This window comes from Amblyomma maculatum, unplaced genomic scaffold (assembly GCF_055883805.1).
Source record: "Amblyomma maculatum isolate TAMU_Amacu unplaced genomic scaffold, ASM5588380v1 scaffold_13, whole genome shotgun sequence".
NCBI lineage: Eukaryota > Metazoa > Arthropoda > Arachnida > Ixodida > Ixodidae > Amblyomma > Amblyomma maculatum.
In genome coordinates, this window is record NW_028146738.1 from 23,560,248 (window position 1) to 23,632,336 (window position 72,089).

The 72,089-nt window shown below is 46.1% G+C and overlaps 1 protein-coding gene across 1 annotated transcript; it reads right to left on the reverse strand.

Moving 5' to 3' along the window:
• Positions 1 to 16,371: 16,371 nt before the first annotated feature.
• LOC146172365 (uncharacterized) lies at positions 16,372 to 27,857 on the reverse strand. The gene is made up of 4 exons (XM_084585762.1): positions 27,420 to 27,857; positions 27,137 to 27,332; positions 25,715 to 27,014; positions 16,372 to 16,399 (listed from the first exon to the last, which is right to left on the reverse strand). The coding sequence occupies exons 1-4, from the start codon at positions 27,855 to 27,857 to the stop codon at positions 16,372 to 16,374; spliced, it is 1,962 nt and encodes a 653-aa protein (XP_084441888.1).
• Positions 27,858 to 72,089: the final 44,232 nt, after the last annotated feature.

Here is a 72,089-nt window from a genome sequence, read left to right on the forward strand (position 1 = left end):
AGAGCGATGGGCAGCAGCGTTGAGCGCGACAAGTAGACCCTTCGGCGACGGATTGCCTTCGCAGCTAACGTTCATTACACAATTCTGCACTGAAACTTCATCAGTTCGTTTGCAACTCTTAATTGTCGTGACTACTTTTCGGCCGCACGATGAATAGCGCAATAGCAAATGCATATGACTGCAGCTCGTGCACGTTTTGTTCTAATATATCAATTTAAGACGCCACCCGCCCTGTGAGTTCCATTCACTTGTGCCCATGCATATATTCGTACAGAAAAGGACACAAAAGTTGCTGCGAAAGTAACTGCTGTTAGTTTGACCGCGGTCACTCCAGCGCGATATTGCTGAAACAGACCTGAACTTGTGAGGCAGCTTTTCTCTGATATATCATTTTCGCGAGTTTCAACGAGTGCCTGATCATCACCGGCCCTATGGAAAGCAAGTAAACATTGTTAGGATCCGGGCAAAGTCACGCAGCGTCATTTCTCAAAACTTTCTTAAGGTCATTAAGATTTTGACGAACGAATTAAATATCCTAGTACAACGTAGCTCTGATCAAGCAGGATATATTTAAGTATGGAATATATGGTACATGCAATTTAATGTCCCAAAGAGTAATCGGCAATGAGGGGTGCAAAATAAGCAGATGACGCCCTTTTGAATAAACAGTTTCAGAGTATATTAAAAAAATCTTAATAGATCGTACAAAGTTCGCTGCAAGCGATCGTGGAGAACGTTGCATTTCCGTTCGTGCACCTCTCCTAGAGACCCCCCCCCCCCCCCCCCCAAAGAAAAAAAAACATTCTTATGGGCCTTCATGTATCTATTAACCTTTGAATGACCTTGGCTACGTCTGTACGATGAAACAGACGTCAAACGTCTTTCTATCGAGCAGGATAAAACATTGGCAGTGCGCACTATATAGGCGAATACGTTACAAAGAACTAAAAGATTGAGTTCTTATTCAGTGAAATTCTGACTTAAGTTGCCGGTACACTGAGCAAGAAATACGATTTCTAGTTCACTATAGTTGTCGGTAATATATTGCTTTTAGAGCGAAGGTGCTTGGAGCATCAGAAAGCCAATTAAGAGTTGTCATGAAAAACACACTTCCAGCCATTCATTCGTCGTCCTTGCATGCGCTAGCAGTAGGCACGGGAGTTGAACAATGTTGGCTGTTAGTTTTTCACATACATTGCGCTTTCTAGTTTTCATTTAACTCAGTCACTATCAGTCGCCCACCGTAGCCGCGCGCTGCTGAAACCACGGAGAAGAAAGCCAATTCAGCGCTCTTCGCCAGGTAATTCCGGAAGTAATCGGCTGATAAAGTGCTGAACTACTCTCCAGGCATAAACAAAACTATTTTTACGCACAAACGAAGCTTACGCTTCAGAATATTCGCACGCACGAACTGGTTTCGAAGGCAGCGTCGCTTGGCGCTTTGTAGGCACGCTGTTTTTTGCATACACCCCATGTCGCTGCCGATCGCAGCGCCACCTTTGTTGTGCGCGGTGCATTGTGGGTAACTGAGGCGCAGTCAGCCATTTTTGTGTCCACCGAACGAACATGGCGAACGTACGTATCAAGTACTGCCGTGCGGTTCCACGAGTGGTGGCATCCGCAGCTATGGTTTATTGAGCTATCGTAAACAGTAGTAGCCGTGCACAGTGCAAACAATTCGGAAGCTGAAGAGCTGCGCGAACGACCTCGGCATTTTAAGGTTCCGAAAGTACAGATGAACGTCTCCGCCCGAACGAAAGAACTCACCGAGATGCGACGTCACGTATGGCTGGCCACGGCCGGTCTCGTGGGAGAGCGCGCGCTCTTTCTTACGGCCTTCTCAATCGCCGCGGGAACCATGGGAATGTTTCTCCTTGAGTTGCGCTCTCCGCCACCGCAAGGGGCGCGACCTGCTCACTGTTCGCTCCGCGTCTGCTTCAGCGGCGGCGGGTGGCTTTTGCCTGGTTTCGCGCTGTCGCTCGCGAGTTTCGTGGTTAGTGCAGCCCCGAAATTAAAGAACACAGAACGTAGATGATGCAGCGGCATGTCGTCAACGTACTACACACGTGAACGGATATAAAAAACACTGTCGTTCAGCAAACGTTCGACAAGCATGGCATACATTTCGGCATGGTAGCTACTTTTGTCCATTTTAGTCCGAATTTTTCCCAAGCCTGTGCAAGAATAGGAAAAAAAAAACTGAATGAGAAGTGATCACATCGAAGCTTCTTCAAGGCTAACATGGCAGCAACTCGTCTGCTACAGCAAAACCGTCTTTAGCGCTAGATGCGAAACCATTCATGTAACACCGAAGATGAAAATAATTTCATAAAAATGTAATGTAAATTGCAAAATGCTTGCATGATATAAAAGATTAGTATAACAGTCAAAGTAAGCGTTGTAGGGTTGAGTTTTAAATGTTATTTAATATTCATATATTAGCGAATGTGTGGTATTATACACATTATTTTAATTTTGTAAATACACATTGTTTTAATGAAATTTTTACATGATATTAAGCTTGTTATGAAAGCACTAAAAATGGTTTGATATTCATGACACCACTTGTGCTCGAAGTGGTAAAAAGAGGCCAATAAATGATGAAGGTGATATTCGATGCAATGACTTACAAATGAGTTCACCTGCTATATCGAAAGCATGAAAGAAACTTTAAAGCGTTAAAGAAGGACACTCTCACTGAAGACTCATTTCAAGCCCTATATAGCGACCCATTGAGGCTCTCTTCGGGAAAGTAAGGTTAATGTGCGGAAGGGAATGACATATGCTAGATGCGAGGGCCGTAACAGCTAGCGGCACATGACTACATTGTCAAGACAGGCGTTTCATCTGAGAGCAAAATCAAGGCACTGAAGGAAGTGATGGCATCTCCTACCATTCCATTTCCCACTGTCACATATTCCGGTTTACCTTACGCCGCTGGATATATCGTTTAGTTAATCAATTTCGGGTGTGACGCTTGCTCTATTCTCCTTGAAACTAGCGAAAGAAGCAGCCTCATGTAGTACGCTCTTCTACGAGGACAATATTCTAGTGGACTGCATTATCCGAAACCAGAGCTTGTTGCGCTATTAGACAAGATTTTTCTTTTTTAGAAAAAGCTGCCGTGCACCTACTATACACACAAATGTTCTCGAAGTACTTAAGATCCTGATTCAGTCAGCACTTCAGAATTCAACACTGAGTTACCCGAAAGGAATTGACAGCAGCTATGTTATTAGGTCCGCTTCTTTGATATTTGAAACATTTCTCAGAATTCTTCTTCTCAATTAATTATTCCAGGAAAGTGACAGAGAAGACCGAGAGGCCAACTCCTTATGTGCACAAGCCGTGCAGAAAGATTTTGAGACTGAATTTTCTAGACGCAGGTCGCGTTTTGATGAATTGATGAACATATAGTGCAATGTGTAACTTTGAAGGACAATTTTTTTATTGTTTGCCGCTCTTTTCGATTCTGCTTAACTTTTTATGCCGATTCCCTTGATGAAAAGTAGTCGCGAGACTACATATACATCTTCGGTCTTTCAACTGACTAATATGTTTTGAACGAAGCTAGAACAGCCCACTCCACTAGACAAGTGAAATTTTTACTATATGAGTAAATTTTTGTTCTTTACTCTAAATCTGAGACGCGCCATGAATTTTCGCCCGTGCCTCTTCTGATCTAAACGAAAACGGTAGCGGTTGACAGAATCTCCACCCAACAGTTCACCATGCACTCACGTCAGGTCGCGCTACACCTGCTTAAAACATTCAAAGGCACATTGCATAGCCTGGTAAATTTAGTTTTGTACAAAACTTAGAGTAAAAAATGTTGAAGTGTTCCCGAAGCTTCATTCGACCGTGCAAGGCCGCACTGACGAAGGAGCGCGCGCGTGAGCGGATTGTGGACTGTATTTTATTCCTCGTACACGATAAATATTCGATGTTGATTACGGATTTTGTATAAACCATAAGGGGCGAAATGTCAGGACCTGCCGGTTGCAACTGACGCGGGCAAAGCTAAAAGCGAGCGCGCGTTTCCCTTGCGCGTGAACGGCTGTAGCGGAGGAGCAGCAGTGGGGCGGTGGCGACCCCACCGAGGCGCGGAGGGCGATAGAAACAGACCCCATTGGAGAGGCCGTAAGAGAAGAGAAGCGCTCTCTCCCTCGAGACCGGCCGTGGGCTGGCACGGCTCAACCGTGCAAGTAGTATCGCGAAAAATGCGAAATAAATGTTGAAAATCGGCTGGGCTGGAACCTTTCGGATGTTCCCTGGCAGCGAGCTGTTGCAACGATCCGGGAATGGCTGCTCTTCCCGCACTCGCAAGCCATATTCCAAGTAAAAGAGCACCCCACCAACATGACAACATGCATCACCGTGTCCAGCCAGGCGCATGTAGTGCGCCGCCAACACCTCCTCTTCGTGTTTTGCGACAATGCAAGCATTCATAGGGCTCGACAAACTCTGGTTTGGTGTACCCGACTCATTTGAGACATGAGACGAGCCAAATGAACACTGAGGAAAATATTCCATCGTTTGTAGTAGTCTCACAGGTTGCAAGCATATCTCTAGAATTGAGTTATATCGGACGGTCACATATCGTCTGTGTCGTCTGCGAAGCAATATTCGCTGAAGGAACCTAGGCCACTTAAGCGGGCAGAGTTGTTTTGCGGAAGGTTTAAAGAGCTTTATAAAATTATTTAAAAATAATAACAAGCAAAACTTAGTTTGCAAAAAAAACAGCACGGTATTTGAAGAGTTTTGCTGCAAACAATCATTTCGAGTCTGCAACGCAACGAGCTCGGTGGCGCCTCCGAGGCCATCGTTGAGGCAGCGGTTTCATTTGCTTCGTTACCGCCACAGACGATGCAAACATCCGACTTCTTCTGATCGAATGAGACAAGTACACCAAACAAGTTCCGTACAAAAAATACTGACAACAAAATGCTATTTCGGTGCAAAATTTGAGCTAGAAGAACTCAGCGGTTTAGCTGGGATAAGCATTGTAGGGCAGCGCGAGTTCGTCTGCTTAAACCGCGGCTCTTTAAAGGGCAACTCCGGGGTTTTTTTGACATTCGAATATTCTAATAAAAATTTTACTGTAGATTCTCCTCTCCGTCCTGGCGCATTCTACAAAATTTGGGCGCCGTACGATAATCCGTTCGCACGCAACACGACTTTAAAATATGCTGTTTTCATGGCTTAAGTTGAGACTATTTCTGCCGGCAACACTGAGTTTCTGACGTCACAAACAGTATACCGGCGTTACTGTCCACTTCCTGCATGATTATGAAGTTGTGAGGCTTATATTGAACTACCTCAGACATTTTATGCAATGCTTCATGATTTCCATACTTTATTTTCACCATCCAACGCACGTACGAGTGTTTCTCTAATACTGAGTGTGACGTCACCATTTCGTCACCCGGGACGTCGTTTCTGGCCGTGAAAGCAGTTTCGGTTTCGATTTGCTGTTTTTTCTTTTTAAAAATACTTCTAATTGGAATTTCGAAAAACGGTTTTTTGTGTTCTAGTCAGGACGTGCCGAGGAATGTAATTCAACCAAAAACACAGAATGATGGAAAAACCACCGGAGTTGACCTTTAACCAGCCGCTTGTAACGTAGTTGTGTTCTTCGAGTGGTGTGTAGCTTTTCAGTTGGTTTCTTGTGACGAAGCTTGTCCGTATAGTGCAAGGAACTCATTCATGAATGTCAAACATATTTATGCGCGGCCGCCGGTCGACGCTTACCGTGGAGTTGCGCACATCGACTGCAAACGGGTCAATGCCGATTTTTTTTTGTACAGGTTTCTGTCCGCATCGCGCAGACTACTGATAATTCGAACTGTCACTCATGATGCCGAGTGAGTTTTGATTACAGTGGTGCTGGCATAAGGCAGAGCGGCGCAGTAAACGGATGCGCACCAGCTATCCTAAGCCGCCGACCATACTAGTCAGAACAGGACGCAAAGATGGCGTCGGCTGCGTACTGACGTCAGCTGTGACGTCACGTGAATACCCAGACCAACACCATACCAACACCGTGTTTACAAACAAAGGGGGCGCTCGCGGCGTCGCAGCCGACTGGGGGTGAAAAATAGGGTTAGCGCCGATAGGAATACACGGAACCGAAATAATGCAAAGCAGTTTTTTAATTTCACGAGACATCTATGATGTCCTTATTCGGAGTAACCGTGAACATCCTAGAACAGATCGTGAAAGTATGAAATCTCATGACCGAGGCGAAATATATTTAAAACACCTCGAAACGTATGGGGGTGCGAGTTGGGAGGGCGACCTATAAAAACACAAGTAAACGCAACTTACCGCAACATTTTTCTCGTTTCGCAGAGCATCAGAAGTGGTGGCCAGACGTTAAACGTAGACCAGCGCTTTGAAGAAGGCCCCGCCGGGGTGGTGCAGTGGTAAGACGCCCGACTACTGTGCCGGAGTTCCCGGGTTCGAACCCGACCGCGGCGGCTGCGTTTCGATGGAGGCGAAACGAAGTGGCGTCCGTGTGCTGTGCGATGTCAGCGCACGTTAAAGATCCCCAGGTGGTCGAAATTACTCCGTAGCCCTCCACTGCGGCTCCTCTTTCTCTCTTTCTACTTTCATTCCCACCTTCCTCCCTTCCCTTACGGTGCGGTTCGGGTGTCCACAGAGCAAGTGTGACAGTTACTGCGCCTTTCCCTTCCTGTGAACCAATTTCAACTTTAACTTTGAAGAAGAGTGTGATAAAGTAAGGTGCGTCATTACGGAAGCAATCTACTTTTAAAACTCCCCAAATAACCTGTGTTATGAATCCAGACACCGCCAAAGGCAAGCTGGGTGTAGCGAATCGCGCAGTTTTGCTCACAGTCTGATATGCTGCCGCATAGGGTAAATAAGCTTGATAATACTGTCGCTCCAGTGATACGTGCTAGACAGAATTACATTTAAAAAGCAGTTGTCAAACGCCATACGACAATATGAACCGAACGAGATTCGCGCATTGCAGCAGACGACAGCGTATCTGGAGATAGCGATACCCACCGCGGCCGCCTCCAGCTCCGGAGAGTCTGCTAGAGACAGCGCCGGTGGCGCATTGCCGTCTGCAACTGTGCGCGGTCAGTTTATCGTGATGTGAACTGTCCCGCAAGTCGTCAGACTTGCAGTACTTGCAAGGGAATGTAGTGTGCCATGCAACATGATGTCGGGGCGTGATACAAGACGTTCACCAAAAAATTAGAAGGGTTCAACGCTGCTGAACCGAGTAAATTGTTGCGGTAAGTTGTGTTTACATGTGTTTCTATGGGTCGTCCTCCCAACTCGCACCCGCATACGTTTCGCGGTGTTTTAAAAATACTTCGCCTCGTTATTGAGATATACTTTCGTGATGTGTTCTAGGATGTTCATGGTTGCGCTGTACCGAATAACGACATCGCAGAGGACCCGTGAAATTAGAAACCTGCTTTAGAATATTTCGCTTCCATGTATTCTTATGGGCGCTAAGCCTATTTTTCACCCCAGTCGGACCACGCTGGCGATAGAAGCGCCACCGCTTCGTGCTTACGTCACAGCTTGCGTCACAGATCGGTGTTGATAATAATAATAATAATTGGTTCACAGGAAGGGAAAGGCGCAGTAACTGTGTCACACTTGCTCTGTGGACACCCGAACCGCGCCGTAAGGGAAGGGAGAAAGGTGGGAATGAAAGTGGAAAGAGAGAAAGAGGAGCCGTAGTTGAGGGCTACGGAGTAATTTCGACCGCCTGGGGATCTTTAACGTGCGCTGACATCGCACAGCACACGGACGCCACTTCGTTTCGCCTCCATCGAAACGCAACCGCCGCGGTCGGGTTCGAACCCGGGAACTCCGGCACAGTGGTCGGGTCTAACACCGATCTGTGACGTACGTAAGCACGATGCGGTGGCGCTTCTATCGCCAGCGAGGTCCGACTGGGTGTGAAAATTAGGCTTAGCGCCCATACGAATACATGGAAGCGAAGTATTCCAAAGCAGTTTTCTAATTTCACGGGTCATCTGTGATGTCGTTATTCGGTACAGAGCAACCATGAACGCCCTGGAATAGATCGTGGAGGTGTGAAATCTCATTACCGAGGCGATGAATTTTAGAACACCGCGGAACGTATCAGAGTGCGAGTTAAAAGGGCGACCCATAGAAATACATGTAAACACAACTTACCGCAACATTTCGCTCGATTCAGCAGCGTTGAACCCTTCTCATTTTTTGGTGAACGTCTTGTACGACGCCCCGATGTCATGTTGCATGACACACTACATTCTCTTGCAAGTAATGCAAGTCTGACGACTTCCGGGACCGCTCGCAGCACGATAAACTGACCCCGCACAGTTGCAGACGACCATGCACCACCCACTGTCGCTAGCAGACGCTCCGGAGGTGGGGGCGACCGAGGCGGGTATCGCCAGCGCACGCGAGTAAATAGTTAGCCAAACCCAACTCCAAGCCGTCCCTATGCCTTCCCTCGTTGAATCAAACTTAGTGCTGTTTGGTCCCTAGCTTTCTGGATGTCCCCAACCACTGTACCCAACCAAGGTTTGTTGTATGTGTTGTGCACGTGTACCTTCTCTGCGCGCGAACTTTAGTTTGTTGCAGCCCACAGCGTCCATCATCCGCCATGGCGTTGCGAGGCGTACTGGTTGGCGATAGCCAGCTGAAGCGTTTGTGCAGGGCTCGTCTGCGGTTAATTCCATCTGTAGAGACCTGCACATTCAGCTTCGGAGGCTACGACGCCTTGCGTCTCGCGCTGTCGTCTGCTGCAATGCGCGAATCTCGTCCGGTTCATATTGTCGTATGGCGTTTGACAACTGCTTTTTAAATGTAATTCTGTCTAGCACGTCTCACTGGCGCTACTGTATTATCAAGCTTATTTACCCTATGCGGCAGCCTATCAGACTGTAAGCAAAACTGCGTGATTCGCGACACCCAGCTTGCCTTTTGGCGGTGTCTGGATTCATAACACAGGTTATTCGGGGAGTTTTAAAAGTAGACTGCCTTTGTAATGACGGACCATACTATATCACACACTTCTTCAAAGCGCTGGTCAACGTTTAACGACCGGCCACCACTTCTGATGCTCTGCGAAATTAGAAAAATGTAACGGTAAGTTGTGTTTACATGTATTTCTACGGGTCGCCCTCCCAACTCGCACCCCAACATGTTTCGCGGTGTTTTAAAAATACTTCGCCTCGGTAATGAGATTTCATATTTTGACGATCTGTTCTAGGATGTTCATAGTTGCTTTGTATCGAATAAAGATATCACAGGTGCGCCCCGTGAAATGAGAAAACTGCTTTGGAATATTTCGATTCCATGTATTCCTATGGACGCTAACCCTATTTTTCACCCCCAGTCGGCTGCGACGCCATGGTTAGAGTGACTGTATATGCAGTAACTCTAGCCATGGTAGAAGAACAGCGCTCCCTTTGTTTGTAAGACCAACACCGTGTTTACAAACAAAGGGGGCGCGAATTCCCTGATTGTTGAGCCGCTGACGCTCCGTGTGGCCAAATCGAGTACGGCCTTCGATTCCGGCGTGTACAGGTCACAACTCTATGCGAAGCCGCTTCCGCAGATTTTGGTATTCTTCAACAGAATGTACTGCAGATAAGTGAAACAATCGTTACACCTCCTAGAGCAATGCATTAAAACGTGTATGGCACACGCACCGCAGCGAAGAACTCGCAGCTGTGCACGGCCGCACTACTGACAGTTTGCATCCCAGGCATTTTTCTTTCCTCTGAACGTCTCTGTATAGTCAATCCGCTTGGTATCTAGACGCAGGGCTGCCCTCGAATGCCTTCTAGGAGCTTTTCCGCAACAGTGTCTGAAATGCGCGCGCGGTCGCTGTCTACATGCAAGCCGCCATCTTCACTGCGCGTGAGGAATGCTATGAGATGCGTGGCCGACGCGGCTGACGCGGTCGGCGAGAAATAGGCGAGATTCTATTTGCGCGTCGGCGACGTTGGGCCGCGTCGGCTCGCGCTCGCTACGTCCATTACGCCGTGACGTTGGACTATAGACCTCGGTTTTTCGCCGACGTAACGTCGCGGAGGCCGACGTGCGCGCCGGCCGCTGGCCAAGCGGCGCTACCCGGGGAGCGCGCGATGTTTGAATCGCTATTTGAAAACTCTTTCAACATTTCTTCTTTCTGCGGACAGCCATAAATCGTCCAGATGAGCAATTTGTACTTAATGCTTCGAACGAAGTGAGGTGTTTTGCATTCGTTTTTCCATTAAGGGAATAAAGGCTACTGGAGCACGCGGAGAAAAACAGTATGCAAAGTTATGCTACGTAAGGCCTCTTTAGGAACACCTTATTTTTTTACAAGCCTTATTCACGAACACATTTTTCAGCTTGTGCCTATTAATATTTTTCAGCTTGTGCCTGTAATATATCTCTTTAATCGTTGTCCTTTATGTGCCTATAATTACCACTTACAGAAATGATAAATAAAGTGTGCGAACAAAACACATTAATTTATTACCGTACTAATTTAAAGGACTGCGATATTTACCGGCAAAAAAAAAAAGCGTATACGCGACTCAAGCATTTATTCTTTGCTCGTGTTAACAAATACATATATCGCGGACATTTCTTTACGTGCCGCTCACCAAAGGGTGAACCAGCTGTTCAGAGGAAAACAAAAAGTGAAGTACAGCTAGGGCAATAGTTCAGCTAAAATTTGAAAAATTAAATCTGACACATACGTTTACGAGGGAATACGTTCATAGTGGACACTTGAGTGCGGACGCTTTACTAGCATCAAATTGTACAGAGCAAGCAAAAATAAAAAAGAACCTCTTATAATTACACGTCGTATTGGCAGGTATGATGCAGTTCTTGGCGCGCGCCGAGAAGAAACGGAAAAATGAGAAAATGATGACGATCCTAATGAGCATGCAATTAATAAGGCTGAATTCAAATGCGGACATTAATGCCTGTTTATTCTTCGAGTATGTGGTATGAAATGTGAGTAATCGACTAGATAGACCTGCCAACTACTGCTTGCCGGTCTACAGTCGGGCTACTTGTCGCGGCTACTCTTTGCAGAACTAATCAGGCTATAATTCTTAACAAGGGTTGATATTACACGTGGAATACTTCCAAGGGAATTTGATTATTTTCCCTCTGGGAACATTTGTCGTGGTTCGCTTACTTCGCGAAGCCGCAAACACACATTAAATTTAATTACTTCAAGTGCGAGCTTTCTGGTGCTCCAAGTAGGTAAAATTTTTGAACTTCCACATTTTACAGGAAGGTTGAAAAATCTGAAGTGCAAAGGCGTCCAGTAGGACCGTACATCCGAGCCAAAGTTTTGGGTAAATTGCTACCTAGCTTCGAGCCTATGGCGCAGTTTCTGTTCGTGGCGAGAAACCGTGCCAGCCTCACAACCTCGATCTCTTTCGCAGAAGGATGATCTAGCGGAAGCGAATTAGGCGTTCACTATATAGCCTCTGCATCCTCTATTTTCCGTCGTTCTTTCTTTTTCAAAGCTATTCTTTTTTTTTTTTTTTCATTTTGTAATGTGCATCAAAACAGGACTAAAGAGACCTTCTGGGGGCAAGACTTGCATATTACCGGCTTGAGCGCGCAGAATAAAAACTACAGACATTTTTTGGAACAATTAAGTTATGGCTGTGGCTAAAGGTACGTCGGACGGACCCGATCATTTTTGGAACAATTAAGTTATGGCTGTGGCTAAAGGTACGTCGGACGGACCCGATCAATGGTCTTAAAGGTACGTCCGACGGACCCGGTGCGTTTTTCTTCGGGATGCGTCGGACGGATCCGGGAAATATATTTCAGAGGTACGGCGGACGGACCCAGTCGGTGGGGTTCAAGTTTACCGTCCGATAGACTCTATGCATTTTTCTCCGGGATACGCAAGGTAGATGGATGGGGATGGACCTTTTTGGACTTGGGATACGTCGGAAAAGCCGGATGTGCAGATTGCAGTGGTTACTTGCATAGAGTTAATACAAAGGCTTTGTATTAACTCTATGGTTACTTGGTAGCGATAGCCAAATGTAGCCAAATCGAAGTTGATACGAGGTGTGCGAGGTCGAAGTAGTCCAAGCACGGTGGATCCAAGCATACGTGAAATGTGAAATTACGAAGAACAGTACAATGGCAAGAATAGTGCCTAGAATGGGTGATAGATTTACGTGAGTTGGACAGCGACAGGGTGGCAAGCACGACCAGAGCGCAAGCGCATGTAATCGCGGTGTTGACGGCCAGCCCGCGGCCCGCACGCCCGCTCATTTGGTCCTCGTTATCAAGTGGATGATCGTCTACGACGTTAGTTATGTAGTTTTGATTCTTCAAAGTTTCCTCACTTCAATCTGCGATGAGATGCGTCACGTAACGCGTCGCTTTCTGCTCGTATTGAGGTTTATATGTGCTTTGCTGTGCTGCAAGTTCTACATACATACAAGCGGCGCTGAAAAAGCTGGATACCGCCGATGTGTCTCTAGCCCAAGCATCGCGTCATCCTTGTTTGTTGTGCGAATGGAGGTGTAGGCGCCGTTTTGTGTTTTCCGTGAGATGTTATGATGTCCGTGATACGTCGTAATCAAAGTGCTGTGTGAGACTACGAGAGTGCCGTGATGATGTGATGCGTGCGCCGATGTCCGGACGGACATCAGCGCGTCCATTTATGATCGCCGATGTTCCGAGTGCATGCTAGTATTTATTAGGTGCAGTGGTAAGTCCAAAAACGTGGCGTAATGAGATTCACACGCGCTGTGCAACAGTCGACGACAACAAGTCATCGACAATTTGTTATGACTGCACTACAGAGCTCAAAACTTGGAAAATGTGGTGTTTCTACATTAATGCGTTTTGAAGGTTCGAAAAAAAAAAATTAAATGGCAATACTTTAACCTGGCCTTGCACAAAGTTGTTGGGAATGCACATGATACAGTTTTTGCATGTTGGAGTAGACAGAAAAATAAGTGCCCAGCCAACGTTGTCGAGATACGCATTACTACAGGTGAAATAGTTAAGGCTTCTGGGAAATATCAGCTGCCTGGCACTGCATCTTCCTAAATGTTCAGGCTTTGTACTATTGTTGAAGGCCACTTTATCATTAATAAAGGAACGAGTATGGTTTATATGTTAATGACTAGTGGTTTTTCAATGTATTATGTTTTTTTTTTTTAGTTTTTCTCTTAATTTCTTTTGCTTTTTGATGCTAGACAAACTCAAATGGTACACTTTTAAACTTCTCTGTCCAAAGCTGAACATGAATATCTGCCATGCATGTGACAGCTGTAATGCTGGAAAGGTTACACACTGCGACATCTCAGCGACACGTTCAGCTATTTGCCCCAAGGTCGTGATATTTAATCCCAGTGATAGCAGCCGCACTTTGGTGGAGGCTAAATGCAAACGCATTTGTTTCCTGCGAGATGTCAACGCAAAGTACAAAGTCCAGGCAGTCAATTTATCTAGAGCTCTCCACTGCAGTATTCTTCATAGCTACATATGTCACTTTAGGATGTGAAACCCTACCTGCCACATGTAGGATGAGTTTTTATTTAGATTTTGGAACCTCTCATCTATGTTGCACAACATTTGGCTAATTGTAGTTCTCAAACAGTTGTTGAAGATGAAACCAAAGCAGTTATTGGCATGGTTTCCCGCTTGGATTAATTTGCTAATTGCAGTTCTTTGAAACTTGCATCACTGCTACACAGTTCAAATAGCAGGCAGTTGAATTACAAGAATGATGTGGATCATGCATTTCAGTTGACAAATGGAAAGTAATGGTCCCCTCCATGCATGCATCGGTGCCCATAGATAAATACATAATTGGGTGTGTGATTATGACACATATCAAGGGTCTACAGAAAGCCATGTGGAGCCAGTGTGATATTCTTCATGAAGACTAAAATAAAATTGTACAACAACTGCTGTCCATTGCAGAAAAATTTGGTCATTTTGTGTATGATTAACTGACCATGAATAGCATTTTAATCAGAGTGATATATAATGTCTTTTTTAGCATCCTAAAACAACTATGAGGGACGCAACAGTTGAGGGCTCCTGTACAATTTCGACCAAGTGGGGTTCTTTTACATGCACTGACACCGCACAGTGCATGACAGCCTATTGTTTTGCCTCTATTGAAATGCCTCTGCTGTGGCTGGAATCAAATCTGCATCCATGGGTTCAGCAGCCAAGCACTTTAACTACCGAGCCAGCACAACGAGGTCAAGTAATAAAATGCACGCCATTACATTTCCTTCACAGAGCTAATGTATACAAGAAAAAGTACATAGCAAAAAAAAAAAAAAAAAGAGTTTTATTGCACATTATATTCACATGTCAGTAACATCCTCTAGGAAGAAATTTTTCGTAATATTTGCATGGAAACAATGAACATCTTAAAAAACACAACAGTGCACTTACTGCACTCAAATTGTTAATGAGCAAGGTTGCATCTATGCTACTAGACTGCACTTCTCACAAAAAAAAAACCACAAGCCCCATCTGCTTTGGCCAATCACTTGATGAAACTAACAGAGACAGATGTTGCACACCACAGGCTGGTCGTCTCGCAACATATCTGCATTCGTTGCATTTCAATTTCATGCTTTTCCACTTAGCTTCAACTGTTTCCAGCATTACTAGTCACCCATCTTTTGTGAAATATTTTTTTACGCTGTTCAGATCAGTATCCTTGTTAACGATGGTCTCGAGCATTCTCGATGCTATCATTTTCACATCTTCCTCATCTGGAAGAATGAAGAAAATGAAAAGCCTTGAGCAGACAAAAAATTAGGGAGGCATCTAATCTCCACCTGTAAGGGTATGATGTACCAGCGTTAATGGCTCTTGTCAGCAGATCCCACTATGGATTCCCATTCATTTATATGCCCTTTGCTACAAACTTAATCACTAATTCCTTAATTCATGTCTCTGTTATCTCACACATACTCATTAGCATGTGGTCGTAGGCGGCCCTGTTATGTGGTAGACAACCTGGCATAGACCTCTGTAAACCTCGCGTTAACCAAGCTGTACGAACATGCCTCCATGGCCTTGGAGTAAGCTTTCTTACTCAAAGCTGAAAGGTCCCGGAACATATTTCAAAATATAACTTTGTAAGCTCGAGTTAACAGCTCCTGCCATGTCGTGTGGCCTCGTGACAGTTGGCTCGTGGTACTTTTGGCTTGTGCACAGGGTCTGTCTGTTAATCATGATGGCTAACATGCATGAAAAAGATATTTCTGCACAAACATTGGTGGCAAATGGTCAAGTGGTGCACTGCAGATTCTGAAATGTACACCTATATGCATGCAAGGGTGGCATCATCACATAGCATAATCAAGAGTTCTGTCAGTACCTGCAGCTACATGGCACTCCAATGCCCATTAAAGGACCACCTCAGACAATGGTTGTTGTTACCACAAGACCTGTTCTAACAGCGTGCTGGCACCATTCCACTGCCCGATGGGCATATATATGCATACCTTAGATAGCTCATGATTATGGGTCTCATTATGACTTCCAAGGAGTTCCTGCCGTCAGAAGCCCTACGCTTTATGAAAGCGAGACAGCTGTCTTGAAAGGTGATGAAAAGAAATAACCAGGTTACCTTACCACAACGCTAAATTACAGAGGGTGAATATGCTGCATGAAGATACCAAGAAGCTTGTACAAAGAAAATTGAGAGTGAAATGGCAGGATTTTTGAAACATTGAAATAAACAACCAACTAAAACTTTGTCAAACCTGTTATCGAGGAATGGAAATCATACAGTCATCAAAAACACACCATGGAGTACATTTCAGGTCATCTTCACAAAAGACACACCCACACCTGACACACAGCTTCATACTTATGAAAGATGACAAACCAATATGCAAGGAGTGTGGATATGAACTAACAATAAACCATGTCTTACATCTGTGCCAGACTCGAGAAAAAAGGAGGAAAACATTTTGAACAATTTTGTAACATCCCTTTCCATCGCAGCATGATCCTAGGAGAGACTGCACTAGTCTGTATTCCCTGCATTTTTGGTTTCCTAAAATGACTCAATGTTCCTGAACAAGCCACATCCTAAAGAACACTAGTCATTACTCACAAAATAAATACATTAAACCTTATTCTTGGTGCATGACAGCATTAGTCTGGTATGCATACAACGCTTATAAGCTTTCAGTCTGGTGTGGTCCTTATTCACGTGACAGCGCTGTCATGCGGGTCTAATGTCCCAGCGATCGGAAAGTGGACGTTTTCTATATGCTAGCATAAATTTAAAAACTTTGAAGGCGATTCTACAGATCTCTAAAGACGCGCGCTGGTGTTTGGTTTCGACTGTAGTACTCAAGTGTTTTATCAGCGTTCACCTGCTTTGTTGGAAAGCCTGCAGTGAAAGTGTTAAAAAAAAAGACATTTTTGAACAGTGCGTTTCTGAAGGCGTTTCTTTACTTTACGGGGCCCACAAAATGCAGCTGAATGTCAAACGCCGCCTAGGTAGGTTTTCTAGCAAGACAGCGGTGTAGCGTGGAAAATCGCTCCGCCGGACCAGCGCTGACCGCGGACTTGAAAGGCGAACTGTTCAAACTTTTAGCTACTGACCACACCTGAAACACTGAGTTGTGCATGGTCAAGGCAGAATTTTTCCACTGAGCACTGGTAGCTATCGATTTCGCGCCCAATATTATGAAAAGCCGTCCTCTCTTCAGTGGAGCATTTATGCGCATCAGGGTAGGCCAGCCGTGGGAACACGGATGCGTGGTTGTAGCAACAATTGCTTGCATGACACTCTCTGCACAATTCCAAGAATCAGCATCTGCAACGAAATGTGCAGCGCACATTTTCTACCGCGTACCGAAGTCCGGCGACGCATGCATATCTCCCGCGCTCGTTCGGGTCACGCTAACATCGAGCATCCGGGCGTTTAAACTACATGTACGCAATATTGAACGACGAGAAAAAGATGCAGGCTGAGTACTTGTCTAGACTTCCTCTAAATACCAAAAAAACATTGCTGTTTATAGGGAAATGAATCATTCGCGCTTCTGGCTTTCCGGTTGTGCACTCATGTATTGCGGTGAAGTGGGTCTTCGCCTCGACGAGTCGACGTGCAGCTCGCCGCTGTAACTGCGCAGGCTTCTAGTAGATTCGGCGTGTCTTTTGCCACCTACGGCTCCGAGGTAGAATCTGAAGGAAGGATTTAACTAGGATCATTCTATTTCCTCTGTTTGCATGTGAGGAACGAGCATATGACGCATGTCACATACAGCTGATACAGGTGATAGTTTAGTGCGAAGCGAAAGCTGCTCGTGAATGTGCGTATCTCGATGCCAGCTGGTGGAGCTGGTGCAGTACGTCGCATCGCCTGCAGCTATGTGCGTGACAAGCGATGCTTGTCGTACACAATCCTGAGAGAAGAGCGTGATCTATGTTAGAATGGATGAACTCTTCGTAGCACCTCATCGGGAGTCGCGGTGCGACATACGCGTTCGACGTGCATATAGCCATAAGCCTGTATATCGACGTCCGCCGTATCTTTACGAGAATCGAATGGTAGGGTCCCTAGAAATATTGCTAGTCTGTCGTCCGCCGGCCGCGGCGGGGGCTGCCGCTGAATGCATAGAGTTTCTTACTCTTACCTAGAGGGAAAGCTGTGCTGCCGTCTATGGGAGTTAACATGGAGTTTCCAGACGGCCAGTTCAGCCACCATGGGCGCTCAAAGCATCATGGGCCGGTGAGCTACCGAGTGCAGAACTACAACTTTTGGCCAAAACTAATGCAAAGATAAACGTTGTCCTACCGTAAATAATGTCCTAAGATTGAATATTGTGACTATAAATTGCAAAAAGAGAGAGAAACAGAATGCCAGTGTGAGATTTATCCAATATAAGCGATGGCCCTTTCTCCTATTGGCTTAGTTTTGAGCAGCACAAATACCAATATTTCGCACTTAATAGGCAAACTTTGAAATAAAAAATGTATTGAAAATATTTATCGTTGTGCCATCACTTAAGGAAGTTTTTAGTGGCATTTCGGGAAACAGAAACCATTTATTGGCGACGTCTGCTTTTGCGCCTTCGCTACTATGGCTTTCGCGGTCTATGTACGCAGCTTCAGATGATGATGTTAACGAAAAAAAAACATTGCAGTAACGCCACTCCACGTACTCGAGAAAAACCGACTGTCCCGCAACAAGTAGCACACCGGCCCATGATTCTTAGCGCGCCCATGGTGGCTGAAGTGCAGCGCCCTCAGCTTTCCCTCTAGTTAGTGTAAGGAACTCTATGGCTGAATGATCGCCGCGGTGGCGCTGCGGTGAACCGGAGTGCGCCACTGCTGACGGAGCAGACGACGCGCGCGCCCGTGCGCTTCGAAATGCATTCGCTGCATGCTCATTGTCAGGTGCCTTGTACATGCGATGCCGCTCTTTAGTCTTTGATTTCAGTTTAGTCGTAATATTGAATTCGCAGCCGAGTTGTTGGCATAACCACGGATGCGACTTTTTTTTTTTCGTGAGCGAAGTTTTCCGCGCATGCCCCTGAGCCGATGTAGAAACGAAGCTGCTTTTTATACCCTATTATCCTGCTGAAGCTACCGCCGTGCCGTATTGTAATGAAGACTTCTGAGGATTTTGTGCAAACAATTGCGCTTGCATGGAGAACTATACTAGACGCACATTCTAGGCTCCAAGGACCATGTGTGCGAGCAACAGAGCGCTGTCGCCGGCGTTTTCATTCACGCTATAGTTTCGATCATCTTAACTTCTTCGGACGTTTAGCTAAGTTATAACACGTATGTAGAACTAGAAACTTTCGGATGCATGCACAATTAAAGCACGCAAGATGGGAACCCGATCCCCTTCAAATCGCACCGCGCTTCTGGCAAACTGCTGATAGGCATTCTTTGGTACTTAGGAAGCCTAGTAGCCACTCATCAGAATATGCCATCACTTTTGTTGACTCCCGTTTTGCAACCTCTAAAACATATTTTAACAGCCAGCTGTTAGTTGAGAGGAAGGGCACTAACACTTCTTTCAAACTCTGTCCTTGAAGGTGTTCATTTTCATTTTTCATTTCACCGAGAGCTTTTACCAGCTTTGCCACCTTGTCCTTCGTACGACAAACTGCTTGAGACATAGAAGTCTGTTTCTTAATTTTTTCTTCTTCTTGACAGGGTGTTCTGAGTTAATTTTCGCAAGTATTTGCAGGCTATATGCATGTTGCATCAGAAATAATGGTACAGTTCGTCGCAAATTAAGCAACGCCCATTGTAGGTGGGAAAGGTCTTGGTAATAGGCTTCAATCCGCTGCCAGGACACAAGCTGAGTTTTGCAATGTCCTGAATAAGATTAATTACCTCTTCTGTCGACTTTACAGCTATCTCCTTGACTTTGTTTCCTCGAATGCACACAGCAGCATTCATGGCAGCTTCACCACTGCGATGGAACAGAACTCGCCGATGGCAATTGCCTCCGGAGATTCGTCCTCGCTTGAGTGGCACTATGCGAATGTTCATTGTTCAGCATCAGAAAGATCGACATTTGTCCCCAGTCGCGGTGGCATGCAGCTTTCTGCATTCCTGGAGCAGGCTCACGTCACACGATCCACCACCGCTGTATTCTTCAACTGGCTCCACTGATGCTCCAGGATCAGTGCACTTTTTTTCTTTCTCTGCAGGTCTCCCTGCTGACTGTTTTTGCTCGTACAAGTTGCGCTCCTTTCTCTTGAGAGGCAGGGGTTTCAACAAGTATTTTGGAGTGTCAGGAAACAGAGTTGAGATCCTTCGTGAGTTGTGTAACATCCCGTGGAATCTCAATTACCTTTACCTGTCTTAAAACTTCGCTCAATAAAGCAGGGTTTGAAGTGTCGCTCACAAACGTCGACACTAGCTTATTTGTGTTACAGTAATGTGAGGGCAACCCCGATCCGGATCATCCGATATTTATATATACCGATATTTATATCAACGTCCAGGATTTCCTGTCTGCAACTCACAAAATAATGAGGAAGATATTCACCACTTGTGGGTTTGCCCGCCACTGAAGCCGACAATATCGGCACCTGACGGCAGTGGGCCTTTCACCGAGCAACCCATCTTCGTACATTGCTTGCACGCAAGGGCCTTATCATCGTTCTCTCTTGAATTTTATTAGAACACAGCCAGTCTATTTTCTTTAATTTATTACGCCTTTTAATTTTCGTTTTGCATATTCCTTTATGCCCTAGCTGAGACAATAAACAATGTTATTGCCTTTGCAGCCGCGCTTGATGTTGCGCTCCCACTCTTGCCTCTTCCCTGCGTCTTTCGGTGTCCTGAAGAGAGAACATTTCACCTTGCACGAGCGCTGCCCGGTCTTGCACCCGGGCAAGAAACATGTGCTATCACGCTTACCCCGTTTTCTGGACATGACGCGATCATATATCCATAAAAAAGGCACACCAATTGCACACATGCTAGCTAATTTGCGCGCATTCCGGCCCGCGAGCGAAAAAAAGTGCACGTGGTGCACGAGCCTTGTCACGGCACAAACGGATCAGCGCGGCGCAGATTCGCAGTACGGCACAACCGCCACAGCACCACGTACACAACGCGATCACGCTCCGAATGCGTACAGCGCCCTCTGCGCTTTCATCCGGGAAGCGGCCAACCGGTTCCATAGGGAACCCCGCTCGGACGGCAGACTAGATATATTCTAGGGACTCTACGAATGGGTACGTCGGACGTATCTTTAGACACTTCGTTAAGTTATTGTCAAACTATATACATTGAGGTTAAATGTCTTAAGTATGGCGCGCATATCTGGGTATTTAAACCTACCCGTTACAACAATATTCCAGTTTACGGAAAGAAAAGAAAATGGTTTGTTCTTAGGTTAGTGTACAGTTTTACAAAGTTGTTGACTCTTAAATTTCGACGCTTATATCTTTATGCGCGTTCGATTGCAGCCTGTTTGTGCACCTCTTCTCAGGCCTTCATATTCTTAGCTCGGTTGTTTCTTTTTATTATTATTGCCTTTCATATATCTTCATTTTTTATCGTCTTTAGCTGCCTGGCTGCCTGCTTTCTTCTCCGTCGTGCGTTTGCCATGCCACACGAAAATTCCAAACCTCTGTTCACATTCCCTGTCGCTCTTTTCACGGCGCTGCGTGCCTCCTTTCTCCCTTCCTGGTAGGCGACACGTTTCTTTTTTTTTTTTTCCTGTGCAACCCTTACCTCCCACGTCTTCCACCAAGCTTCCTCACAGGACACAACCTCCTCCTCGCACAGGATACAACAGACACTCATATATTAGGAATAGTTGCAGGCTGGGGAGAGGCTCTAGAAAATCTCAATCTGGGGAACTCCAATGCTGCCCAACTGTTGGCCTCTTCGAGTCCAATGCTTGCCACTTTAATTTGAGGTGTCTCCTCAGCCAAGGCATTTCGATGAAATGTGTTCTATCAGACAGCTTGTCGTAGAAGGATGTGAGCTTCGGAATACATACTTTAAGGCTTGAGAGGTCCCTCAGTAGAATAAAGAAATCTCTTCACTTCAAGAGGTCCAGATATGTTCTGCGACTTCTAAAATCGCTTTTGATTTCATGCAGAGCTCGGCATAAAATCTACCAGTGCAGTCAAGCATCACCCCTTTTATTTTCTTCCTGCAATGAAAACCCTGAACCTCAGACACATTCCCCTACCATACTCTTTTTGAACTTCTGGGGCCTGTCTACTGATATTCTGAGCTCATTTGATTTTATGAATTTCTGCTCAATAGCCTTGCACACTGTGGCCACACATCATCTTTGAGAAAGAGCTTTAAATCATCCATCTTTGCCACAACTTTGTCAAGGTATAGGTGCTTTGTCTGCAAATGAAATTGTGCAGCATTTACTACTTCAGGTACTGCATGCTATAGGTGTAAGCAACATAGAAAAGCAATGGCACAGACTACTGTAGCCTCCATGCAAATAATAAAGGTACCAATGAGCAGTGATGCCTTGCTAACAGAATACATTTAGTCTCAAAGTGGTCTTCAGCAGCGGAGTGATAGTGGGAGTCGTCAGGTTTGATTTCATGATGGACTGACTTGTATCTCTCATTTTAACAATAACCTTCTCTTACAGCAACAAAAGACAGAAAGTATTCTCTTGAGGAAAAGAACTTAAGGCCCACAGTATTGCAGTATGTGAATTGCCTTGCATATATTTCTCTAACTGCACTCTATGCATTACCACCCTCTCTCTCTCCCCCCCCCCCCCCATTCCCAGCCACACTTTCCTGAGCACTGCACCCAGTGCAGTACTCACACCCCTATAGGGACAGCAAGGTTTCTAACCCCTCCTTTATGCTAAAAAAATGCCTTTTTATATCCTGAAAAGCAATCCCACAATGTCTGGACAGCCCAAAATTCAGCAAATACTCGTTTTACGCATCTTTGCACCTTAGTAATGTATAAGAAAGGTTTTTTTTTTTTTTTTTTTTTGCTATTGACATATTAGTATCATAAAAAGTGGCATATGCCAAGAAAATTTTGTTAAAAATTGGCTATAGTGCATGCTACCTTTCTCTTTCATAAGTCTTTTGCAAACTGAAGTGGTGGACCACATTAACTTATTCTTCATTGCATTATGCCATCATTGTGCAATTAAAAAAGTGTCCACTTAGATATATTCACAAGTGCTGTTTGATAAATAATTATCTTTAAACTCTGACGTTGTGTGAAAGAGGTACTAAATGGAAGGAAAAATAGTGTAGCACATATATAACTTTATATGCGTTTGTAAGTGTAAGGTATAGCCAAATAAGAATGTAAAGAATTTCTGGACTGCAAGCAATCAATGTAATGAATGACAAACATTTACTCAAGGCAATGAAAGTTATTAAAGAATTTCAATGTTTTTATGAACAAAAATAAATGCAGTGTTTGAATATATAACAAACAAATTTGTGATGGCAGTCAGCAGTCTGTTTCAGGCTACAGGTCCAGTTAAAAATCACAATTGACGCATATGACGGATGCAAAACTTGTTGCCGTGAAAGAAATGCAGAAGCCGTAAGACGCTGTTTATTACATATTAGACATGCGAAGGCATGACAAGCTGAAATGGACCATGCGTTGCATTAGAACAAGCACTAAGTCATTAAAAGATGCATGCATCACATGGATCTCAATTTGACAGCAAACATATGCTGGCACTTACAAAACATACAATGCCATTACTCTTCATGTGATATACGTTGCAATATTTTCATGTTTTCTAAAGGCTACGCACAGTTCTGTACTACTTAAAAAGTACACATCTTATAATACTCCTATAGTTACCCATATATAACATGACCTCCTTAGTAACAATGTACAACATTTCTTCTTGTTAGCCTGAAATCCTGAGGCTGAATGTTCTGAAATCCGGTTGTATTAATTGCGACTTTATGATATGCTCCATCAACTTTATTTGAGGTATGAAGACATTATGCTCCAAGTGCAAGATGGGGATTTGCTTTAGTAAACTTAATCTAAAACAAGCCCTGATCAATGTGAAATGACTTACATAGTTTTATAATAATCATAGCCCAAATGAGAATAGGATATTCATTAGGCACGTAATTGTTTTTAACAACAGGGTAACCAAAACAGTGAGAGGTCATCCTTTAATACTACAGCTTATTTAGTTTTTTTTTTTTTCCTAATCAACATATCACTCCCAGCATCACAGTTCTGACCTAAAAAATTTGTAGAGTCGAATGACCTGGTGCGTATCTCTATTCCCTTTGTCCCCAAAGCTTTATTTTTTTTTTGCCCCCTACAGTCATCGACTAGCTAGCTATTGCAGCTAGGATGTGCTTATAATAGCGCCGGCGCCGCGGTGTTGCCGGGCGGCATCATATGCATTCGCCGGCGCATTAGTTTGGAGTGAGGAAATTAGGCCCTTTTTAGCCAATAAGAGCGGTCACCGAGCGCATTTCTGGTTAAAACAATTCATAATGAACTATTTCGCTTAGAAAAAGACCGAATTATATCGGGACGCGTGGCAACGGGACGGACGACCGTTGCCGACAGCCTGCGCGCCTGAAATACGTCGCACCGAGAAAGCTATTTTGCAAGGAAACGTTTTGCAAATATACGAAATGTGCAGAAGAGCGGAATCACCGCAAACGTGGTGTGCAGTTGTCACTGGAAAATTCGCCCGGCCGGCCTACGAACAGGTCACACTGCGTTGGCGAACCTCGATTGTTTTTGTCGCCGAAAGGTCTCACACAAATCTAGATAAAGGAAAAGCAATTAAACTGTGATTTCCCCGGCAATTCGTGTGGTGTGACAAGCTGGTTCGGAAACCTCTTCGCGGCTCGAAGCGTGCATATGTTATTTGACGTCGCTGCCGTTTCCACGGTGTCCGCACTGCATGCAAGCTAGGCCTTCTGCCTCTCCGCCGACGGCCATCGGCTGGACAGCTGCCGTTTGCTTGCGGCGCGCCGCAGACACCGCCGGCCATGCCGCCGGGTCGCGCCCGGGCGCTCTGAAAAGCATGGGGAATCCAGGGACAGGCTAGGGAAAACACGTGCGCCCTACATCCGGACATGACATCATAAAAATATCACGTGACCAATGACGTTGTTTGTGACGTCATACATGACGTCACAAATGTTGGGCAAATCAGCGTTTCCAGCCGAGCTACACCTAAAAACCCCGCCTTAAAGGGCCACTGTCCAGGGAAGGCCCTTTTAAGCAAAGGAGCCCAGTGTTTCGATCAGGTACCGGAGATAGTCTGTGCAAAATGCTACAGTGACACGCGCGCCGCAAAGCATCGAAAATACAATTCAAAGCTCTCTCATGTTCTCCTCTGGGAAGCCAGCTTCCCCGTTTCCTGCGCTGGCCCGACGGGCCACAGCAATGACGTACGTACCGGGAACGATGTCCATTGGTCCGTCTCGCTGACTGACGGGAGAAGGATGGGTGTCTACCGCTCGCAGCGCGCTTTTCCCTCGCCACGACCAGACAATCCAGCGGCGCGCGCTCCCTCGACCGTTTTTTTTTTTTTTTTCGCGCTCGCGGAGAGCCACGCCCCACCTCCCGCCAAACGCGGAGGAGGAAGGGGAATTTGTATTGCGGAGGCTAGACCGCTAGACGACCTCGGGCAGGAGAGTGAAAAACCTTTGCGAAGGAACGGAAGGAGAGAGGCATGATAGAATCGGGTGATTGCGGTGGCTGTAACTGCGTTATTAGTTACTCTTTTCAAAAACATTTTGCGGCCTTGCGTTCTAGGGGCGAAGTCTCACAGTCACCGGGGAAGAAAATATTTTCGACCGGAGGGTGGACAGTGGGCCTTTAAGCCATACAAGCTCGGCTGGAAACGTTGATTAACCCGAAATGCGTCACGTCATATATGACGTCACACCAAACGTCATGGGTCACGTGATATTTATGTCCGGACGTAGGCGCACGTGTTTTCTCTAGACTGTCCCTGGATTCCCCATGTTTTTGAAAGCGCCCGGACGCGACTCGGCGGCATGGCCGGCGGTGTCGGCGGTGGTGGTGGTGACAAACTTTATTAAGATGAGCCTTAGCTGTGACATCCTAGGGATGGAATGGCTCTTGGGTGCGTGTCGTGGCCGGAAGGTGACGTTTCCCGGCGACTTCCAAAGCCCAGTCCACCAGCTGCCGTTGGGCAACCGGCTCAGAACTGGACACCGCAGCCTCCCATCGCTCGAGGTTTGTGAGTTGCCATGCGGCAGGTGGAAGATGCTCAGGGCAAGAGTAAAGAATGTGAGCAAAATCCGCTTTTGGAGCACCACAGAGGGTGCATTCTGGCGTGAACAGTCCCGGGTGAACAAGGGCGAGGTAGGCAGGGGAGAGGAAAGTGCGGGATTGTAGCTGGCGCCACGTCACCTGCTGCAATTTAGTGAGAGACTTGTGTGGAGGTGGATAGGCAAGACGTTGTTCGCGGTAGTGCACAGTGATCTCGTGGTATGTGACCATACGATCTCGAGCGTCACCCCAGGCGTCGGCGGCTCCTGCTCGGCTGACGAAACCTCGAGCAAAAGAATGAGCCGCCTCGTTACCTGGGTGGCCGGCATGGGCTGGGACCCAGAGAAGCTGAATAGGTCGGATAGGAACGGGAGATTGGCTGAGAAGCCGCAACGCGGGTTCGGAAACGCGTCCTTTCGCAAAGTTTCGGATGGCTGTCTTCGAATCAGTAAAAATGAGGGTCGCCGATGTAGTAGAGATTGCTAAGGCTACTGCCGCCTCCTCCGCTTCCGCGGAAGTGGAAGCGATGACAGTACCTGCGGTAAGAAGGGTGGAGGAGTTTGACACTACAGCTAGGACGAAGGCGGGAGAAGATGTGTAAGAGGCAGCATCGACGTAGACGGTCTCCGGCTCTGTGCCATAGTGTTTGTGTAGGGCGGCAGCCCGAGCAGCACGACGAGCCACGTGATGTTCGGGGTGCATGTTCTTGGGTAGGGGGTGAATGGTAAGGAGTTCTCGTGTGTGGCGTGGGAGGGAGAAGGTGTGGGCGTAATATCCAGGGGGGCGTAGACCGATAGCGTCAAGAATGTGGCGGCCGGCTAAGGTGGAGGAGAGCCGATCAAGTTGGGCAGACCGATGAGCCTCGATGAGTTCGGCGAGGGTATTGTGTACGCCCATCTTAAGAAGACGTTCATTCGACGTGTGGCGGGGAAGGTTGAGGGCCGTCTTGTACGCCTGGCGGATAAGGCAGTTGACCTTGTTCTCCTCTACTCGAGAGAGGAAGAGGTATGGTAATGAATAGACTACCCGCCGACTAAGAACGAAAGCCTGGATCAGGCGACGGAGGTCGTGTTCCCGCATGCCACTGTGTTTATTAGCGATTCGTCTAATCAGGCGGTGTGTTTGTTGAACGGTAACACTGAGCTTGGTGATCGTGGCAGTGTTCTTGCCATTGTTCTGAAGAATCATCCCCAGGATGCGAACTCTCTCCACCTCCGGGATTCGGACGGCGCGAATAGTGACCTCGATTCTAGGTGGGGGAGCTTTGTCGATTCTCGCTCTAGGTGGGTGAAGGACCAAAAGTTGATTTGGTGGGTGAGCATGCAAGACCGACCCTCTGAGCATGAGAGGTCACCACATCTGCGCCAGCCTGCAGTCTCTTCAATGGTTCCCACATTACCTGTGGAGGTCCACAGGGTGATGTCGTCAGCATATAGAGAGTGCGACAGGCCGGGAATGGCTGACAGAGCCTTTGTCATTGGGATGAGAGTAATATTAAACAGAAGCGGAGAGAGCACAGATCCCTGAGGCGTGCCTCGGTTACCAAGGGTAAAGACAGGGGAGCAGAGGGAGCCAAATGTGATTTCAGCTGTGCGCTGGCGAAGAAAGGCTGAGATGTATTGATGAATACGATGGCCGACATGTAGGGATGACAGAGCGTCCAAAATGGCCGAATGGTGTACATTGTCGAATGCTTTTTCCAGGTCGAGGGCAAGCACCGCGCGCGTGCGTTTCCTGTTGCGGGGGTGAATGATGTCTTCTGAGATCTGCAGCATGATATCTTGAGTGGAGAGGTGGGGTCGGAATCCTATCATTGTGGGGGGAAAGAGGAGTTTATCATCCATGTGTTCCTGGAGACGAGCAAGGATTACGTTCTCGAAAAGCTTCCCGAGGCAAGACGTAAGGGAAATAGGGCGCAGATTTTTGATATCAAGATGCTTGCCTGGCTTGGGGATGAAAGTTATGTAGGCATGAGGCCACTGTGAGGGGAGGGTTCCCGTTCGCCAGCACTGATTGAACAGGTCCGCAACAGCCTCTACAGACGAGCCGTCCAGATTGCGGAGCATCTTATTAGTGACTTTGTCAGCGCCGGGGACTGAGGTGGTTCGGAGTTTGTGCATGGCCGCGCGAACTTCTGCTGGGGAGATATCCGCGTCGAGCTCCGGGTTGGGGCTCCCCGAATACGGGGGAAGAGGCGTGGGAGGGGTTGTGGTTAGATATTGATCTTTAAGGGCTTGGATAAGCGCGTCGTCTGAGAGGGGGAGTTGATGCAAGATGCGTGTGATATTCCTGTGTTGGGTAGCCTTGGAGTCGGCGGCGCGCCGCAAGCAAACGGCAGCTGCCCAGCCAATGGCCGTCGGCAGAGAGGCGCGAGGCCTAGCTTGCGTGCGGTGCGGACACCGTTGAAACGGTAGCGACGTCAAATAACATATGCACGCTTCGAGCCGCGAAGAAGTTTCCGAACCACCTTGTCACACCACACGAATTGCCGGGGAAATCACAGTTTAATTGCTTTTCCTTTATCTAGATCTGTGTGAGACCTTTCGGCGACAAAAACAATCGAGGTTCGCCAACGCGGTTTTACCTGTTCGTAGGCCGGCCGGGCGAATTTCCCAGTGACAACTGTACACCATGTTTGCGGTGATCCCGCTCTTCTGAACATTTTGTATATTTGCGAAACGTTTCCTTGCAAAATAGCTTTCTCGGTGCGACGTCTTTCAGGCGCGCAGGCTCTCGGCAACGGTCGCCCGTCCCGTTACCACGCGTCCCGATATAATTCGGTCTTTTTCTAAGCGAAATTGTTCATTATGAATTGTTTTAACCAGAAATGCGCTCGGTGACCGCACTAATGCGCCGGCGAATGCATATGATGCCGGCCGGCAACACCGCGGCGCCGGCGCTATTTTATTATAAGCACTTCCTAGCTGCAATAGCTATAGCTAGTCGATGACTGTGGGGGGCAAAAAAAGCCTTGAGGACAAAGGGAGTAAATACTATACTAGGTCATTCAACTCTACAAATATTTAGGTCAGAATTGTGATGCTGGGAGTGATATGTTGATTAGGAAAAAAAAAAAAAAACTAAATAAGCTGTAGTATTAAAGGATGACCTCTCACTGTTTTGGTTACCCTGTTGCCAAAAACAATTAGGTGCCTAATGAATATCCTATTCTCATTTGGGCTATGATTATTATAAAACTATGCAAATCAGTTCACATTGATCAGGGCTTATTGGGTTTAATAAAGCAAATCCCCATCTTGCACTTAGACCATAATGCATTTCATACCTCAAATAAAGTTGATGGAGCATATCATAAAGTCGCAATTAATACAACCGGATTTCAGAACATTCAGCCTCAGAATTTCAGGCTAACAAGAAGAAATGTACATTGTTACTAAGGCAGTCATGTTATATTTGGGTAACTATAGAGGCATTATAAGATATGTACTTTTTAAGTAGTACAGAACTGTGCGTAGCCTTTAGAAAACATGAAAATATTGCAGCGTATATCACATGAAGAGTAAAGGCATTGTATGTTTTGTAAGTGCCAGCATATGTTTGCTGTCAAATTGAGATCCATGTGATGCATGCATCTTTTAATGACTTAGTGCTTGTTCTATTGCAACGCATGGTCCATTTCAGCTTGTCATGCCTTCGCATGTCTAATATGTAATAAACAGCGTCTTACATCTGCATTTCTTTCACGGCAACAAGTTTTGCATCCGTCATACGTGTCAATTGTGATTTTTAACTGGACCTGTAGCCTGAAACAGACTGCTGACTGCCATCACAAATTTGTTTGTTATATATATTCAAACACTGCATTTATTTTTGTTCATAAAAACATTGAAATGCTTTAATAACTTTCATTGCCTTGAGTAATTATGTTTGTCATTCATTACATTGATTGCTTGCAGTCCAGAAATTCTTTACATTCTTATTTGGCTATACCTTACACTTACAAACGCATATAAAGTTATATATGTGCTACACTATTTTTCCTTCCATTTAGTATCTCTTTCACACGACGTCAGAGTTTAAAGATAATTATTTATCAAACAGCACTTGTGAATATATCTAAGTGGACACTTTTTTAATTGCACAATGATGGCATAATGCAATGAAGAATAAGTTAATGTGGTCCACCACTTCAGTTTGCAAAGACTTATGAAAGAGAAAGGTAGCATGCACTATAGCCAATTTTTAACAAAATTTTCTTGGCATATGCCACCTTTTATGCAACTAATATGTCAACAGCAAAAAAAAAAAAAAAAAATCTTATACATTACTAAGGTACAAAGATGAGTAAAAAGAGTATTTGCTGAATTTCAGGCTGTCCAGATATTGCGGGATTGCTTTTCAGGATATAAAAAGGAATTTTTTTATCATAAAGGAGGGGTTAGAAACCTTGCTGTCCATAGGGGTGTGTGGACTGCACCGAGTGCAGTGCTCAGGGAAGTGTGGCTGGGAAATGGGGGGGGGAGAGGGTGAGAATGCAAAGAAAAATGAGTAGGCACAGATGCTTTTTTAGGAAGTGCAGTTAGAGAAATACATGCAAGAGAATTCACATGCTGCAATACTGTGGGCCTTAAGTTCTTTTCCTCAAGAGAGCTTTCTCTCTTTTGTTCTGTAAGCAAAGCTTGTTATTGTTAAAATGAGAGATACAAGTCAGTCCATCATGAAATCACACCTGACGACCCCCACTGTCACTCCGCTGCTGAAGACCACTTTGAGACTAAATGTATTCTGTTAGCAAGGCATCACTGCTCATTGTTAACTTTTTTATTTGCATGGAGGCTATAGTAGTCTGTGACATTGCTTTTCCATGTTGCTTGCACCTATAGCATGCAGTACCTGAAGTAGTAAATGCTGCACAACTTCATTTGCAGACAAAGCACCTATACCTTGACAAAGTGGTGGCAAAGATGGATGATTTAAAGCTCTTTCTCAAAGATGATGTGTGGCCACAGTGTGTAATGCTATTGAGCAGAAATTCATAAAATCAAATGACCTCAGAATATCGGTAGACAGGCCTCAGAAGTTAAAAAAGAGTATGGTAGGGGAATGTGTCTGAGGTTCAGTGTTTTCATTGCAGGAAGAAAATAAAAGGGGTGATGCTTGACTGCACTGGTAGATTTTATGCCGAGCTTTGCATTAAATCAAAAGCGATTTTAGAAGCCGCAGAACATATCTGGTCCTCTTGAAGTGATTTCTTTATTCTAATGAGGAACCTCTCAAGCCTTAAAGTATGTATTCCAAAGCTTACATGCTGTCTGATAGAGCACATTTCATCGAAATTCCTTGGCTGAGGAGACACCTCAAATTCAAGTGGCAAGCATTGGACTCGAAGAGGCCGACAGTTGGGCAGCATTGGAGTTCACCAGATTGAGGTTTTCTAGAGCCTCTCCCCAGCCTGTAGCTATTCCTAATTAATATATGAGTGTCTGTTGTATCCTGTGAGAGGAGGAGGTTGTACCCTGTGAGGAGGAGGACCTATATGATGGGTCAGTGCACGCTTTCAGATCTTGCATTATCATCTCTCGAAGGTGAGCTGGCAAAAAACATTGCTTCTGACAAACCTAGTAGCAGCTTTGAAGCCTTAAAGACCGGAAAATGAAAATGTTGCCATTTCGAGTTTTTCTTTTTCTTTTTTCTTTTTTGCTTTATGCTCTTTAGATATATACCCGCTTTCAAAACAAGATTTATAATATCTGAAACTAGTTGCTCAAAGCAAGATGACTTCAGTGTTTCCCACTTTTTGTACACAAGCGATTTTTATAATCGATCGAGGGGTATGCTTATTTCGTTTGTGCGGCAGGGTTAATTATGCGCTTGTCCCTCTGCAAACTTTGTCTTTTACAGCATAGTTGGTGAAGGCCTCAGTTATGACTGCTTGTTTGTTTTTGTAGCTTCAGTTCTTTTCTGTGTGTTCGAGTTGTCCTTATGCTATTAGCTTGCTTACTTCTCAAATGGCATTTCTATGCCCCGTTTGCATGTGAACGCTCAGTCTAACATTCTAGCTGGTTCGTATTTACTTTATTCTTTGCCACTGTGGCCGATGTAATTGCAGTTGTCTTGTGCATGTTCAAAGCTTTCAACAGTCCTTATGAAGAGTTTGTGGAAGCATAAAAAATATGAACTGCAATACAGCACATTGGCCAGTTCTCGAAGCTTTTGCTGGCACTGTGCTATGCCTGATGTAAACGAAATAGTTCACAATGGCACCGTGTTATAATTCTAGTCGCATCTGCCAGTTTGCCACTTTTTAGTTACTGTGAGTGTTACCAAGTATTTCTACATGCTCAAAGTTTGTAATTCAATTGTGGTTTTTATATGCCCTTTTATTTGTGCGATCCCAATCTAGCAATTCATCTGTCAAAAACCTCTACTTAGTTCTTCACAAATGCGCTTTTCTTAAGAAAAGAAAAAATATGACTTGCCCTTCGTAATCTAGCTTATTATCAGTTGTGGGGTATGCTTGTTACGTTGAAGTCTTAAGAAATGAAGGAAAAAAATGCCTCGGCTTGCACCATTTTCCGCGATACGAAAAACGAACTTCCCCCATCGAAGAAAGCCTTGACGACAAAGTAGGTGATGGTATTGCGCTCAGGTGTGTTCATAAGGAGGGGGGGGGGGGGGGGGGGGATGCCCCGCATTATTGCACCAGATGTCGCAGACCTATGCCATTGGGGGTTAGAAATGGAGTGCTTTCATGGGATACAGAGGAATGAATACAACCGGTCATGGAGACTGCAAACATGCGCCTTATCTGCACTTGTGCCCTCGTTTTTGTGTTCTTTCAGAGTTGTAAACCATCAACAAGTAGCAAGGCTCGCATGCAATGGGTACCTTATACGCATGAATGTTGATCTCAGTTGAATTTCAGTTGGGGATCCATTGTTATCCAACTGGTATGAACTGTAAGTTTGTTCCTTAAACCAGTTACACCAGTTAGGATTTTTGCCTGGGTTGTTTCAAAGTAATGTAGAAATGTTGTCAGTGTTGTTCAAATTACTGCCTATGAAGCAACACAATTTTACAAAACAACAATGGTTGTGAGCCGCCTCATGCATTTATTTTTTCGTTTTGAAAATGTTTCAAGCTACAATAATTGCCATGTCACTTTGCATAAAAGAAGCTATAGCTTTTTGCAGGAATGGTTTTAGAGTGTGCTAAACAAAGAAAGTGTAAAGAAAGATGGAATAGTGACATGTGGCCTCTTTTATGCATGTTTTTGTGCCGCACATGAAGTGAAAAGATATTTGTTGGTTAATGGCTTTGCAATCAGTGGATTAGTCATGCAGTGTTGCATGACAGACCACCGAAGGCCCAATACATCCTACAAAAGACTAAAAATCAGAAAACATGACGATGAAGCTGAAGGCCCATGATCTGCCAAGAAACAATGGGGTGGCTCTGAGAAGGACTTTTATATTTGCAGTAGTAAGGATGGCAGTCCTCTGCTTTGTTGCTCTTCACTTTGCAGTGACAACACTGGTGTATACTGCACTAACACCAACTGTAGTTTTGCCCATGCTGTCAGTTATTCTGAGAACTTCGGCGGTGAGCACCAGCCAGTGCTTTAAGTTTCAAGTGTTAATTTGTAAAAGATGTGTTCTAGATCCTGCTAAAGAGTCTTGTATTATCCAATTGAGTTTCAGGAAACTATATCTGTGAGAGTCACAGCCATGCAGACAATCAGTTGTTTTAGCATGACACCATGGCCTGAGCAAGACGAAAGCCAGGAACCTTTTATGCGCAGTAAAGAAGAACTCAAGTTCAAATTTATTGATTCATGCATACTGAAGTGCCATGTGATTGCACTGTGAGCGACTGGAATCTGTGTCGCGTGGGGGCACTGCTCTCTGGTTAAAAAGGCGAGCGAGCACACCGCTCAAGTTAGTCTTGTTCTGTACGGCCCAACATGCCGAATAAACATTTTCAAAATCCAAAAAACATTTACCAGTTGTCTTGTCCTCAAAAGCCAGAGGACAAGACAACTGGTAGAAGTGCTGCAAAGTCACTTCACACCGAAGCCTATGGTCATTGCAGAACAATTCAAATTTAATCGGCGGTGCCAGCAAGACGGAGAGTGTATAGCAGCATATGCAGTGGAGTTGGGGCGTTTGGCAGCTTCCTGTGAATTCGGGGAATTTCTAGACAAAGCTCTTTGAGATCGCTTTGTAGTGGGCCTCTGCGACAGCGCAACGCAAGCTGAGCTGCTGAAAAAAAGCAAGTTAATGTTTTCGAATGCCTGTGACATCGCGAAAAGCATCGAGCTGGCACGAAAAGAAAGTCTGGAATTTCAACCAACCGGGGTGAAAAGTGCAGTCAACGCCATGCGTAATAAGCCAGGCGGTGGGAAACGGCCACGGCAACATGGAACTTCATCCGGTGCAGGAAGGGACCGAGTGCCTAAATCACCAGACTGTTTCCGGTGTGGCTCAGCGCACGAAGCATTCAGCTGCAAATTTCGCAAGTATCGCTGTCGCGTCTTGCAAGCGTTACGGACACTTGGCAAAAATGTGCACGTTCAAGTCTAGAGACTAATCTTTAATGTGCGCTGCTGTGCGACCGCACCTTTCCCTTCCTATAAATAAATCAAATCAGCAAATGCATTAGATGAAGGGGAGGTGGATTGTGACCGTGTTGTTGCACAATGTCCATTCTTGTGAGGAACACTCAGGGAGTTATCAAGTCTGCTTTAAGATAGCCAAGAAGAATGTTAACATGCAAATAGACATGGGTGCGTCCGTTTCCATTGTGCCAGAAACGCTAACTCTGGCACAGTCTACCTAAAGAACCTTGAGGACATGCGGTGGGTCGGCATTAACAGTCACAGGGAAGTTGACGGTTCCAGTCAAACATAATGGTCAGTACAAGCAACTTCCGCTCATTGATGTTAAAACCCACAACAATAGCGACACTGTGTTGCTAGATCGTGACTGGTTGGAGGCTCTTAAGCTAGACTGGTGAAGCGTATACAGTGTATGTTTAGACAAAGTTGCGGCGCTACTTGAGAAGTACATGAAATTGTTCAAGCCCACTCTGGGGCTGATTAAAAGCAGTCTAGTCAGGCTGGCTTTGAAGGAGGGGAGCAACCCTGTATTTTGCAAGGCGCGACAGGTGCCATTTTCTTTGAGGGAGACCGTGTCACTTGAACTGCAGTCTCTCGTAAATAGGGGTGTGTTAGTGCCTGTACAGAAAAAGCGAGTGGGTGACGCCCCTAGTTGTTGTGCCTAAACCGAACAACAAAGTCAGAGTGTGTGGTGACTTCAAGGTTACATTGAATCCGTGCCTGCGAACTGATCACTATCCTCTTCCCATGATAGAAGATTTGTTTGCAAAGTTGTCAGGATGCAAGTATTTCACAGTACTTGATTTGTCTACTGCGTGCCAGCAACTTGAACTGCATCCGGAGGCACAATTATTGGTGGTTGTCAATACACACATGGGGCTATTCAAGTACACGCGTTTGCCCTCTATGGCATCACAAGTGCACCTGCTATTTTCCAGTCTGTCATGGATGATGTGTTAAAAGGGCTTGAGTAGGTAAGCTGCTACTTAGATGATGTACTTACCGCGGGTTCAACATTTGATGAATGTTTTCAGAGAGCGGAAAGGGTGTTGGCACGTTTTCTGGAGAGAAGCATACGATTGCAAAAGGAAAGGTGCAAATTCTTTCAAACGTCTGTCTCTTAGCTAGGCCACATTCTTGAGGGCATACGGCCATAGGATGAAAAGGTGAAAGCTATAAAAGAGGCACCAAGGCTGAAGGATGCTGCACAGTTGCGAGCGTACTTAGGTCTGATTAACTTCTACGGGAAGTTTGTGCCGAACATTTCAGCTAAGCTGAAGCCTCTGTACAACGTTCTGAACAAAGAAAAGGGATTTCAGTGGTCCCGGGAAGCTGAGCAAGCATTTCAAGGAAGTAAGAGCTGGTTAATGCAAAGCAATGTGCTGACATACTATGACAAAAAAAAAAAAAGCCGATAGGACCAGTGTGCAACGCTTCGGCTTACGGTGTAGAAGCCATTCGTTTTCATAAACGAAGTGTCTAAAGGTACGTCCGACGTATCCATTCGATTCTCGTAAAGATACGGCGGACGTCGATATACAGGCTCATGGCTATACACACGTCGAACGCGGCCACATTCCGCTTGCTACGCGTGAATGAATCTTATCCTCTATGATATCAGCTAGCCGCGACTCTCGATGAGGTGCTACGAAGAGTGCATCCGTTCTAACATAGATCACGGTCTTCACTTAGGGTTGTGTACGGCAAGCATCGCTGTCACGCACATAGCTGCAGGCGATGCTACGTACTGCACCCGCTCCACCAGCTGGCATCGAGATACGCACATTCACGAGCAGCTTTCGCTTCGCACTAAACTATTACCTCGATCTGCCCGTAATGTAAGCGAGCTACTCCTAGCATTTACGCTGTCTTAGGTCCTGCATCGACCTCCGAAGATCTAGCGCCGGCACAACACACACACACCTCGCCGTGCAGAACATTCGGCAGTCCAAAGTATGTATGTGAAATGGCATTATGCTCGTTCCTCACATGCAGACCGAGGAAACAGGATGTTTCTAGCTAAATTCTTCGTTTAAATTCTACCTCAGAGCCGTGGCAGAAGACATGCCGAATTTACTAGAGGCCTGCGCTGCTACTGCGGCTAGCTGCACATCGACTCGTCGAGGCGAAGACCTACTGCACCGCACCGCAAGAGTGCACAACCGGAAAGCCGGAAGCGCGAATGATCCGAATTCCCTGTGAACAGCAATGTTCTTTGGTATTTAGGGGAAGACTAGACTAAAGTGCTTAGCCTGCATCTTTTTCTTGTCGTTGAATTTTGCGTACATGTAGTTTAAACCCCCGCATGCTCGAGGTTAGCATGACCCGACTGAACGGCCGCGCAGCTTTGAAACGATCGGGATCGATATGCATGCATCGCCGGACTTGGGTACGCTGTAGAAAATGTGCGCTGCACATTTCGTTGCAGAAGCTGACTCAGAATTTTGCAGAGTGCGCCATGCAAGTGATCGTTGCTACAACCACACATCCATGTTCCAACGGCTGGCCTACCCCGAGGCGCATAAATGTTCAACCGTGGACGTATCAATGATCGAAGAGAGGACAGATTTTCACAATATTGGGCGCGAAATCGATAGCTACCAGTGCTCAGTGTTAGAGAAATTCTGCCTTGATCATGCTCAATTCAGTGTTTCAGGTGTGGTCAGTAGCTGTAAGTTTGAACAGTTCGCCTGTCAAGTCAGCGGCGCCAGCGATGGACCGGCGGAGCGATTTTCCACGCTACACCGCTGTCTTGCTAGAAAGCCTACCTAGGCGGCGTTTGACATTCAGCTGCTTTTTGTGGGCCCCGTAATTGAAAGCAACGCCTTCAGAAACGCGTTAAATGTTCAAAAATGTATTCTCTTCAACAGTTTCACTCCAGGCTGTCAAAGCAGGCGGACGTTGATAAAACAGTTGAGCACTCCAGTCTTTAGAAATCTGTAGAATCGCCTTCAGTTTGTAAAATTATTGGAATAGGTCACTTTCCGATCGCTGGGACATAGACCCTCATGACAGCGCTTTCACGTGAATAAGGACCACACCAGACCGAAAGCTTGTCTCATATAACACAGCTAACCAAGGTATACCTTACAGCATTGTGTTGATTTTTATGGTGCATAAGCAACTAATGCTGCCATGCACCAAGAACAAGGTTTAATGTATTTATTTGTGTGTAAAGACTAAAATGTTCTTTAGGATGTAGCTTGTTTAGGAACATTTTAAGAAACCAAAAGTGCAGGAAATTTGCACGTCTCTCCTAGGATTACAGTTGAGAAGAGCGTGTTGTCGGGCTAGTTGGTTCTGCATAGTATATAAGAGAAATGCGCAACAACTTAAACAGGACACTTATTCTCTTATTTATTTCCTAGGATCATGCTGGGATGGAAAGGGATCTGTTGCAAAATTGTACAAAATGTTTCCTCTTATTTTCTCGACTCTGGCGCACGTGTAAAATATGGTTTATTGTTAGTTCATCTCCACACTCCTTGCATATTGGTTTTTCCTCTTTCATAAGTATGAAGCTGTGTGTGAGGTGTGGGTATGTGTTTTGTGAAGATGACCTAAAATGGCCTCCATGTTGTGGTTTTGATTACTGCATGATTTCCATTCCTTAATGACAGGTTTGACAAGTATAGTTTGTAGTTTATTTCAATGTTTCAAAAATCCTGCCATTTCACTCACATTTCTTTGTACAAGCTTCTTGGTATCTTCATGCAGCATATTCACCCTCTGTAATTTAGCATTGCGTCAAGGTAACCTGGTTATTTCTTTTCATCACCTTTCAAGACAACTGTCCCGATTTCATAAAGTGTAGGGTTTCTGACGACAGGAATTCCTTGGAAGTCATAGAAATAAATGAGATCCACAATCATGAGCTGTCTAGGGTATGCATATACATGTCCATCGCTCAGTGGAATGGTGTCAGTACGCTGTTAGAACAGGTCTTGTGGTAACAACAACCATTGTCTGAGGTGGTCCTTTAATGGGCATTGAAATGCTATGTAACTACAGGTACTGATAGAACTCTTGATCATGTTATGTGATGATGCGATCCTTGCATGCATATAGGCATACATTTCAGAATCTGCAGTGCACCACTTGACCATTTGCCACCAGTTTGTGTGAAAATGTATTTTTCATGCATGTTAACCAGTATTTAACAGATGACCCCTGTGCACAAGCCAAAAGTGCCACGAGCCAAATGTCACGAGGCCACACGACATGGCAGGAGGTGTTAAGTCAAGCTTACAAAGTTATATTTGAAATATGTTCTGGGACGTTTCAGCTCCAATTAAGAAAGGTTGAGGCTTACAGAGGTCTATGCCAGGTTGTCTATCACCTAACAGGGCAGCCTATGACCGTATGCTAATGAGTATATCTGAGATAACAGAGACATGAATTAAGGAATTAGTAATTATGTTTGTAGCAAAGGGCATGTAAATTAACGGGAATCCACAGTGGGATCTGCAGACAAGAACCATTAACGCTGGCACACCATACCCTTACAGGTGGAGATTAGGAGTCTCCCTAATTTTTTTTCTGCTCAAAGCTTGTCATTTCCTTCGTTCTTCCAGATGAGGAAGATGTGAAAATGATAGCATCGAAAATTCCAGAGACCATCGTTAACAAGGATGCTGATCCCAACAGCGTAAAAAGGAATTTCAGAAAAGATGGGTGACTAGTAATGCTGGCAACAGTTGAAGCTAAGTGGAAAGGCATGAAATTGAAATGCAACATATGCAGAGATATGTTGCGAGACGACCAGTCTGTGGTGTGCGACATCTGTCTCCGTTAGTTTCATCAAGTGATTGGCCAAAGCAGATGGGGCTTGTGGTTTTGTGATAAGTGCAGTGTAGTAGCATAGATGCAACCTTGCCCATTAATAATTGGAGTGGAGTAAGTGCATTGTTTTTTTGTAAGATGTTCATGGTTTCCATGCAAACATTATGAGAATTTTTTTCCTAGAGAATGTTTGCTGAAATGTGAATATAATGTGCAATAAAACTAGTGTTTTCTTGCTATTTACTTTTCCTTGTATACATTAGTTCTGTGAAGAAAACCACAGGCTAGAAGGAAATGTAATGGCATGCATTTTGATACTTGGCAGTAGTTAGTGCTTGGCTGCTGAACCCAAAGATGCAGATTTGGTTCCAGCCAGAGCAGGACCATTTCAATAGAGGCGAAACAATAGGCCGTCATGCACCGTGCGGTGTCAGTGCATGTAAAAGAACCCCAGGTGGTCGAAATTATACCGGAGCCCTCAACTATCGTGTTCCTCATAGCCGTAGTTATTTTGGGATGCTAAACCAGATATATATCACATCATACTCTGAGTAAGATGCTATTCATGGTCAGTTAATCATACACTAAACGATCAATTTTTTTCTGCATGGTACAGCAGCTGTTGTACAATTCTACTTTAGACTTCATGAAGAATATCACACTGGCTCCACATGGCCTTCTGTTGACCCTTGATATGCGTCACAATCACACACCCGAGTATGTATTTGTCTAAGGGCACCTATGCATGCAAGGAGGGGACCGTTACTTTCCATTTGTCCGAACTGATATGCACGATCCACATCATTTCTGTAATTCAACTGACTGCTATTTGAACTGTCCAGCATTGATGCAAGTTTCAAAGAACTGCAATTAGCAAATTAATCCAAGCAGGAAACCATGCCAAGAACTGCTTTGGTTTCATCTTTAACAACTGTTTGAGAACTAAAATTAGCCAAATGTTGCAAAACATAGATGAGAGGCTACAAAATCTAAAAAACAATGCAGCCTACCTGTGGCATGTAGGGTTTCACATCCTAAAGTGACATATGTAGCTATGAAAAATACCGTAGTGGAGAGCCCCAGACTAATTTGACTGCCCGGGCTTTGTACTTTGCGTTGACATCTTGCAGGAAACAGAAGCATTTGCATTTCACCTGCACCAAAGTGCGACTGCCATCACTGGCATTAAACATCACGACCTTGGGGCAAGTAGCCGAACGTGCCACTAAGATGTCGCAACGTCTACGTACATGCTATACACGTCAACCTTTCTAGCATTAAAGCTGTCACATGCATGGCAGATATTCATGTTCAGCTTTGGACCGACAAGTTTAAAAGTGTACTATTTGTGTTTTTCTAGCATGAAAAACAAAGAAAACTAAGGAAAAACGAAAAAAAAAATGAACATATGTTGAAAAAGCACTAGTCATTAACACATAAAGCATATTCGTTCCTTTATTAATAATAAAGTGGCCTTCAACAATAGTACAAAGCCTGAACATTTAGGAAGGTGCTGTGCCAGGCAGCTATTTTACAGAAACCTGAACCATTTCACCTGTAGTAATGCGCATCCCGGCGGTGTGGGCTGGGCACTTATTTTTCGGTCCACTAGCTCCAACATGCGAAAACAGCATCATGTGCATTCCCATTTTCCGAGTTTTGAGCTCTGTAGTGCAGGCTAACAAATTGTCGATGACTTATTTTCGTCTGATTGTTGCACAGCGCGTGTAAATAAATTACCACTGCACCTAATAAACACTGACATGCACGTGCAACATCGCCGATCATAAACGGACACACTGATGTCCGTCCGGACATCGGCGCACTCATCACAGCACTCTTCGTAGTCTCACACAGCACTCTAGTAGGACGTAATCCGTACATCACAGCATCTCACGGTAAGCACAAACCACACCTCCAACAAACACGAATGACGCGATGCTTGGGCTAGAGACACGCCGGCGGCACCCAGCTTTTTCAGCGACTACGTAGAACTTGCAGCACCAAACCTCAATGCGAGCAGAAAGCGATGCGTTACGTGACGCATCTCATCACAGATGGAAGTGACGAAACTTTGAAGAATCAAAACTACATAACGACCGCCGTAGACGTTAATGCACATGATAACGAGGACCAAATGAGCGGGCGTGCGGGCCGCGGGCTGGCCGTCAACACCGCGATTACATGCGCTTGCGACCCTGCCGCGGTCCAACTCACGTAAACCTATCATCATGCCATCACGTAGTATATCACCCATTCTAGGCACTATTCTTGCCACTGTACTATTCTTTGTAATTTCAAATTTCACGCATGCAGTAGTACATACTTCCTGCACCTCGCACGTACACATGCACGTACACCTCATACCAACTTCGATTTGGCTACATATGGCTACCATGTTGTTGTTACAACCACATCTGGGATCTCGGATCCGTCCGTATTTCCCGACGGATCCCAAGGCCCATATCGGAGAAAAATGCGTTGGGTCCGTCGGAAGAACCCTACCGATCGGGTCCGTCCGCCGTACCTCTGAAAAATATTTCCCGGATCCGTCCGTCGTATCCCGAAGAAAAACGCACCGGGTCCGTCGGACGTACCTTTAGCCACAGCCTTTCATAAAATCGGAAGCAATGAAAGGCCAATTGCCTATATGCTTCCAGAACGTTAAGTAACGCGAAGCAGGGTTATGCTCATATTGAAAAAGACGCCCTTGCTATTGTTTTTGGGCTGAAAAAGTTCCACAAATATCTGTTCGGGCATCGCTTTGAGATTTACTCTGACCATCAGCCATTGGTAGACTTGCTTGCTCATGGTAAACCCGTACCAGTGATGACAGCAGCTCGCATGCAACGCTGGGCTTTACTGCTCGTAGCGTACAATTATCGTTTGGTTTACCGCAAGAGTCGAGATGTTCGAAATGCGAACGGTTTTTCACAGTTACCACTAGCGAATCGTAACGAAGACTCGGATTATGCGCATTTCTTTTCAGTTTCTGATGAAGTGCCGTTGTCTGCGGTTGAAATTCGGAAATGCACTAGAACTGACAGAGTATTGTCAAAAGTGTTGTGATACACGATGAATGATTGGCCGGTGCATGTCACAGGTGGTGACCTAATGCCTTATTTCACTCGGCGACATGAGCTGTCTGTGGATCAGGTGTGTTACACGGGGAAATCATGTGATTATACCTCGTGGGTTGCGCGATCAGGTGTTCCATCTATTGCACGAAGGACAACCCGGGATGATGCCCATGAAAATGCTCACCCATAGTTTTGTGTGGTGGCCTCAGCTCGCAAAGGACATTGAGAAAGTTGTGAAAAGCTGTGGAACGTACGTGTCAGTTAACACAAAATGCTTCGCCACATATCCCACTATTAACATGGGGTTGGCGAACCCGCAGATGGCAAAGAATTCACCTGGACTTTGCTTTAATGGATAACCAGTGGCTCCTAGTCACAGTGGATGCGCATTTAAAATGGACAGAAGTGTTCGTCATGCCATCCACCACTACCGAGAAGACCATTGAAAAGCTGCGGAGTGTCTTTGCGTCTTACGGACTACCGGAAGAAGTAGACACGGACAACCAGTCATGGGCAGTATCAAAGATACATGTATCTTCGATACTATCTTTAGATACATTTTGTGTATCGGTATTAGGTATTTTGAGCTGAAAATGAAAGTATCGGATTATCGGTATAGAAAATACATTTTTAAAGTATTGTGTATTTTGAAGATACTCGGTACTAAAGAAAACTTCAAATATTGAAATTGCTGTGAGACTTTGGGTTCCCGGCGCTAGCTCAGACGGTAGTACAAGCCCTGAGACAGCTCGACTTGTAGTACCACCCGAGTTCCCTACAAATGCCCCGGCCCCTCAGCGTCAACCACATTTCCGAATTCTTTTTCTTTAAAGATGACGGAGGCAATGGTAAGTAGGTACTCACAAGATGCTTTACTTTTCAGCTCCAAGTGCGTACCACAAAGCTGTTAAGTCTTTAACAGACACGCAGAGATATGAACAAAGCGGTAATGCAAGGTGAACACGCAGTAGGGATCACACACACTGCTGTACCTGCTCTTCCCGCTCTTTGCCATCTGCCCCCCATCTCTGCGGCGTTTGATTCTCGTCAAGCAGTTCCCTCAGTGCGCTGTCGGATGCAGTAACTTATGCACAACCCAAAACCCCTAGGCTCCGCTTGCCAGCTCTGCTTGGCAGCAAGAACACAAGCTTCTAAGGCCTCAGTCCACCACAATGCAGTCGGCTAACCACGTTTTTGTAGTTACGGCATTTGACGTAAAACAAATCCATACTTTGTAACTGCACAGGGAACAGGATTCCACAATACATTTTTTCTGGAAAAAATCTTGCGTCCAAATTTTTATGAAATTCACGACATGAATGCTATGAATGCAATTTTCCAGCACAGTTAGAATAACAAATTATGCGTTGTCAAGCAATTTTTTTGCAACAACATTTGGCCAACCCATGAATAATACTTGTAAAAATATCTCTACCTTAAACGACAAAAACTTTAATTTTTGAAATATGAAAATTGATTGACACCATATTAGTCAGTTTATGTTAAAAAAAAATACTTCAAGCTTTTATCTTCAATCAGTCGTAGTTTTCCAGCGATGCTAGTGAACCTTGTGGCCAGAAGGCAAACTTATACCATATGGTATGGGCTTGTCAACAAAATTCCAGTATTGATATAATAAATCAGCCAACGTGGGAAGGCTGGGAGGCAGCCCTGTACAGCTCAGACCTAAAGGAACAATGAGCCCTCGTTGAAAGAGCATGGCCAGCGGCTTTTACCAACGGTGTCCTGGACGGACCCGATCAGCCTTCCCTTAATCTAAGCCAATGTGGCTTTCCATAAATGCTTTCATCATCATCATCATCCAGGATGCTTGAGTCAATGCGGCTATGATTCACACTTACACGCTGATAAAAGGCATCTTCATCTAATACAACACTGCGGTGTGCTCGTGTGTACATAGGGAGGCTTTTCTTATTTGAGTCACTTTTGGCACGCTAAAATCGTGCTCTTTACGGACTGATAAAGGTTCAGCCATTTTTTTTTCTTTTATCTTTTAACCATATGCATATCTTGAAAAGTTTATTGCTTAAATGCCAATATAACTGCTCAGTTCTCCAAACGCATGCAGGTTGCATTTTTGTATTTGTATGTATATAGCCAAATGTTCACAAGTCGGTTCGAATGAAGAGCATTAGTTTAAAGAAATATTTCGCTAGGCTGCTTGTGGAAGCTATCACGTAGATGTTACCATGGCTTCAATTCAATGTGAAGCTCTGACAAGGAGAGCTGCCTAAACAATAACTCCGTGCTGGCGTATTTGTTCAGCCCTTTCAGAAGAACTATGCTATAGGAACGCTCTAAGATTCCAGAAAGCAAGGCAAAATTTCCTAATACCACTAATCGTATTACCACCTGTATTATGTTAGGAGTTCAGTGATGTATTGAAGTATCGACGATACAGTACCGAGTATCTGTATCGAAACTCGATTTTGATCTTGTATCGGTATCGGAAATACAATTTTTCAAGGTACGAAGTATCGGTATTGAAGACACTTTTTGGAAGTACAGTAAAATACCACTTGAACGAACGTCACTTAAACGAAGTATTCAGTTGTACGAACTTTATTAATTTCCCCCGCCGAAGCTCCACTGAACGCTATGCAAACGCCCTTCATTTTAACGAAATTCAATTGTTGCTCATTTCAGTTCTACGAACATTTTCTATAACGTCCTCCTGTGTTTCCCACGACATACTGAGTATTTCAATCAGAACAACGTGCACTTTTTACTGAATATTTTGAGAAACATATTTTATTAGCGCGTGACGAAAGCTGGCCGTCATTTAGCTCTAAGCTTAACTGGCTATCTAAACAATCCTGTATCCAGCGGAATCACAGCTATCTTTGTATGCTTAATTGGATCCACAGTCATAGGCACCCATAGCCACAACTTCAGCCCTACAAAGCTTCTTAGCTCCAAGGAAGGCGTACGTATACATGCTCGTTAATTGTGATCTGCGGAAGGAATGATCTGGTTGGAGGAAATGAATGCCTCTGCTGCCCAGCAGACCGTTCCGCCTGATGAGGTTCACGGGAGCTTGCACACAGTGACTGAGGCCAAGACCACTGCAGTCCTAAGTTCAAAAGTGCTGGAAATTTTCAGTTCAGCGAACGTTCACTTTAACAAACATTTTCCTACGGTCCCTTGAAGTTCGTTCAAGTGAAGCTTCGCTGTATCTTGCCCAGCCCTGCGAACAACGGTCCTCAGTTCTGTGCAAGAATTTCGCGGACTTTCTCCGCAGGAATGGGGTGTGGCATACCAGGATGCCACCGTACAACCATGCATCAAATGGAAGTGCAGAGCGGTGTGTACAGACCAATTAGTGGGACCTTTAGCAGCAGGTTCTTGACAAGAGAAGAACAGGAATAACAAAGAACTTTGCAACATCGGGTTGACAAATTTCTGTTCACATACCGAAACGCAACAACCGCAACTATGGGTCTGGCACCCGCGGAATTGTTTCTGTCATGGAAGCCGCGTCCACGCCTGACCTTTCTCCAACCGAACTTAGAAAAGCATATGGACGAGAGGTTCTACCAGACGAAAGAGAAGGTTGACAAGAGATGGTGGTCATGGAGATCATTTGAGGAAGGCGATCATGTGCTCGTGCAAAGAATATGTCCAGGAGAAGCAAAGTGGTTACGGGGCGTCGTAGAACAGCGGTGCAGAGCATCCACCTACAATGTTAGAATCGGGTAGCAACAGAGGTTCGTGCATGCCGACAACCTACATCCGTGTTCGTTTCAAAGTGTTGAAGCCGGGCTGAGTGTGTATCGCTCTGTGCCCAGTTCAGTGTCTGACTCTTTACCAGAAGGGTCGTCTGCTGAGAACCCTCCCTCGGCTACGTCTGAGGCACAAGAGTCATCAGCACTACAGCCTATGTACCCCGACCAAGCATCTACGTTGCCGGGACAGAACTCCAGTTCGCCCGCAAGGTCCGCGCTGCAGGCACCACCACGCCTGGCAGTGCTCGGTCTCGGAAGTCTCCTAATCGTTATACCCCATAGAGCTTGTGTAAAACAGTTAAGGGGGAAGAGAATGAAGTGTCATGTGATTGCACTGTGAGCGACTGGAATCTGTGTTGCGCGGGGGCGCTGCTCTCTGGTTAAAAAGTTGAGCAAGCACATTGCTCAAGTTAGCCTTGTTCTGTACGGCCCAACATGCCGAATAATTATGTTGCTTAGTGGCTCTGCCGCCACTTCGCTCACCACGGCTGCAACACATACAATACTACAGAGGTATTGCATAGATAAAAACACCTGTATGCTGCAGTTAGTAAATGACCAAACCAAACTATTATTAACAGTTACGGTGAAATGCCCAAAATACAGACCCTGGATCAGGCGGTAACTGTACTGTAAGCACATTGAATAAATAAATGTTCATTCTGTTCTGACATGTCTTGACTGTAACATGGTGTCAGAAGTGGACCGACTGTCGGCTTTTCAAGCAGTGACTCAAAGAAGAAACAAGAAGGCATCGTTAACCGTCAAGAAGAATGGAGCTATTCAAGCCGCCTAATCAACTTCTTTTGTCTGGGAACATAGCAAAGAAGTGGGCGCTGTTTAGAGAAAATTTCGCGTTCTTCCTGAATGCTACAGCGTCGACCAAGGAACCAAGCACAGAACCGGCTAAGACGGCTTTGCTACTGAGTGTTGCTGGGGAGGAGGCCCTTGAGGAATTTAATAACTTCACTTTTTCGGAGGAAGAGAGCAAAGACTATGAAACAGTGGTAAAGAAGTTCGAATTTTACTGTCAAGAGCAGCAGAATGAAATTTACTACATATGTATTTCGTACAAGATTCCAGGCAGAAGGCGAACCCTTTGACATTTTGTGCAAGACCTGCAAAAGCAAGCCCAGAGTTGCAATTTCACATCTTGAGTGACTCGATGATCCAGGACCAAATTGTGTTCAGCACAAATAACCCGAAGCTCCGGGACAAAATGCTCAAAGTGAAAGACCTTACGCTGCTTAAGGCACAACAGGTCAATAAAGCTGCTTAAATGTCAGCCCAACAGGATGAGGCCCGGGGCCAAACAGAAAGTCAAGTGGCTTCGGTGAAACAGTGTCCACAATTCTGTTGCGGTAGATGCAATCGGACACATGAGTGGAACAAGTGTCCAGCGTTTGTGAAGACATATTTTGCATGCAAAGGGACCAATCATTCCACGACCTGCTGCCAGAAAGAGCCTGCAGTGAATGTGGTAGCTCAGAAAAGGACAGCTTCGAAGTCCTCAAAGTCAGAGTCTGCACTGTCGAAAGGACAGCTGATTTGATGGTGGCAGCCAAAGTGGCCAACCAGAATGTTTTCAAAATGGATACTGGGTCTCAGGCAAACTTGCTGCCGTATTCGGTTTATCTTAAATGCAAAGCAGACATCCCTGCAGCCAAACAGCTCCATTCTTAGGTCATATAGCAAGGACGTGATTAAACACTGTGGAGTGGTGACACTTTCACCTTCTTTATCGTGAAGAAGAGCAACCAGGCAATACTTGGACTACAGGCAACTCAGTCGTTAGGATGGGTAGTTCTTTCAGTTGTGGTTTCCTACGTGGATATAAGCCACCAACCACCGCGGGTTCGAGCGTCGCGCGAGCCGAAGCCCCGATCAGCCGTTACCACGCGCACACTGAAACACCGCAGCGCGCATTCAACCTCCACCGGGAGGAGAGCACTTCGCTGCAAGGACACATACCTCCAAGTTCACAAAGGAGACGTTTATTGAAACGCCATCCTCCAGCGGCACACACACACACACGCACACACATACACATATTTACAAACGCACATACACACATACACGCACACACATACACATATATACAAAACGCACACACACAATACGCAGTCACCGTGTCAAGGGAGCGCGCGAGGAGCTAGGCTCCCCTGCGCGCACGAAGTGACACGGAGTGCGCGCCGCAAGCACGCAAGGGCATGCTGTGATCTCTCTCTCGTAGTGACCAGAGGGTTCCTTTGAGAGAGGGTGGGCAACCACCGCAAGGTACGCCTGTCGCGGATCGTTGGATCACGATCGACAGGCTCGAGTTGCGCTCTCAGGTACGACCCGGAGCAGACGAACTCGAGTACACACTGGTCTGCGCGGACAAAGGCCGGCAGACAAGAACAGTAGCGTACGCACCTTACGATGTCTCGGAGGAGTCTCTCTCTGAGCTCCGCTCGGACAGTCGCGCGAGCGCGGCTGTCGAAGCGGTGCCGTGTTCCCGCCAAAAGGCGCCAATGAGAACAGCCACTGGGACGCCAGGGCGGAGCTGTGGCCCGAACGACAGTGACAAGTCGTTCGAGCCCCTCTCCGCCGCCTCAGGCGGGAGAAAGGGAACGGGGAGAACAACTGGGAAGCGGGCGGCGGCCGCGCAAAGGGCAGCCGCAGCAAGCCCGAATCCCACATCCTCCTCTCCTTAATTGCCCTCCTACCCATTAGTGAAAGCACGCGGCAGGTCCCCAGCATGAGGAAAAGAATGCTATCCTCACGCAACAAGTCAACTACACTTCAGTTCCAGCAAGAAAGATCTCGAAAAGACAGACACTCAAGAAAGACAAACATTAGCAAGGCTCACACAAAAAATGAACAAGATGACATGAAGAATAATGTACAAAGTTCCGGAGGCTAAGTAACAACGACTATTTACAGAACACAATCATGTACAGAACACAACTATGTACAGACTATGTACAAACACAACTATGTACATAAGTTCCAAAGTTCGTCGGTGCAGCTCTGGGAGCCTGCGGTGACTCACCGCTCGTTGACTTCTGGGTGGCCAACGTTCATCCTTGGCTGCAAAAGATCTCGGTCGGTGGTGGTGCAGGTTAGGTGCAGGAGCAGCGAACACGCCGAAGGGGCCCCAGGCGTTGAAAGTCCGTGACTCCGTGGCGATCCAAGGCGCACATGGGAAGACCGCGCGGGGCTTCCTTTCCACCGCGCTCCGCACACGCCGGCAAACACACATGGCGCGACGTCGTCGCCTCCACGCCCAGGCACGCACACGCACAGCCACTCACACACCAAAGGGTGATGCCGACCTTCCGCGGCGAACCTGTCCCGAGCACCTTCGCAACCACGGCGGCCTTGGGTGAAAGGGGCATCGTCCATGCTCCCCGTCCCCAAACGGCCCCAACTTCATTTCCACACACACCGAAAAGCCGCGCGTCGGGACTGCTAATGAGCAACCCTCGCGATTTCAAGAAGAAAGAGGAGAGAAGACGCGCTGTACAAAAGAAGGCACTCACTGTACAATATTTACAAGATAGGAAGCAATAACAAAAACAGAAGAAAGCGAAAAATGTGAAGAGACACAAAAACAAAATAAAATACAAAGGCTGGAACTGAGCGAGCTAGAAAAGGTAGAGACCAACCTTGCTTCCGGGTAGGGTTGAACGAGCAAGCTCGCTCGGTGAAGCGGTATGCCTTCGGTTGCGGAAAAGGCCCGCCGTCCGGCATCAATCACACAGGTGAACGTCGCCTCACCTTGTACCGGTGCGGGGCACGGCTGCGTTCCACTGCATCGGGTGTGCCTTGGCACTTGCCTGTGGTGACAATGGGCACCAGCGCAAGCTCGTCAGACCGTTACGCATAGGCCTCCAGGTCTGCAACGTAGGCACGGCTGGCTTTCCCCATAGGGGGATTCTCCAGCAATGAGCCCCTGCTTGTTACTGGGGAAATGCCCCATGAAATCGCAGGTGGCCATCTGCCACGGACGCACACTGTCAGTTGGTTTCGTCATGCCCGGTGGCTTGCCACCCCTTGACTTCTCCATTTGACAGACATGGCAGGAACGGCAAAAGCGGAAAATGTCGCGCTTCATGCCGGCTGCAGTCACCGATTGACTCGGTTTCTTGAAACCTTGGAGCCACTCAGATGACCAGCCAATGGTTTGTCGTGAGAGAACGCAATAGAGCGCCGCTCAGACATTGGGGAATAGCCACTTCAAATGGTTCATGTACTCATCATCCGTGGCTATGCATTTCAGCGCGAGCCCGTCATGGCCCAGCAAATATGAATCCCCGGGGCACGCCGCGACACACGCTGGCTCGTGCCCCCCTGCGCCCGCTCAATACAAGTAGCGTAACGGCGCTGCGCCCGCTGCAATACAAGCAGCGTAACGGCGCTTCGTCTCCCAGAGACCGTCGCTGACATCGCGACAAAACGGGTCATTCTGCTGGACCGTCGTAGCTCTTCATGGCTGAAAACGATCCCAGTCATCTCAAAGGAGAGCCTGGTTTCGTCCCCCCGCAGGTTCGCAGCAAAACTTCCGCTGGCATCGGCGTCTCAGATGTGCTCACAAAGAGCTTTCACCCTCGCCTGCTTTGCGAAGCGCTGCTTACCCGGATAGCGGAATGGGGAACCCGTCTGCGGGCGTCCCCTCCGTGCCGATCTGCGGCTCGTCCGCTGTTTCGCCCCCTTCGCCCGCCGTCCGTAAAGACGCCGCCGCGGGCGAGTGGGGCACGGGATAGCGCGTCAGCTACCACGTTCGTTCTCCCCTGTAGATACTGCACCGAAAAGTCGAAATGCTGTACCAAGAGAGAATGGCGCGCCAGCCGGCTCGCAAGTTCAAGGAGCCGCATCAGCCAACTGAGCGCGCTGTCGGTCCGGTTTCCAGAGGGAGCCCGGCCGACGCCTCGCCGTTCCCCGAACAGAAATGTCTGCAAGCGGGGTACGGGTGCTGTTGTGAGGAGATGCCGGCAGCGGCGGCGTCGCGCACATTGCTTCCGCAACGGCGTAAAGCTGAAACAGCGGAGGCATATGGTCAACGGTCGCACCGCAGGGTGGTCCGAAGAACCATGTAGCGTGTTTCAGTGCCTTTGCCGAGTGCCGCGCAGGGGGCGGCAGGCATGGCGCATGAGCTTGATCGTCAAGGCGACCGGCTCGGCCGATGTGCTGTCCAACGACTCATGGAGCCAAGGACAATTCACGTTGGGCGCCAGTTGTGGTTTCCTACGTGGATATAAGCCACCAACCACCGCGGGTTCGAGCGTCGCGCGAGCCGAAGCCCCGATCAGCCGTTACCACGCGCACACTGAAACACCGCAGCGCGCATTCAACCTCCACCGGGAGGAGAGCACTTCGCTGCAAGGACACATACCTCCAAGTTCACAAAGGAGACGTTTATTGAAACGCCATCCTCCAGCGGCACACACACACACACACACACGCACACACATACACATATTTACAAACGCACATACACACATACACGCACACACATACACATATATACAAAACGCACACACACAATACGCAGTCACCGTGTCAAGGGAGCGCGCGAGGAGCTAGGCTCCCCTGCGCGCACGAAGTGACACGGAGTGCGCGCCGCAAGCACGCAAGGGCGTGCTGTGATCTCTCTCTCGCAGTGACCAGAGGGTTCCTTTGAGAGAGGGTGGGCAACCACCGCAAGGTACGCCTGTCGCGGATCGTTGGATCACGATCGACAGGCTCGAGTTGCGCTCTCAGGTACGACCCGGAGCAGACGAACTCGAGTACACACTGGTCTGCGCGGACAAAGGCCGGCAGACAAGAACAGTAGCGTACGCACCTTACGATGTCTCGGAGGAGTCTCTCTCTGAGCTCCGCTCGGACAGTCGCGCGAGCGCGGCTGTCGAAGCGGTGCCGTGTTCCCGCCAAAAGGCGCCAATGAGAACAGCCACTGGGACGCCAGGGCGGAGCTGTGGCCCGAACGACAGTGACAAGTCGTTCGAGCCCCTCTCCGCCGCCTCAGGCGGGAGAAAGGGAACGGGGAGAACAACTGGGAAGCGGGCGGCGGCCGCGCAAAGGGCAGCCGCAGCAAGCCCGAATCCCACACAGTCAAAGCCGTGGACGACATGCGTTCTGAAGAAATATTGCGAGAATCCCCGCTGGTCTTTCATCGTACCGACTGTGTAGCATTCCCTTGGCATTGCAATTAAGAAACACTTCGAGAGGAGTTACAACACATAAAAAAGGCCATTCAAAAGGTCCGCTGGTCATTGTCAGGAAGAAATTAGACGGCAAACTGAGAGTCCACATGGATCCTAGAAATATTAACCAATACCTGAAGCAGGAACACTATCAGATGCCAAAGCGTGAGGATATTGAGGCAGAGCTCGCTGGCGCTAAATACTTCTTCCACCTCGATGCAAATTCAGGGTTTCATCAGATTTCATTGGATGAAGCCACGTCAGAAATTTGTGAATTCGTACACCTTTCGGGTGTTATCGCTTCTTGAGACTGCCGTTTGGGATTGCTTCAGCACCGGAGGTGTTCAAAAAAACATTGACAGAGAGATAGTTGACCGAGCTCCACGTGTTCGCGTGTATGTCGACGATAATCTGGCATGGGGTGCAACAAGGGAGTAACACGATGAGTGCCTTCGTGGAGCACTGAATTAGCAAACCAAGCTGGCCTGACATTCAATGCAAACAAATGTAGGTTCGCGTGCACAGAGGTTGAATTCTTGGGTGACATCATCAGCCAAGAGGGGATAAAGCCCAATCTCACGTACAGCTCATTTGCCAAAATGACGCACCCAACAGGACAGCGGTTCAGCGAATGCTTGGGGTGGCCAATTACTTTGGAAAGTATATCCCACATTTGCAGAGAAGACCAAGTTGTTGGGAGGTCTTATCAGAAAGGACACAGCTTTTCAGAGGAGAGAGCCATGCCGCTGAGTGGGCCGCTCTTTGTAGTATTTTAAGCAGCACGCCTGTGCTGGCAATTTTTGATCCAGCTAAAGAAACGAAAACCAGATCGTAAGCATAAAAAAAAAAAAAATGTCTAGGAGGTAGGGTCATTGAAGTGTCAGGGGAATACCTCAGCGACCGGTCGCCTACGCATCGCGAGTCATGACTGAAACTAAACAAAGCTACTGGCAAATAGAAAAAGTAGCAATGGAAGTCGCAATTTAGGTGCGAAAAATTTCACCACTTCGTTTACGGAAGAAAAATCGTTATTGAAACAGACCACTCCTAGCGATTGAGGCGAAAGGGATCGGCGATATGCCGCCGGCTTCAACGTTTCTTTTTACGCTTGCAGAAATACGATTATTCCCTTCAATTTGTGCAAGGAAAAGAGTTGCTGCTGGCCGACATGCTGTCAAGGTCGTCGCCAAAGGAATCAGCGCACATCACCGACTTCCCAGATGGCGTAGAGATGCATAGTTGGAGTGGTCACGGATCTGGTAAGGAGCAAAACAATGTTGAGGCCATTGCAAGGGATACTGGTTTCAACGTCTATATAGGGCCATTCGGGCTTGAATAAAAGTAAAGCAAGAGCTCTAAAGCTAATGTTCTGGCCTGGACTCAGCTCTGATATTAAGCACATGTTAAACAGTTGCGCTGTCTGCGAGAAATGCGCACCAACAACAACGCGAGCCGTTAGATCCTGATGCGGCCAACACTCGAAGTGGGCATCCCCCGCCGGAATAACCTCACCTTTATACATTGTTGAGAGCTTTTTCGCACATGATAAAAAGAGACAAAAGAAGCACTTACTGCTTTGACTCAATGCACTGGCAATTTGCAGCCAGGCATCGTTTATGCACTCTTCTCGGTGCGATTTCGGCCTCTCCCGAACTTTTATGAGAGGCTGATAATTCCACAGCGAAGAAGATTCCGCACTGCCGCACTGCACATGATCAAGCTGCGGGCAGACACAATCACCGACAAAACACCAAAAACATCGGCGAGCCGAGACAAAGCGTAGGAAAGCTTCATTCGACCGTGCAAGGCCGCACTGACGAAGGAGCACGAGCGTGAGCGGATTGTTGACTGTATTTTATTCCTCGTACACTATAAATATTCGATGCTGATTACGGATTTTGTATTGGATTTTGTAGAAACAGACCCCATTGGAGAAGCCGTAAGAGAAGCATAGAGTTAATACAAAGAGAAGAGAAGCGCTCTCTCCGTCGAGACCGGCCGTGACTGAGCAAAGTAAACGACCCAGCAAATCTTCAGCATTCCCTCCGCTGCCTCTCAAGCCAAACCAGCCCATACCTCACAGCTAGGGAAAAAGAAGAAAGGAAGCAAGCGTGCATACTGCTTTACCGAGGGCAGCTCCAAGCTGTCACTCGTTTAAAAACCAAGCAGCTTGCCCGCCCCTCCTTTCAACCTCTCCCCACTAAGAGTAGGGACTCTACTAAGAGGGAAAAAAATACAGAAGAAAGCGTGCGGACGGCTAGATGCTCTCCCTCCGCCAGCTCGAAGCCGCGCTCCGACTGCCATGCGCTTTTCTCACTGCCCCAGTAGAATAATAATAATAAAAAAAAGAAAGAAAGAAAAAAAAAAAAACGTTGGCAGGGCACGCAGAATAGTGTCACGTGATTGCGCGTTCACTATCTGCAAAAATATCCTCCCTTCGTTCCTACCAGATTTCGCGCGCAAACCAGCTAGCAGGCGACAACATCCAACGCTCCTACGTTGCTGCAATTGTCTCGGCTCGCCGATGTTTTTGGTGTTTTGTCGGTGATTGTGTCTGCCCGCAGCTTGATCATGTGCAGTGCGGCAGTGCGGAATCTTCTTCGCTGTGGAATTATCAGCCTCTCATAAAAAAAAGTTCGGGAGAGGCCGAAATCGCACCGAGCTGGCTGCAAATTGCCAGTGCACTGAGTCAAAGCAGTAAGTGCTTTTTTTGTCTCTTTTTATCATGTGCGAAAAAGCTCTCAACAATGTAGAAAAGTGAGGTTATGCCGGCGGGGGATGCCCACTTCGAGTGTTGGCCGCATCAGGATCTAATGGCTCGCGTTGTTGTTGGTGCGCATTTCTCGCAGACAGCGCAACTGTTTAACATGTGCTTAATATCAGAGCTGAGTCCAGGCCAGAACATTAGCTTTAGAGCTCTTGCTTTACTTTTATTCAAGCCCGAATGGCCCTATATAGACGTTGAAACCAGTATCCCTTGCAATGGCCTCAACATTGTTTTGCTCCTTACCAGATCCGTGACCACTCCAACTATGCATCTCTACGCCATCTGGGAAGTCGGTGATGTGCGCTGATTCCTTTGGCGACGACCTTGACAGCATGTCGGCCAGCAGCAACTCTTTTCCTTGCACAAATTGAAGGGAATAATCGTATTTCTGCAAGCGTAAAAAGAAACGTTGAAGCCGGCGGCATATCGCCGATCCCTTTCGCCTCAATCGCTAGGAGTGGTCTGTTTCAATAACGATTTTTCTTCCGTAAACGAAGTAGTGAAATTTTTCGCACCTAAATTGTGACTTCCATTGCTACTTTTTCTATTTGCCAGTAGCTTTGTTTAGTTTCAGTCATCACTCGCGATGCGTAGGCGACCGGTCGCCAGGTATTCCCCTGACACTTCAATGACCCCACCTCCTAGACATTTTTTTTTTTTTTTATGCTTACGATCTGACCTTCGTTTCTTTAGCTGGATCAAAAATTGCCAGCACAGGCGTGCTGCTTAAAATACTACAAAGAGCGGCCCACTCAGCGGCATGGCTCTCTCCTCTGAAAAGCTGTGTCCTTTCTGATAAGACCTCCCAACAACTTGGTCTTCTCTGCAAATGTGGGATATACTTTCCAAAGTAATTGGCCACCCCAAGCATTCGCTGAACCGCTGTCCTGTTGGGTGCGTCATTTTGGCAAATGATGCACTGAACGTGAGATTGGGCTTTATCCCCTCTTGGCTGATGATGTCACCCAAGAATTCAACCTCTGTGCACGCGAACCTACATTTGTTTGCATTGAATATCAGGCCAGCTTGGTTTGCTAGTTCAGTGCTCCACGAAGGCACTCATCGTGTTACTCCCTTGTTGCACCCCATGCCAGATTATCGTCGACATACACGCGAACACGTGGAGCTCGGTCAACGTTTTTTCAATGTTTTTCTCTGTCAATGTTTTTTTGAACACCTCCGGTGCTGAAGCAATCCCAAACGGCAGTCTCAAGAAGCGATAACACCCGAAAGGTGTACAAATTCGCAAATTTCTGACGTGGCTTCATCCAATGAAATCTGATGAAACCCTGAATTTGCATCGAGGTGGAAGAAGTATTTAGCGCCAGCGAGCTCTGCCTCAATATCCTCACGCTTTGGCATTTGATAGTGTTTCTGCTTCAGGTATTGGTTAATATTTCTAGGATCCATGTGGACTCTCAGTTTGCCATCTAATTTCTTCCTGACAATGACCAGCGGACCTTTTGAATGGCCTTTTTTATGTGTTGTAACTCCTCTCGAAGTGTTTCTTAATTGCAATGCCAAGGGAATGCTACACAGTCGGTACGATGAAAGACCTGCGGGGATTCTCGCAATATTTCTTCAGAACGCATGTCGTCCACGGCTTTGACTGAAAGAACTACCCATCCTAACGACTGAGTTGCCTGTAGTCCAAGTATTGCCTGGTTGCTCTTCTTCACGATAAAGAAGGTGAAAGTGTCACCACTCCACAGTGTTTAATCACGTCCCTGCTATATGACCTAAGAATGGAGCTGTTTGGCTGCAGGGATGTCTGCTTTGCATTTAAGATAAACCGAATAAGGCGGCAAGTTTGCCTGAGACCCAGTATCCATTTTGAAAACATTCTGGTTGGCCACTTTGGCTGCCACCATCAAATCAGCTGTCCTTTCGACAGTGCAGACTCTGACATTGAGGACTTCGAAGCTGTCCTTTTCTGAGCTACCACATTCACTGCAGGCTCTTTCTGGCAGCAGGTCGTGGAATGATTGGTCCCTTTGCATGCAAAATATGTCTTCCCAAACGCTGGACACTTGTTCCACTCATGTGTCCGATTGCATCTACCGCAACAGAATTGTGGACACTGTTTCACCGAAGCCACTTGACTTTCTGTTTGGCCCCGGGCCTCATCCTGTTGGGCTGACATTTAAGCAGCTTTATTGACCTGTTGTGCCTTAAGCAGCGTAAGGTCTTTCACTTTGAGCATTTTCTCCCGGAGCTTCGGGTTATTTGTGCTGAACACAATTTGGTCCTGGATCATCGAGTCACTCAAGATGTGAAATTGCAACTCTGGGCTTGCTTTTACAGGTCTTGCACAAAATGTTCAAAGGGTTCGCCTTCTGCCTGGAATCTTGTACGAAATATATATATAGTAAATTTCATTCTGCTGCTCTTGACAGTAAAATTCGAACTTCTTTACCACTGTTTCATAGTCTTTGCTCTCTTCCTCCGAAAAAGTGAAGTTATTAAATACCTCAAGGGCCTCCTCCCCAGCAACACTCAGCAGCAAAGCCGTCTTAGCCGGTTCTGTGCTTGGTTCCTTGGTCGACGCTGTAGCATTCAGGAAGAACGCGAAATTCTCTCTAAACAACGCCCACTTCTTTGCTATGTTCCCAGACAAAAGAAGTTGATTAGGCGGCTTGAGTAGCTCCATTCTTCTTGACGGTTAACGATGCCTTCTTGTTTCTTCTTTAAGCCACTGCTTGAAAAGCCGACAGTCGGTCCACTTCTAACACCATGTTACAGTCAAGACATGTCAGAACAGAATGAACATTTATTGATGGAAGCTGTGCTCTTTCATAGCGGCTAATCAATACAGGCAGGTGTCGGCGTAATCGGCAGCGTTCGGTGCGGAATGTGGCTGGCAGGCACTACGCATGCATATCTTCTACAGTAAGCAGGGAAATAGTAGCAGATAATTCGTAAGTTCAGTTACATATTTAAGTAATTAAATATATAACCACGTACAACTCAAAAACAATATGACAAATCTGTTTAAAAAATGTCACGCAAATTATTTTATTTTCCTATCGTTCGACGACATCGCGGTGAGTCACATGGCACGTGCATATCAGCCGTATGTGATGTGATGCTAGCAGATGCAAGTTGGTAGTCTGAGACTTGAAAATATGTCGACATTGATGTGAAAGGTGCCTTGGGCAGCAATTCACCGGTCTGTTCTTGAGTTGTATCTTAACTTAGCACAAAGATGATTCCATCAGTCAAATTCCCCTTTTGTCTTCTCGTTTTGTCTCTATCGGTGATTGAATGCTTTGTTTCTTTTGGCAAGCTAAATTATGAGGGAATGAAGCTCCAATGTTCAAATGTGAAGACTGGGTGGAGCAAGAAACTGGGGAGGATTACTGGTAGGAGTATTAATTCACATGCTCTACTTGTTGTGCTATCATTTCAGCCCGTAAAACTACGGTGTCGAAGAAAAGAATGCGTTTCCTCAGTTTATGTATCATCACTGATGCAGATAAGACAGTCTAGAAAGGTGGCACTAAAGGCTAAAAGTGCACTATTGAGAGAAAATGCAACTAATGAGTTACCTGGTCTACGAGTTGCGCAGTGATGAGGGAGGTCAGGACAAAAATCTTGAAAAGCAGGGAGGGACGAGGTCAAGCGTCCCATTTTTGACTTTCTGCAATTTCTGAGTATACTGCCTTTCTGCTATAGCAGGTCTGTGTTTGGGACTTTTAGACTTGCTTTTGCCCAAGACGATGGATTCATTCAGTGCCAGCTGTTTTAGTTTCTAACCTATCTCTAAAGATGATTCTTAAGGGGAGATGCGGGTCGAAAAACGCGGGTTTTTTTCGAAAATGACAGATTTTTTGTTTTTACTTGTTTTGTCAAGTTTAGTATCTCTACTTTCATGAAAATAAAAATCAAAGCTGAGTTTAAACAGGAAATGGGCTGAAATTACGTTTAAAGAGCACACGGTGGCGGTTAAATGACTGAAAGTATACTATCTTCGAGCGTCCCGCGGTCGGCATAGCGCAGTTGATCGCCGTTGCGGATCACGTGAGGAGATCAGCCAAGCCGCTGGATGGATGGATGGATGGATGATAGTGGCTCTGCCCTTTGTATCGGACGGCAGCTTGCGCCGCCTAGCCAAAAAATTAAAAGAAATATATTTATCTCTTCCCTATTTTTAGCTTCTAATTCGCCCGTATCTGCCCCCCTCCCTTTTTTTCTTCTCTTTATTCTCTTGACTTTTTCCACCAATCCTGTAACCTCTCTTTTGTTATCAGAACGCGTTCCTCATCCATTCGTCCATCTTCCCCAGCATATCCCAGCGCTCTCTCCAGGGGCCGTATATAGCGGAGGTTTCTTTCGGGAACCGGTCTTTTTCAAGATGACGTCAATTTGACGTCAGCAAGGCAGCGGGCGCCACCTCACGGCGAGGACGAGAAAGACAGCGGCCAATCAGCGATGGCGCCCATAGAGTTCCTTACACTAACTAGAGGGAAAGCTGAGGGCGCTGCACTTCAGCCACCATGGGCGCGCTAAGAATCATGGGCCGGTGTGCTACTTGTTGCGGGACAGTCGGTTTTTCTCGAGTACGTGGAGTGGCGTTACTGCAATGTTTTTTTTTCGTTAACATCATCATCTGAAGCTGCGTACATAGACCGCGAAAGCCATAGTAGCGAAGGCGCAAAAGCAGACGTCGCCAATAAATGGTTTCTGTTTCCCGAAATGCCACTAAAAACTTCCTTAAGTGATGGCACAACGATAAATATTTTCAATACATTTTTATTTCAAAGTTTGCCTATTAAGTGCGAAATATTGGTATTTGTGCTGCTCAAAACTAAGCCAATAGGAGAAAGGGCCATCGCTTATATTGGATAAATCTCACACTGGCATTCTGTTTCTCTCTCTTTTTGCAATTTATAGTCACAATATTCAATCTTAGGACATTATTTACGGTAGGACAACGTTTATCTTTGCATTAGTTTTGGCCAAAAGTTGTAGTTCTGCACTCGGTAGCTCACCGGCCCATGATGCTTTGAGCGCCCATGGTGGCTGAACTGGCCGTCTGGAAACTCCATGTTAACTCCCATAGACGGCAGCACAGCTTTCCCTCTAGGTAAGAGTAAGAAACTCTATGATGGCGCCAGATCGTAGGCGTGTCCACTTTTCTGGTACCAAATACTTGTACCAAAGTGGTGTTAAGCACGAAATAAATCTAATAATTACATAGTAATGCAAAATAGTGAATAATAGACTGAAATATTCTTAGAAGCATCCTGTTAACAACTGCCAAGCAATTGTCTTGGCTCATGAGTACCTTTCTTCGCCGCTAGATGGTGTCGCGCGCGCGGCGGCGTCGTCTGCTTCCTCGCTCGCTGTGAAATTTTTGTAAGTTCCGCCTTTCGCACAGAGTGGCAAATATCCTAAAAACTAGGACTACAACGCCCGTAGTATGCAGTCCGAATCACGCTAGCTCTATGACGGAGGAGTTGCTGCCGCCATTACGAGTACGAACGAGCTGCTTGATACCGACACCGCGCCGGCGCGTCCGCGCCTGCTTGTGTAGCGGGGCAGCGTCCGAAGCCTTATCGGCCGCTAAAGCGTCTTGAGTATGCGCGACCTTTCCGTGAATAGCTGTCATTGTAGGACGCAGCCGATGACACATGGGCGCGACCTTTCCGTGAAACCTGCCGGTCGCCACCGCGCGATCTTGGTAAGCTGCGCATGCGCGAGAAGAAAGAAGGTGGGCGAGGAGGATCTGTTTGTAATCTGGCGGATGTGACGTAATAAATTGCTTATTTTTGTTTTTTGCTCGCGTGTACTCTCGTACCCAGACGCTTTTTTTTATCGCCGCCTCCTAAAGCCCCTTGATACTTTGAAAGTTACGCCAACGATTGAACTTTGCCGCCGCCGCGCTACCTCCTCGCCTCCTCCTCGCCCCTTGCGCGCCCCTTCGCTGAAGGCCGGCTCTCCGCCCGATTTCCTGAGCGACGATTGGTCTCCCTGCCGTTGCCATTGGAAACCGACGCGCGTCCGGCGTTTTCCTTGTGTTTTCTTTTTCCTTCGCGCCATTTTTCCCCCAGTCTCGGCGAGCGAATATTGCGCGCTGTGCTTTTATTGCAGCGTGCAAGCTCTATGCCGTGCTGTTGCGCGTACAACTGCAGCAAGCGACCTGAAGATGGTTATGCGGTATTCATGATATCTCAAGGCAAGCGTGACGGCTCGCGCACGAGTCAATGGATTCACAAGATTAGTCGAAAGACGTTTATTCCTAGAAACAACAGAGTTGTTTGCGACGTCGAGTGCCTTTCTCACTCCCCGTAATAACGCGTCACCTGACGCTGCGTTTTTTATTCCTGCTTGCTGCTCAATATTTTTGCGGCGGCAGCATGTTCATTGTATAAAAATAAGGTTGTCCTCTGCAGCATGCTGAATATTCTGCGAGGCTCCAAGGCTCCATCATTTAACACGCTTCGACTTCTGTACAGTGAGAAACAGGGCGCTATAATCTGCTTTTTGCTGTCAGAAATAACTGGAAAATTACAGTCTCTCGATTGCATTTGTCGCGATTATGCTAGGATCCCTGGCCTCCTTCACTAAAAATCAAAATTCGGGCTTGTAGAGGAGCTCCTTTCCAGCTTTTACTTGTAGTGTGCGTCGGTTACTCGGGAGCATTGAATGCTGGCCCTGAAAAACTGTTTGGCAAGTAAACCCGAGGTATTGCGGGTAATCTGCACTAGTTAGGTCGTATGGCATTTTTTTTTTCAATTCTTGAATGTGTCTTGCCATGCTTCGACGCACGCGTGGGTTAAAAAATATGCGTTCGTTTTATCAGGGATACGGCCAATGTGCAGGAGGTGTTCATATGATCACACACTTCTCTTTGACCATGACTACAAGGCGTTGGCAGGTTACCTTCGCTTTGAAAGCTGGAGCTCTAAAAGCGCGATTCCGCGTATTCATTTATTGCGAGAAAAGTTATCCCATCGATGTCAAATCAGCCGGAATCATTGCATCAATTTTCTGTATTTACGAAACTTAAACAATCAATGATGATTATAGTTATGTAAAAATAGGGGAACATTTTGCGAGCAACAATTCTTAACACTGTAACATATTACTCATTTCAATTGTATGCAAGATTTTTTTTTTTTTCACCTAGCCTGAGTAATTATCTCATCGCTCTATGTTCTAGCTACATTTCACTGAAGACCAGTTTGAGCCGCCAATATTACACGAACTCGAAAAAAAAAAAAAAAAAAAACAGACCAAACGCAGTTCCATCAATTTTCTCTCACCGACCTGTCCTGAAGTAAAGGAAGCCTCCTCGACAGAGACATGAACCTCGCGCTGATAGTAGTCAGTTATTTCTGTGGCTTGCTCTTTTCCCACCTCCATTTATGAGAAAACAAGAAAGTATACGAATTAAAAGTCAATGTATAGTTGTCTCGTCAGATATTATGAGATAATAGAGATATGACTGACAACGTAAGTCAATGAAAATTGAAGTATATCAATGGGTCATGGGACGGCATCAGATTAAATAGTGATGGTTATGAATAGTGATAGGTAATGATGGTGACTGTTACGGATAATAATAGTAAATTATAGTAATAGGCCCGGATAGTGAGGTGATAGTGTTCGTTGCGGATAGTGACAGTTACGATAGGTCTCTGGCATTAGTAGATATAGTGATAGATAGGATAGCGATAGTTAATGAATTGGCAGTTATATGCTTTCTCATTTCCGCACGTTGAAGACCTATGTGCACCTTGTAATTTTTTTATTTGATTGTTGCGTTCAATGAAATCAAGCTCTTTTACACAGCGCATGAGACCACAGCATGCTTGCCCCAGAACTTCAGTGTATCGGCAATAGGGCCCACCACTTCTCCCAGTGTACCCTGCTGTCTTTTAGCCACACGCGAAGTCACTGAGTGGCCGCGTACTCATAAAATTATTTAATCCCTCCATCAGCATCATATCAAGACTGCCGTGGCTAACCTGTTCCTTGCCTCGAAGCAGCAAGGAACAGCTCAAAATTTCGTTTTATACGAAATTAACTAATGAACGCAGATTATCGCGGATCGCTAACTAGCACAGTGCCATTACACTTGGCCTAAGCTTTCCAACGGTATACGGTTCGGTGTTGCAGCTAAAATTTAGATTTTAATTGCAATTTGCTAACTATCATATAATTTGGCCCAGTAATTGATTGAAATACATGTACAATTAACCAATAATCCAATCTCATGGTTGATCACGTGACATATACTATGCTTAGAGAGATAGCTTGACAGTAGCGAAATAGACTAAGTCCTGCTTTAACCTTCTCTAATCTTGAAGCTCAAAGCACCAGCCTGGATCGTTTTCTGAAGTTTTACCGCGGTGACAGATTTCATGCTCTAAAAAAACAAACATAAAGTCAGAGGCAGTACTAGATTAAGTGCACAAAGTAAAACCTTATCATGAGACTTAAAAAGTGTCTGTAGCACAGAACTCGCCTGAAAGCTTTGTTTATCAGTATTCCCATTCAAACAGTTCTAAGAAGAAAGCAATCAATTCATGAACTTTACTATAGGCATTCTCAATGCTTTTCTCGCAATTTTTCAAAAATTTTGTGCACTCCTGGAGCGCAGACCTGGCCCGAAAGCTCGCGCTTCACTCACTGCTGCGGCCGGCCGGCGGGCGTCAGGGGGAAAAAGCGTGTCGTGCGCAGCGCTCGCCGCCGCCGCGCGAGGAGAATCGAGGAGGAAAGCGCGGCGCGGAGGAGAGTGTCGCTACTTTCAAATTATCAAGGGACTTTACCGCTTCCGCAGCCGCAGCGCCGCAGGTGCTTTTTTTTTTTTTCCTTTTCAATTTTGGCGCGCAGTCGTACAAGCAAGCGGGAGGCTTGTTCGCGCCGTGTTTCAGATTGACCAGACTGGAATGTATTCTGCAAAATAGACTGGGCGGCACCCATCCTTGCAAGTTTCTTCAGACTTTCGTAAGTACAGCGAAAATGCAGCGCAAAACACTTACGGTGGCATCCCGTACTTTCCTCATGGCGCCGCTCTTCTCACGTTACAGCTTGTCTGCATCGATGCATTATTGCTAAGTGATCTCAATTCTTTTTGCGGCATCTTGCTGTGAGTCGGTGGCTTCAAGTGAAGCGTAGAGGATCTACGAAGCTCCGTGCGCCAGGAAGCAGTCCCTTCAATACCCGTGCTTCGATCGGTCGCCGGCGGCTCATTTTCGAGTGCGCCTCCGTTTTGCTCCCGAATAGCCCTGTCTTAGCAAGAGCAACCATTTCTATTTTTTGTTTCAGTGTGTGCCGAAATACTCTTGCTGCACAGTGATTTTGGGATCTTGGCTACGTCGCAGCTTCTGCTCATGGGCTCTCCTGCACCATGAATGCCTTGTGCCTCATGAAAGGTGGGTACAAAATGTGTGCTGGCAAAAACAGGTTGCTCCACAAGAGCGCTACTATATGAAATCGAAGTGACCTTATTTATGAAGCTGGCACTGGGCATGCATTTCGGTCAGCACCGTGACAGCCAAAGCAGTAGAAAAGGGTGAGGGGGTTGGGGGGGGGGGTGCCAGTACATATCTGCCGGACTGTTCTGACCACTAGATAGGACTAACCCGGTCATACGACTACATTTTAGCTAAGCTACATTTTAGCTAAGCGTGATAATATTAATTACATTTTTGCATCAACTCTAGGTGAATTCAAATTCTGTTTCTAGTTATGACTGTATATTGTCTTGTGCACCATACAAGGTAATTGCTGTTGATGGGCACGGTAAAAAAAATGTTTTTCAATGTTCACCAGCAAATCTACTCAGTGACAGTGCTATTTCTGTGGCCATTGTATAGATCCTTTTTGTATTCCTGACTAGAGCTGGTGAAATCGCTTCTTTCAGCTGTAGCGCGTTAACAAAATAAATGCTGGTGCATATTATCCAGTAGCTGTCAAATACAGTGAGAGGGCATTCAGGTGCACAAGGTGGGACTAGGCTGAACCAGTCTGTTCCATATGGAGTGCCCACGTAGGCCTGTCATGGTAGGAAATAGAATTGTATAATTGCTCGAAGAGCTTTCCAGTAGCATGCTTTGATGGGCTAGCTGGCACACCACTGCAGTGTGGTTTGGCTGTGCGAACAGGCCAAGGACGAAAGGAACGCACATGGAAATGCCAAGTTTGTTTTATCATTTCTTCATCTCCGTGTTTCTTTGGTTTACACTGCCAAATCATATTCACGCTTTCCTATATGTTATCTTGCAAACAGCAAATGCACTGCTGACACTAGGGGCAAATTTTAGTTGCTCTTTTTGGTTGAGGCCAATTTATTTTACTGATAGAACATTAAATGTTTCCATGTGAGTGCCATGCGACAGCTACTAGCATTATACTTTCCTTCTGTGTTGCAGCGGGATCATTCATGTCTTACCTTTCCCAGGAGCCGGCATTTATTGCATTGTTCCGATTTCCAGGCCCTTCCCTGTTTGGTGCGTGTGCTGAAACAGGAATCCCTTGGAGGCGATTTGCAGCTTTTGTTCATCATCTTGATTCCGTCCCCACATAGGTAATAGCCACTGCGGTGGCACAGGATTAGGGTGCTCAATTGTTAAACCCAAGGACACGGGATGAAATCCTGGTTGCGGCAGTCCCTTTACAATGGAGGTGAAAAGCAATGCCGTGAACTGTGCGATGTTGACACACATTTAAAGTTAAAGACAAGGTAGTTGAAATTTCTGGAGGCCTTCACTAAAGCATGTATCTATGTCCCAATATGGAAACAGTCTGTCCGGGCAATGGACAGGGAGAAAATCCAATGAGGTCATTGAGAGCATATTTACCACGGTAGCAGGGGTGAATTTAGGTGCCTACCCTGTTGGGGGGCACAGCTAGTATTATTGCGACATATCTGTAGTGCTTCCTGATATATATTTTTTTACATAGTGGCCATGCAGACCAGTTGGTGCAAACCTAACTTGCTGGACATGGACATGGGAAGCCAAGGACATGGGAACTCAATACAAAGAAGTACATGGGACAACACTGTTTGGTCTGAGACCCATTTCCAAAGCATTTCACCCCAAAAGAGCCAAGCATCAGGTCAGGGGAAATCCTGTACCAATTGGAAAACTGTTGAGTACCTGGCGGCACCTGGAATCAAACCTGGTACCTTCTGAATGCGCAGCATTTCTTTTTCTTGTGTTCCTGTGTCTTTGGCTGGTCCAATATGTTAGATTTAAGTTTAGTACAATACCCCAAGAAAACAAAAATGACAAAATATTTTTGGTCAGTACATAATCTAATTGCCCACTGCTCTTTTAGTTTTCATGGCATTGTTTGTCTATAAAATATATATCCATGAAATTTGTTGCCGCTTAACTAAATTTGTGCAGAGCTAAACACAAAATTTCACCGATCCAGTTTTTGTGTGTGTGTGAGTGTGTTCAGGTAAAGACTATCAGTGTTACAGAAACATTGTTCTACATGCTAGTTTAACATATTTGACAATGGCTAAGTTTCAGAAATAAAAAGCACAGCTATGAATTTCCTGAAAATTTCAGACAGCTCGTCCCAGTGTATATTATTTTTTTTTACTGATGTCTTCTTGCAATGAAATTTTTTCTAGCTTGGTCAGTTCTTTCAAGAACAAACTTAGTATTATCCTTTAACCATAATCATCACGGAATGACACGGATCTGGTGTGTGAATCCACCCCAAGTGCTCTGTAAAAAAAAAAAAAAACGAAAATGTACTGCATACACCAGCGCACCTTTGACCAAGGCCTTTCTGAATTCATGAACGATCATTAAGATTTTTTAAGATCTTCCAAAGCCACGTTGAGCACCATTAGAACGAGAACCCGAGCAAGGGCTACTACCCCACCAAGACATGATGGCCTTGTGATAGAATCTGCCTCACATTCAGGAGGTACCAGTTTCGATCCTGGTGCTGGTGGGTACAAGATTTTACCCGGCCTGATTCTGGGCTCTTCTGGGATAAGATGCTTGGAAAAGGTATTCTAGTTCACTTCAGGAAAAGGGTCATGAACCAAAATTCACGATTCGTTCCACCATTAGACAACCCTAAGTCCGCTTCGTGCAGCAGAAGCCCATATGCAGTTCCTTTTTCCTCCTTTCCTAAGCCATGAGCCCTGGTAAGCCAAGCACCAGGCTGGGCCATAGCTGGTACACATTTGAGAAAATTGGAAGTGGAAGTCGAACCCACCACATTGCTGTAATGTGGAATGATGCTGAGATAAGGAAATAGTGAGCCAGCACTATTACTAACCATTCAAGAAAGACTACTGATTACTCACACTGTGGTTCATTAAAAGGATGTACTCAGGGGTGCAAAAGCTCAAATAAGATTTGTAGCGATTTTTGGAGCAGCAAAATCTTCGTTTTAGAGCAATAAAATTCATATTTGGAGCAGCTCACAAGAAAAAAAAAATTCAAATTTTGGAGCTGTTAAACATGGAAGAACTTTGCTTTCGGCACAAAAGAATGAAGAGGTGTGAATATCGGACTGTATGAATGCGATCCAAAGGAAATCTAGCAAAGGCCACCTATCACCGATGCTGCGTGTATTTATTTTTGTAAATAAGCTTTTTGTACTGCTAGGCATGCTATCACACACACAAAAATGTGAATCATAAAATTGAAGAGGCTAAATAAAAAAAGCTAGAGAATATGCCTTTTCTTTTTTTTTTTCATTTAGCACGGTTTGACAACCTTAATCATGGGACTTTATGTTGCTTGTAAGGCTCAAATAACATTGTTTTACTCTCTGCGAAATCCACAGCTCGTGTCGTGCGAGGGCAGCTCCGAAAGAGCTTAATTTGAAGCAGTGACTGCGATCAGCCTGTGTCCAAAAGCGAGCGCAGTGCAAAGACAAAATGTTGATTAAAAAGCAAATACAGAAACAGACAAAAAGAAACGCCGACCAAAAGGCGAAATGGCAAATGCCGAAAGCAAGTTTTAAGCAAAGAAAACTGACAAGCGAGCACATCTTCGGCTTGTAAATTATACTTCTTGTGGACTGGCGGTGGCTTTGACACAATATTTTGATTAAGGAGAGGTGGACGATTATTAGGTTATGTATTTCATGCACAATGCATACCTTATAGTACTTCAATGTTGCAGCATGCATAAATGTTATTTTGGCAGTCTTGGGCTCCACTACGGCATTATGGAATTCAATAGCTAGGCTGCTGTGCGTTTCTCGACCTTCTGATGTTCGAAATAAATTTCACATGTTCCACCTCCAGTTGTATTAGCACGAACTTCGGCGGTGATGCAGGCATTGCGAAATCAGGGGGTAGACGAGTCATACGTGAAAGTGCTGCAAGATATATTTAGTGGGTGCACAACAATCATAGTTCTGCATAAAAAAGTAACAAAATTCCCATACAGAAAGGAAAGAAGCCAACAGTCGGCGAGGCCAAGGAAAGCGTTGGGGATGGTACTTTGTCTTTTTTTTTTTTTATGTTTACTTGGATAATCACAGAAATTAGTAATGTAATCTGTTTAGGGGAAAGATAATTAAACACAAAGTAGAAGAAAAAACAACGTGCCGATGGTGGGGACCGAACCCACGACCTCCGAATATCGCGTCCGGTGCTCTTCCAACTGAGCTACATCGGCCGCTGTCCCCCCTGCTACTTGCTTGGGTATTTATGTTGTCTGTATACGAACCTTGAGAGTGTTCACCAGCGCCACCCTCAGCCATAGCGGCGGACGTAGAACGTCCTTTGTTACCGCCAGCGTCACGTAGAACGTGATCAAGAGCGAGGGCGAAAGCAGGGGAAATGTGGGTGCTCGCCCTCGCTCTTGATCCCCAACGCTTTCCTTGGCCTCGCCGACTGTTGGCTTCTTTCCTTCATGTATCATAACGAGCACCCACATTTCCCCTTAATTGATCTGCATACAGAAAGGTGTTAGACAAGGAGACACGCTCTCCCCAGTACTATTCACAGCTTGCTTAGAGGAAGTATTCAGAGACTTGGAATGGGAGCAGTTAGGGATCAGGGTAGATGGAGAATACCTCAGTAATCTGCAATTTGCTGATGACATTGCCTTGCTAAGTAACTCAGGGGATGAACTGCAAATAATGATTGATGACTTAGACAGGAAAAGTAGAAAGGTAGGCTTAAAAATCAATATGCAGAAGACTAAGGTAATGTTCAACAGCCTCGGGAAGGAACAGCAGTTTATGTTAGGTAGCGAAGCACTGGAAGTAGTAGGCGAATATGTCTACATAGGACAGGTAGTAACCGCAGACCCGGACCATGGAAAGGAAATAACAAGAATAAGATTGGGATGGAGCGCATTTGGCAAGCACTCGCAGATTATAACTAGCAGCTTATTGGTATCACTCAAGAGGAAAGTATGCAACAGTTGCATCTTACCTGTGCTCACCTATGGGGCTGAAACGTGGAGGCTAACCAAGAGGGTTCTACTTAAGTTGAGGATAACTCAGAGGGCTATGGAACGAAAAATGGTAGGGGTAACATTAAGAGATGGGAAGCGTGCAGAGTGGGTCAGAGAAATAACTCAAGTTACCGACATTCTAGTGGAAATTAAGAAGAAATGGACATGGGCAGGACATGTAATGCGAAGAGAGGATAACCGATGGTCGCTTAGGGTAACAAACTGGATTCCAAGGGAAGGAAAGCGTAGCAGGGGGCAGCGGATGAGGTTGAGAAGTTCGCAGGGGTCAAGTGGATGGGAGAGGCCTTCGCCCTGCAGTGGGTATAGTCAGGCTGATGATGAAACACAGAAGCCACCTCCTACACTATCTGATGATGGGAAAGTGAGTCTATCGACAAGACAGTATAAAAATAACCTTAGTGTACATGAATGAACCAACAGGATATCGAAAACTTCCATGAGCCGCATAAAAAACTAAGATACATCCAAGAAAAACATGCAGCACTTAAAATGCAGGGTTGAAGTATTGCTCCAAAATCACAAGTACCACTACGGCCCACCACGGAAGCAATAGCAGTGGTGCCTTGTCACAAACAGCCCACTTGCGTTATAGGGTTCCTTCAGCGCATAGACAGTGACTGAACTGGAAAGCGGTGAAAGCACATGGATGCAAAGAAAATATGAGTAGCCATTGGAATGCCATGATGCCATCTCAAAATAAAACTAAAATGCCAGTGACGCATGCTACAGTGTCTGAAGCATCGTGATTGGTTATATCACGGCCGCAGAAAGTTGTTACTGAGTATGGCAAACTTTTGTGGATAGTCGGGGCATTTTGGCACAGCATGGCGCAAATTTCACGCTTAATGCACAGCTTGGTGCAGAAATATGTAGCCGTATCAAAATATGCAATTGGTGCAGCTGTTGCACCCCTGTGTGCTGTCCGCTCATCATTCTTGGATATTCAGGCACCAAGCCGCTTCTGCTCTTTGAGGCCTGGGAGAGGTCTGGTGTCTTTGCCTTTTTAACTGCTTGGAGCACGACAGATTTTATTAACCCTATTCAGTATGCCCACTCTTTTCAGCCTTCGATTAATAGCCTGGTACGCAAATTTAGGGTGTCTTTGGCAGGCGCACCTCCTGCATATCCTCCAAAACCTCTAGCAGTCTCTCCACTGCTTTGAAGCTCCGTTCGATCGATAGCCTTTGTCCTGCGAAGCTCCCTAGAAATTAAATACTGAAACCAAATACTAGAAACCAAATACTGTGGGAAGTCTCGACACTGACAAGAAAGAAAAAGTAAGGGGAACAAAGGACTCCTTTGCGGCACGACGGAGTCCTGTATTTTTTCTTCATTGTGCATGATCACCCTTTATAGATGTATCGCTGTCATACCTGCTTAAGTGCTTCCGCACTAACTGGGAACCAACATGGCGGCCCACCAAGCCTGACTGCCGTTTTTAGCCAAAATAGGGAACCCTAGCATGAGATGTCACCACCCTAAGCCGGGCGCCGCGGCGCAACACGTAGGCTCCCTATCCTCTGAATTCGGCGCCATCTATTAGTGTTGTGAGAAAGTGTCTGCTGTCCCATATTGCCTCTGGGATCATCCCCACGCTTGCGGGGGTGATCTCTGAGGCCATGCTTCCCGCCCTTCCTCGCAAACATCTCGCCTTCGACTGTCTTTTGACCGAGCCGCTTTTTTAAAAGAGCGAGAATGAGTGGCGACTCACTGAGCGGCCACTCTTTTGGAGAGCAGTCGCTTAGTGAGCAGTGGTTCTTTTGGAGAGCCGCTGGTCTAGTGAACCATCGGGAACCGTGAGCAGCGTTTCTTTTGGAGTGCTGTTAGGAACCGTTCTGCCAGAGTTAGGTCTTCTGTTTGCTGCTACTTTAGCGCCATCTATTAGCAGTACGAGAAAGCAACTCCAGTGGTCAGGCACAGGTGGATTGGGCCGGCATATAAAGAAAAGAAAAAAGTGTGCTGTCTGCACAATCCTTCGCACGTAGTTGGTCGGCTGCTTCGGCGCCGTGTCGAGGCTCCGCGCCGGCGACCTGCAGCCGCAATGTGTGTATGCTTCGGGTGATAGCCGCTGTTTTTGAGCGTCTTTTGTTTTGCTTTCAATAATTGCTATGTATAGTTTTCTCAAGCTGCATTACAACAGGGCGAATGTGGAATGCATGGCCCCTTCCGCAGCCAACCCAGCAGAAAAAAAATATCTGGTTCAGTCATGAACAGCACTGACTGCAGAGCGTCGTGTGCTCAAAACGGGAACAGATGCTTTACGAAAATTAAAACCACACTTCACAGCATGAATGGCGAGCGATTCGGCTTAAGTAGATACAAAATGAATGAATGAATTAAATACGGTCGGTGTATGTATGTGGCGGCAAAAACAGGAAGGTTGAACAAGTTTGGGTTAGGGTACTGGGCCAGAAACCTGTTGCCAGGAATAAAGGAAGCAGTGGGAGAAGCCGGGGCGCTGAGAGCTGTGGGCATTGAGAAAAACTGTCGCAAAGTTGAACAGGGTTATAGGAATATACGAAAAACGAATCAGCTAGAGAAAGCATGTGGGGGGAGGGGGGATTTAGAAAGTGAAAAAGGACTAACGCGGACTCGAGCTACAAAGCGCACACTGCATTAAAAAAAATGATGCATTTATACTTCAGGCTCCTCCTGAGTTCACTGTCTCCGGGAATATAAGAGGGACCTCGAATCAGGTAATCTGCTTTCTCTATATTTATAATTCACTATCTATATCTGTCTACATTGTCACTATCAGTATTTGTTAACAGTCAGTCCACAAGAGATTTTG

What these genes read in the sequence shown, in the direction of transcription:
- LOC146172365 (XM_084585762.1), bottom strand. Translation starts at nt 27,857, where the DNA reads ATGCACAAACTCCGAACCACCTCAGTCCCCGGCGCTGACAAAGTCACT. An exon ending in CACCCTGTGGACCTCCACAG is followed by an intron (nt 27,015 to 27,136) that starts GTAATGTGGGAA and finishes ACCCACCTAGAG; the next exon opens with CGAGAATCGACAAAGCTCCC. An exon ending in CATCTTCCACCTGCCGCATG is followed by an intron (nt 16,400 to 25,714) that starts GCAACTCACAAA and finishes CTTTCACTGCAG; the next exon opens with GCTTTCCAACAAAGCAGGTG.